At 43.7% G+C, this 71,894-nt stretch overlaps 4 protein-coding genes across 4 annotated transcripts in view; 2 read left to right on the top strand and 2 right to left on the bottom strand.

The window, feature by feature from the left end:
• The window catches only part of rp9 (RP9 pre-mRNA splicing factor), a 6,946-nt gene extending 6,917 nt beyond the window's left edge, over positions 1 to 29 (bottom strand). Inside the window, exon 1 of the mRNA XM_083680231.1 lies at positions 1 to 29. This exon is cut by the window's left edge and continues 238 nt beyond it. The gene's annotated coding sequence lies outside the window, so the exon portion shown is untranslated.
• Positions 30 to 387: 358 nt separating this feature from the next.
• rmp24 (ribonuclease MRP subunit p24) lies at positions 388 to 14,332 on the bottom strand. Its single transcript, XM_083680208.1, has 5 exons — positions 14,046 to 14,332; positions 9,845 to 9,867; positions 8,963 to 9,174; positions 1,905 to 2,098; positions 388 to 1,570 (listed from the first exon to the last, which is right to left on the bottom strand). The coding sequence occupies exons 1-5, from the start codon at positions 14,138 to 14,140 to the stop codon at positions 1,423 to 1,425; spliced, it is 672 nt and encodes a 223-aa protein (XP_083536334.1). The 5' UTR covers positions 14,141 to 14,332; the 3' UTR covers positions 388 to 1,422.
• Positions 14,333 to 36,012: 21,680 nt separating this feature from the next.
• poc1bl (POC1 centriolar protein homolog B (Chlamydomonas), like) lies at positions 36,013 to 52,662 on the top strand. The gene is made up of 11 exons (XM_083681101.1): positions 36,013 to 36,363; positions 40,725 to 41,172; positions 43,027 to 43,196; positions 44,388 to 44,577; positions 44,909 to 45,094; positions 45,267 to 45,384; positions 46,718 to 46,894; positions 48,504 to 48,635; positions 48,971 to 49,081; positions 50,438 to 50,590; positions 50,822 to 52,662. Exons 2-11 carry the CDS (start codon positions 40,778 to 40,780, stop codon positions 50,948 to 50,950), a joined length of 1,761 nt encoding a protein of 586 aa, XP_083537227.1. The 5' UTR covers positions 36,013 to 36,363; positions 40,725 to 40,777; the 3' UTR covers positions 50,951 to 52,662.
• A 1,643-nt stretch (positions 52,663 to 54,305) lies between these two features.
• Positions 54,306 to 66,091, top strand: galnt12 (UDP-N-acetyl-alpha-D-galactosamine:polypeptide N-acetylgalactosaminyltransferase 12). Its single transcript, XM_083680489.1, has 10 exons — positions 54,306 to 55,250; positions 55,895 to 56,064; positions 56,462 to 56,651; positions 56,818 to 57,003; positions 57,107 to 57,224; positions 57,849 to 58,025; positions 60,620 to 60,751; positions 60,921 to 61,034; positions 61,704 to 61,859; positions 62,949 to 66,091. Exons 1-10 carry the CDS (start codon positions 54,898 to 54,900, stop codon positions 63,084 to 63,086), a joined length of 1,734 nt encoding a protein of 577 aa, XP_083536615.1. The 5' UTR covers positions 54,306 to 54,897; the 3' UTR covers positions 63,087 to 66,091.
• The last annotated feature ends 5,803 nt before the right edge of the window (positions 66,092 to 71,894 follow it).

Genomic DNA, 71,894 nt, shown 5'->3' with positions numbered 1-71,894 from the left:
GAAGATACATCTTCCAGTGATATCATTTAACCACTCTTCTCCTGTATACTTCCTGTTTGCTTTATGCTCACCTTAAAATCCAGCGCCACCTGCAGGTCAACGCGACTCGAGACGAGTGCAGACAGACTGACCGACCGACCGACAGGCAGACAAGACCAGGCCTGCTGTGCGAATCAATCATGTTAGCAAGTAAAGCTGTTCTAACCAAGAGAGCGTTCCCCTTCCTACCATTTGGTACAGTAATTACCAATGCTCATTCGGCCATTTCAATCTCCACAGAAATATGACCTATTTTACATTTATCAAGGCTACAATTACTTTACTGTTGTAAAGCCCCCCTATACCATCAACACCCAGCAACAACAATTATATACTAAAAGGGTTTTTATTTCAGAAAAGCAAAGTATAGGAGAAATACAAAGGTGAGGTATTTCAGGATTTATATGCAATGATAAACCCACACATTACATGAATTACAAACAATCAAATAAACAACATTATTATTCAGTAAATGTTTACTAAAGTTTGTTGGGATAATTAGTCAGTACAAAGTACAGTCAAAAAATAAATTGTGAATATATACAGCTCCAAACTATGTACTTTCTCTTTAACTACAAGGTGAAAAGTGAATAATTTAACATGAACAGCATGTTGTGTTAATTAAATAACAAAACAATACTGAAGGAAAGTTTGTTTTGTTAAAAAATCTTGTCATCCCACCTTTCAGGCCAATCAGCCTATTCAATGTAAACAGTTGATTGCAGTTGATCACATTAGATCCTAAAATAATAATCACATAAACTTGTCTAGTACATGTGCACCAGTTTACAAAATCAAACATTCGCACTGGTAAAAAAAAAAAAAAAAAAGTGTCATAGTGATCATAAAATAGTGGTGCCACACAAACACTTGTAAAAAGCTACAGATCAGCCCTACATCCCCAAGGAGAAGGCCACAAAAATAAATCAAGAAAAATTATGTGGACAACCAAGAAAAAAAAGTCACATTATCTTGAAAAGAATGTATTATTCATATTTATCTCAAATGCGATTGTAAGAAAACAAAAATAACCCTCTCAAACTCTCATGAGCAGTTATTCTGCTTGCCTTCACAAACACCGTGGAAGAGAGGTGGGCTTTCTGTGGCATCCTGCCATCCGATATGGACAGTGGAATTTCTAAGGCGCCATTATGGGACCATTCCCAGTTTGGACAGCTCTATAGGGGGGGGGGAGGGGGCTTTGTGTGTTTGAAGAAAAAAAAGTACCCCTCTAATAAGCCCATCAGGAGACACTGTAGCACTCACTGACAGATGAACGCCCCCCTCCCCCAGGCTTGTTTTGACTTCCAGGAGAGCCATTCTAAGCAGGTGAGGCTAGAGAGCCTGGCATTGTGGTGGGCTGGCTGTGAAGCACTGTGTCACTCAGAGCGATGACAGGAAGTCTTTCAGGCCGCCCTTTTTGCTCTTCTGGCTGTCCTCCAGCATCAGCAACTTCCTGAGGCGAGAAAAGGCAGATTTCTTCACACTAGCAGGCTTGGAGGAGGGGGAACTGGTGGTCTCAGATATCGATCTGTGGAAGGGAGGGAGCACAAAATACAGACATGTAAGAATCAGGAAGTTTAGCCAACAATGATTACAATAGTCCTATCAATATCTCAAGGATCTTGTAAAATGCCGTAACTAGATCATCTAAGTACTAGGGAAAAAAACTATAAAAAAACTGAGAAATACATTCTCTCCAGAACAATAACCCTAACCCAAACCCTATTTAGATAGGTGGCGAAAGATGTGACATTGTGATGTCATTGTGTCATTCCTTTGATAAGGCCAAAAAGGGAAGTTATTCAGCTCTGATGATATATAACCCTAACCCTTTAGGCAACACAACTGGATGTGCCATTTACCTCGGCGTACTGCAGGGGGTCTTCTCTTTAGAGGCGGACTTTGGGATACCCATGTTGGCTCTGTTGGTGGACTTGGGGGTCTTGCATTTGCTTGCACTCCCAGGGGTGCTGTGGCTCCTGGAGAGTTGGGCCATCACATCCCTGTTCATCCCACAGTGCCTGGTTGTCTTACTGCACGTGTGGCAGGTGGCCATCTAGGATGGGGGAAGAAAAGAGTTAAGAGGACAGGCACATTAAACAAGACAAACTTGGGCCACATGGGCACATAAATCCGACAGTCAATAAAAGCGGTGTTATTGTCTGATCTTCCATCCTTCCTCGTATCTCTTTGCTGAAAGCCCAGATCCAGACTATTCTATTTCTGTTCTTTTAAACCCCCCCCATCAGTCAATAAAAACTGGATTACAATCATGATGAAGGGGTCATCGTCTGCCCCAGTCTGTACCATCAACCACGTTGACAAAATGGCCCCTGGGACCTGAGAGAACAGGGCCAGCTGTGCCAGAGGGCTAAAATAAGACCCTGGGAGACGCAGGCAGACCAAGGCCTCAGTCAAGACTGTCCCTCCCATCCCTTCTTCTAACAGCAGAGAAACACTTCAAGACAAACCTCGGGAGGCAAATCTCTCAGTGATCTTTACTTGTGTATATGTAGGCAAATAAGAATGCTATGAAGCATGCATGCAAATGCATCATGTTATGATGGCACAGTACACCTTCTTCTGCAAGCAAATTGGACTCAGTCATCGTTCCTAGGATTCAGGACAACTATTGGCATCCAAAGCCTCAAAGTAAACAGCGCACACGGCGCTTTGTGAGCTGACTATAAACAACACACCACGGGCTTGTGTCACACGGTCCACTGAAACTTTACATGCCTCATTAAAGAAGATAGATGGATAGATAAACATCTATTACCAATCAGCAAGTGCTTCCATGAGCACATCACAAGTCTTACATATGGCATGACCTGCTATGACGAAATCAACGCCACCCCCAAAGCAGGACAACACAAAACAACCCATATAGAACATCCCTATGACTAGTACTAGTAGCAATCAAATATCTTCTTATAACATTGCCTTATGGAAAGTGGCATCCATAGCTTGCCCCGAAACATCAACTAGGCCTGTCGACAGTGCTGATGTTGTGGTAACTCACCGAGATGAAGGTTGCCATGTTGCCAGGAGTCTAACAGGTGGCAGTCCGAGAGTTGAGTTTCACTGAACCAGATTGACCTGGCGGAGCAGAGCTGTCCCTGTGTGTGTGTGTGCTAGTGAGAGTGAGAATGTTCACTAAAGCACCCTGCATGCCAAGCCTTATAAAAGACCACCTGACAGCTGCCCCACCCATCAGACCCAGAGGGCGGAGCCTGTAGATGACTCATCACTGGCCTGTCATTGGTGCCACACCCCAGCCCACAGATCTAATCCATACACACAGCCACACAACTCTGGATTAAGTACTAGGAAAAAAACTGAGAAATACATTCTCTCCAGAACAATAACCCTAACCCAAACCCTATTTAGATAGGTGGCGAAAGATGTGACATTGTGATGTCAATGTGTCATTCCTTTGATAAGGCCATAAAGGGAAGTTATTCAGCTCTGATGATATGCCCTTTAGGCAACACAATTGGATGTGCCATTTCTCTATTTTCCGGCAGATAACTCCAACCACAACATACATAATATACAACATGGCAGGGAGCCCAAGGCTCATCAAACCCCCCTGTTGGAAGGCTACATGCAGAACGGCCGCGTGGATGGAGGCTGGGGGCGGTGGGTGGGACGACCACACAAAACTTACCGTCATAGCCAGCGCAATGTCAACTGTTGAATGCTACAGAGGAGCATTAGCTGGCTGCCTGTAGCCTCTGCCCCTTTGAACATGCAGTGATGTTTTTGCATACGTCGCCTGACAGACTGCTGCAGCGTTGACTGAGAGCGCCCTACCAGCACCAACATGACGCTCAGATCGTATGGTTGGAACGCTCCTACGAACATCATTGAAAGAGAAGTTTCTAAGCATTCTGGTCAACTCATTTAGTGGCAAGGGTGAATAAAGTCGCCCAAATTGTCAACATTCTAGAGTGCCACGGGTGACTTTATTCACCAAAAATGCATAAATGACGATGCTTTATTTGGTAGCCAAAGTATCATAAGTATTGTTGCTAGGTAAACACCACATAAAACACTTGGCACTCTAGGTGGTGAGTGTTCTAGAATTCTTTGGCAGTTGGTGAGTTAAAGTATTGTGAGTATTTGTGTATCAAAACACAAAGAGGGCGCCATGTTGTCCTCTTGGTGTAGGGGGATGGAAGTACAAAAAAATAATTCTTCAGGTTTCTAATCATAACATAAAAACTTCACTACATTAATATCCGCTATGCATTAAAAAACACAAAAGAAAAAAGACCCTGACAATGATTATGTATAAACACACCAGTCCCATGGAGACGAGATGTTAACAAGGATGACCAACTTTATGTCAGCTTCAAAACAGACCATCTATGGACAGACACTGCAGTCCAGAGATGGGATCATACCCAGATGTAGTGAGAGGCCTCATTAAAAGCCTCCCAATAAAAAGATAGACCCATCAACTCAAAATAGCCAACGCTGTATGTTTTTATTCATGTGTATCGGCAATTAACCCACAAGCTCAGAGGAGTGCTCACGAGTGTAGCAGTCACTCTCCTTAAAAAACATATTTTTTTCAAACAATAGGCTAAAAATGTTTTATCCTGTGCAGCAAAGAGATTGTAAACCCTTCATGTTACACACGCTGAGCCAACACCAATAAGAACAAGGTGTAAACATGAGTGAATAATGTTCACAGCCTTCCTATTGTTTTCCAGCATTGAAAAAAACAACACGGTCCTTATTCTTATAACCGTCTGGCTCCTCCTACCTCTGTGCCCTTAGGATCAGAATCAGCTTACCCTCTTGAATTCCTAAACTTAACCCCTGAGAGGAGACACGCAGGACTGGCCTAGTATCAGTGACAAGGGGAACCAGAGTCACCTCTGGCGGCCTGGCTAACATCAGCTGGCATTGCTTCTCTAGTGTGTGAGTGCCTAAGAAAAGCTGTTTTGCCCAGTGATGAGGGCTCAGTATCGCTGGGCTCTGACGACAGAGAGAGTGAGCAGGCTCTTCTCCTCCTCTGCTTCATGGCCTAACACCGCCGTAAATCCCTGCAAGAATAAACACAAAAACCCTCCAGCACATCAGAAAAAGCCATCGATAGCACATTCGTCAAACAGCGACGGGAATAAATGACGCCTGAAATGAAGAACTTATTGACCCTAATCCTGTGGCAAGCATCGCCTGCTATCGAATACCAACGTGAGCTGCTGCCTAAGGAGCCTGCTTTCGTCAGCTCCTTCAAACCTGTTGATTCTGGAATGGATACAGGCATAGAGTAGGCTAGCATATGGAAAGGATACTGTGGTCAATACGTCTTGCAGTTTGACAGGGCTTAGGTTAACTAGCTTCCTACAGTATGTGTAGTCACAGACAGAGACCTTCGAGGGTATATATTCCTCAGCAGACCTGAGAAATTCTTGACCACCTGACCTGTCATTATCAACATTTCATGCCTCCAGACCCACAGTTAGCAACAGATTTTCACACTTTATAACGTAACTTTGCTTATATGATTGAAATCCTCCTATGAACATTGTTAAAATAGATAATATGAGATTTATATGAATCCTGGTTAGGTATTGTGAGTATTATGAGTCTGCAACTTGTGTATCAACCGAAGTTTGATAGTGCGCTACGTTGTCCTTTTGGTGGTGGGGGATGGAACTACAAGAGAACAAGTCAAGAATTCCTCAGGTCCAGCTACCTGCAGCGTACCGAGCTGTGATGTCACTTCTGGGCCCACACAAATGTTGCACATTAATTTTGTCTGCATTTTTTTCAAGGAATTATTATAAGGTTCAGTGTTCAAGGAATGCTTACAGGATTTTCCCAGATTGTTTTTCTAGCCAGTATGTTCAAAATGTCAAAAATGCTTTAAAGGAGAAATTTAACCACTCTCAAATTCATAGAAGGAGCTTTGGATGCAAGGATGCAATGGACCATCCATGAGATCAAAATTATAGTTTTAACCATGTAACCATTTTAACCATTTTAACCACGTTTTGAAGCTATACAGTATTTGTTTACAATTACATTGTTTACAAACAATGAAGTAAAACAATCCTACATGTTGGGTTCTCATGTCAGTTGAAAGCTCAGGAGGCATTTCTAAGTTATATTCTTCAAGAATCAAATATGCATCATGCATTTAAAAGACCCAAAATGTATGTACCAAGACCAGATTGCCCCCTTAAGACTATCGGCTTTCGATCTGTAGCACTTTGTAAAGTAAGGTTGGGACAAAATATGATATCCGGTATTGGTGATAATTGCCAAAATTGGAATGGAAAAGTTCAAAATGAATAGTCATAAAACTGCAGGCCTTCACACAAGCTTATTCAGCCATTTCATTAGATGTGCATTATGAATGCAGGTCAGCATCTATCTTCCATCCCAATTAGATTTGCAGCTTCAGGTTATAGTAACTAAACCCCCCCCCCCCCGGATTTCGTTGCGGCTCATGCAGTCCTCATGCCCATCTGTTCAGCAGCAGCACAGGCAGACCCCAGAGACCGACAGACAGATAGACACGTCAACCTTGGACTTCTGCATATATCTTCTGCTAGTCCGTGGTTTACAGTCATGCCTGGAATGTGAACAGCACCTGCGATGTGCTTTTCATCACACATGCAGAAAAAGGCACCGTTGGTATTTGCTATGCTAACCGGGGTCATAAAACAGGTCTCGGTGGTCGATTCTTATTCAGTTCCTATGATGTCCGTGTCATTGCATTATTCATAACCTCATTTCATTTTGTCTTGACACAAAGTGAAATCAAAAGGATAGAAAAACAGTCACAGACATTCCTTTGGGGGGGGGGGGGGGACCATGCATGTGGTACACCTCTGGCTGGGGAGGAATCGTGAGCACACCTCTGTCTGGTTGGGGAGGAACCGTGAGCACACATCTGTCTGGCTGGGGAGGAACCGTGAGCACGATCAGTCACAAAGCACAGTGATAACTGGTCCCTACAGGTGCTCTCACACTTCTGACGCGTGCATACAGAATTAACTCTCACATTTGCATACACAATAGCCTAAAGTAAAAAAAAAAAAGACACACACATATCAATATTGCAGATGGACTCTTTGTCTTCTATTAATAGGCTGTGCTCCATTAACACCACCTTCATCCACTCTCCCTCTCCCCCTCCCTGTGTTGGCCCAGGCCAGGCCAGGCCAGGCCAGGCTGGTTGGTGTGACCTTGGTCCTGGGGCTGTAGTGGCCACCGCTGCCCTTGACTGACTAAGCGGTGGCGCGCTGGGGGAGATTCAGAGCACATCCATACACTAGAGCCCCGAGCATGGAGAGAACGGATCGATACAGGGCCTGAACAGTGTGCACACACACACACAATCACACTGAGATGGGTTTGAGGCCACGGACAGATGCACACAGGGGACACAGACCAGCTTTAACTGAATTGGAACATGAGTGTGTTTTTCTGTGTCATGTTAGGCCACAAAGCATATGGTGAAACGGCCACAGGATTGAGAGTGTAGAATCTGATATTGCATTACTACTCAACGGCCACAACAGCGTGCCTACCTGTGATGCAGTGGAAACAGGGAAGAGCGGATGCTGCATAACCACTTGATATCATTCCATAGAGGGGATATCACATGAGTTTATCCAGCCAAAAACCTAGCATAATGAGTACAGAAATAACCCTGATTCAAGCTTTGAGACTGTGTGTGTGCGTGTGTATGTGCGTGCATGCATGCGTGCGTGCGTATGTTTATGTGCATGTCTGCGTGCCTGTGCATGTTTATGTGCATGTCTGCGAGTATGTTTGGATGTGCATGCGTGTTGTCTTCTCTCCGTGGTCCCCTGCATGTGACTCAGCGGGCAGGTTGGAGCACGGCTGCGGTGAGGAGAAGCTTAAATTAAGTCACTAAATCCCAGCGACTAAAGCGTTTCCGTCTGAGGTGAACGGGCTTCCCTTTATAATGGGCGCCTGCATGAAGCCCGAGGGCCACTGCCTTCCCCCTCCCATCTCTCCTGTCATCTTGCCGCTTCGCGACCCACTCCTGCTGTCAAACCCTCCGCGTTCCTTCTCTAGGCCCAGGTGGCAGGAGAACACCGGCAACACATCGTTCCCTCTCACCTCCTGTCAGATCCTAGAGGCAGATGTTCACGATTAAAAGCACAAGGCGGGAATAGGATGGGAGGAGGAGGAGGAGGAGGAGGGGGAGGGGGGACAGGGAATCCAAGGCAAGGTCTTTAGCTACCTCTCTCACTGGGCTTTCAAATCCATTTCCATCTCTCTCAGCAGAACCCTATAGCCCCAATTCCATTGCATGCATACTGTAAATACACCTGATGTAAAAATACCCCAGAGGCCACCCATCAGACAGGGGACGCTATGGGGGGATACATTACCCCCCTCCTCTGGGAACAGTGATACACACACTGCATAATCAAGGGCCTTTACACTCAGGCAGGGAAATAAATTCACAAGTAAATACATACAAACACCTCCTTAAACTAGGCTATGTAACCTTTAACCGGGGGGGGGTTTGTTTGTCTAGGCTAGTCTATGGGACTGCTACTTGTTATGTTACAAAGCATGAAAACGCAATACAAACCATTATTAACTTGGATTGTGCGTCACATTTCAAAGCATTGATACACACTATTAAGTTTGCTCAGCTGTGGGTGAGCGCCTGTTTCATTTCAGGGGAAACGTGACTGGCTCATCTGACTGGATTACTGGACAATCTTGTGCTAGTTTTTGTGTACATTCTTAAACTAAATAAATGCCACACGTTCAACAACACAACTCCTTTGCTAGTCATGCCGTTTAGACATTTGCCGGAGAAAAACGTGAAAATGATTGACAGCTAGGACTGGGGATGATAGTGATAACTAGGTCAGCTATGAGTTCCTGACAGAGACAGGATTTGTCTCACCAGGGCCGAGGAGGAGCTCCTGAACCTCCGGAGGATGTCCCTCTGCGCCAGGCTGAGCCGCTTGCCCCTGGCTTCCCGCTGCAGCACTTTCTGCACCCGCGTCGATGCCCGCCGCTTGGGCCGCAACCGCAGACGGTGGTTGTCAGGGCAACGCCACTGGAAGCAGAAGGGGCAGTGTGCTCCTTTAACGATGGTCTCGAGCCTACCTGGAGCTGGGAGAGGAGAGGGGAGGGGAGGGGAGGGGAGGCAAGGGGAAAATAAGGAAGGAGAGGAGACAGTGAGAACATCATGTTATTCTGAAGATAGAACACATTTTCATAAGGGGGGTAAAGCTTAACAGCTTTTCTTTTTTAAAATATGTTTAAGGCATTTCTGCTTTATTGGGATAGAGACAGTAGAGATTGAAGGAAGGATGGGAGAGAGAGAGAGGAGGGATGGCATGCAAGACGTGTCAGAATGCAAGAAGGTGTCGGAATCAAACCAGGAACCTTGCGATTATGTGGTATGCGCATTAGTGTGCTACACCACTAAGCGCCCCAAGCTTAGCAGCTTTTCTGATCAGAACCTCCCTCTCCCTCTCTCTGTGTTGTGGCTCCGTCTTGTACAGGAGATCAGCGTGTGGTGTATCAAGTGATCGTCAACAGAGAGTCTGATGAGGACAGCTGCCCACCTCAGTAAGATTACCAGGGATTATTGTGCCTTATCTGTGTGACAACTCCTACCCTCCTGTCTCACCACTGCTCTGTGAGGGCAATTGTATACTGTGATAAACAGTGTGTGTGCTGAATATACAAGGGTAAATGTAAAATAAATAACAGAAATGGAAACAGAAAAACTAACTACAATGTTAAGTCATACACTATTTAAACCTGTATAACTCACCTTTTATCCTCTGATGCCTTCGCCTAAGACACAAAAACACAGGAGAAAAACGTTTGGTTATAAGAGCTTTTTTTTATTGGAAACGATCCTTCAATTTTAGGATGATCATTTCCCAGCATGAAGAAGCCTATACACTCTGTTGTGGACATTTTTGTAGTGTGAGAAGAAAGAGATCAACAACAATATCCGATCCTGAGAAAATTCCTAAACTTCCAAATGGCCCATTTCTGCCTCAGAAGTGACCCCTTGGGTCTCTACCCAGCAGTCATTAAAGAGACATCCCGCTCTTCTGATGAGCAAGCCCTGGGAGATGAGATACCGTAACATTGACAGCCTCTTAAAGAATTCCTTTATGTCCTCTCCAAAAGAAAAGAGAACTGATGTTTTTCTTTCACTTCTCTTTAAGGGATATTAAGGGATTCCAAAAGAGGCTTTCAATATTTAATTGCAAAAGCATTTCCACACTGCATCTGAATGAGTGGCCCTTTTTGAATATCAAATGAGTTTAAGCAAACAAAACACACTCAATCCTGAACATAAGCAGTAGGTAGGCGATTGTTTATGTTCAGGATTGAGTGTGTTTTGTTCCTCAGTCCAACTTAAAACAGAATTAACTGTAAAAAAACAAGGAAAACCAAAGCCCTGCTATGTTACCCTTCTGTTGTGGTAAACTTTTGTAGAGAATGTCCTATGTTTGGCAGGAAAAAAAGGCAAATGAGGATTGATACAAATAGGGCACAGCTACAAGAGTTTTTAATGGCTTCATCTCCCCATAGTCTTTTCTTTTATGTCTTCCTCTGGAGGGGTGTTTGGACAAACACTTTACTAAGCCTCTCCAAAGTCACACTAAAATTAGCCATGCTATGCTAAAATGGACCCATGATATTTTCTGTCAGGGCATCAACATGGCACGTGCAGCCAGGAAGGAGAGACGAGATGGGGGGGGGGCGGGGGCCTCTGGGCTTTAATCTAGCACCGACCCTGCTGGCACTGCAGCTTTTGTGGCGACAGCGGTTTGCCCCCACAGCCAATTCCTGCATGCCAGAAGGCTTGTGGCGGACGCACGAATGGCGAAGAGCAGAGGCTTTGTTGCTGGCCTCAGATCAGAGATCGTACAGTCTGACTTACGGTCCGGTGATCTCCTTAATCTACTGTTACTACTGGCTCGATTAAGGCTCTGATATGGGTGCGTGGGGACAAAACATACATCTAGGTAATTAGAGTGCAGAGATATCAGAGATAAGAGTGCTGGAAGAGAAAGACCCAGTCTCCCGAGATAGAAGGATGTGTTTCATCTAACATCGGCCCTACTGATTCCCCAAACGCTTCTAGAAATGTCGGCTAAACACAATAGTTAGCACATACTAGGAGATTCAAAGCGATCTTCTTAAAAATCCATGATATCACCTGCTTAAAAACATCATACAATGGGCCTACATTAAAGCAGACTTTATAACATTTTAATACTGATTGCTCCTTCAATTTTAGCATGATCATTTCCCAGCATGAAGACGCCTACACACTCAGTTGTGGACATTTTTGTAGTGTGAGAAGAAAGAGATCAACAGCAAACAAAAGTGCTTCGTTTTCATCACGATTGTAATCTCCGATCCTGAGAAAATTCCTAAACTTCCAAAATGGCCCATTTCTGCCTCAGAAGTGACCCCTTGGGTCTCCACCCAGCAGGCATTAAAGAGACATCCCGCTCTTCTGATGAGCAAGCCCCGGGAGATGAGATACCGTAAGGGCTCTCCACCGCTCTAATCAAATTAAAATACTTCTCATGCTTCTCTCCTTTTAATAGCACACTTCAGAGCTGAGATAAACATCGGGACCGCTCTGTGGGTGAGATGTTATCAACGAGGCAGTTGAAGCTGGAGCAGGTCCTCCTCTGTGGACACCCGATACCATCACAGAGCAGATAGCCTGGAGAGAGGAACGTCCTGTGTACTACAAAACCCCCAGTAATAGCTCAGGGACTCAGACACAACAGCCTGGCTGTGCTGACAGGGGAGAGTGAGAGGTGTGGCAGAGGCCTGCCCCCTCCATACCCCGGTGGCCCTACAGATGGCAGGGTGAGTGCCTGGAGGGGACGCAGCCCAGTAGGCCAGCAGGCCAGCAGCTGCCCCCTGTCTGGGGCTCACGTTTGGGACAGGGGACACTGACCGAGGGAGGGCTCTGAGCCGACTGATGGTGGGAGAGGGAGGCGGAAGGGGTAACAGAGACGGAAGGTGGAGGCAGCACTGACCACTGAATGGGAAGAGAAATGGGGGAGAGGGGAAAAGGGATGAGGGAAGGGGGAGGCGGCAGACAGGCAACATTTTGACCATGGAGAGGGGTAGAGACAGGCTGGTGAGAGTGGGACACAGAGAGGGGGGAGATGAGATGGGGGGGGGGGGGGGGCGAGGGTGGGGGACACACAGTGCCGTGGGTCTCTGATAATCCAATGAAGTACTTGTGTCAGCTGGGGCTCAGTCCGTCATAGCCCACATACCTTCCTTAAAGAGCTGACAGGAAACCACACTCGCTGGCACTGTGAGTAAGACCACAGTCACCCCACAACCACACACGCAGGGCTCTGACCGAGGGAGAAGATAGTCAGACAAGGCAACAAGACCCCCAAAAATGTAGGGTAGAACATATGAGTAATGACAAAACCACTCAAAACAAACAACCATATGACGCATTGGCAAAAACCATAAGTGGAAATAAACAGCACGAGCAACTCCCAAAGTATGCAGGACGGCTGTTGATAAATGGGCCTAATGCTCACCAGCCACTTCATCTACAGTGCATGCCATCAATTTGCTTTGTCAAAGTCAGCTTATTGTTTTCATTTAATATCATGCAACCAAACTGATAGAGGACTAATATGACTTACGACTTTCGCTCTGGTTTTTGTTGATACAATGTAGAAAAAAAAGTACTGAAATCAGTCAGTCTGTCCTTTGGGGTGGAATTCTTCTTGGACGGCTGAAAATGTGATCTTACTAGCCTATTTCTTTAACCTACATAGGCTAACTCTAGGCATCAGGCATGGATAGCTGCAATATCAGTCAGATTAGTCCAACACTTCACCTATAATCAGCGCTGTACACAAAGAGTCGAGAATCTGGAGAAAATCTTAAGAGCTAAAAGAAGCTAGCTTGAATACATCCGTTTACTTATCCTGACCGGGGATGAATAAACTGATTATTTCCTAATAAAACCTTATTTTCATTTCCATCTTAAATTCTCACCACACATTTTCTGGCTCATGCGGGTGAGAGTAAAAATAGGCCAGAGGATTTGGGAGCTCTGGCTGACGCCCAACGCAAACACCAGACACACAAGCGTGCACGTGTCACACACACACACACACACACACACCTAGAGAAATTACTTTTGGCTTTAAGACTAAAATGTATAATGCAGTCACCATTGTGAGAAATAAAAAGCCAGCTGACTGGGTGAAAAGAATGGTTTGGCTAAAGAGTCAAAAATGGCAGAGCTTTAAAGGATAAAGAAATGAAGAAATAAGCCTAGAAGGCCTATTTGAAAATCTTTAATTTGCAATAATGTGTACATGATACAGTAACATGGTCTATCACTCAAGCATTGAAAGAGAGCCTCCTCAAAGCTCATACACCCCTGAGACATGAACACAGCTTCAATATCCCTAAAAACCTTCCAGAATGAATCATGGAAATCACATCACAGGGTGAGCCATACAACCGTATAATCATGGTTGGCATACCAACATGTTGGAACTGTATTGACAGATAGTGGCATCCTAAAGGAGCAGGGCTCCCGTAATAGCTTAATGCTCTGGGGCTTGCTGTTCACAGCTTTGATTTGTCAAGGGGTACGCCACAGGATAGCAGACATCCACTGCCAGGCACTGGCACCAATTGGCACTCTCACCACCTGGGTCTCAGCTCATAGTCTGCCATGGGAATTCATGCAAAGAGGCAGGACAATTCAAACATGTAGCCTGATAGACAAAGTGGACATCATCAAGAACAACAGCCTGTGCAATCATTGACATTGAGCGAACAAGCTGTGCGTTTGTGCGTGAGAGAGAGAGAGAGATTTTCATTGGGCAAGCTCTGCCACCTAGCGTTGCTAGAGGGTTATTACATTAAAAATAATTTGCATGCGAGCGAAATACATAGATAAAAGTGACGAGATGTAGTCATTGCAACTACATAAAATAACTTACATGAGAAATCGCGATTGCTCTGGACAACTGTCTTGATACAACAGCGAAGCTTCCATGAGAAACTTGAGACGTGTGTCTTTGGTTTCCTCACACATATTTCACACACGGTGATCCGCGTGTTACAGTCACTTCCTGATTTAAACGTCCTTTAAAACGTATTAGAAGGGAAATAAGAGGACTACGAAAATTAACGTACAATGTTAACAATATGCAAAAGCAATAAATGTACTATAACTGTGATCGTTATCTATTGCTATCGTTATTTTGCATGAAATGCATTTCCTTCCTAACTTACTAGCCCCACAATGCGTCACGCAAAACCAAAGCATCATGGGTAATCGAGGAAATGTGCACCGGACTGTAGTTCGATTTTATTATAGGCCTATAATATAATATGCACTATGTCACGCACTGTAACTCGAAATAAATATCTGATGTGTCTTTAAAGGGAAAATTGGAATTCTTACTTTCCCCCCAGGTTAATCGAAATGATTATGTCCCATAAGACAAGCCTACAACAACCACACACGTTAGTAAAATGAAAAACAGTAGACACTTGTAGTAGTATCACTAAAGATTGCCATACCATTATCAAACATGCCATTTGCTATCCCCCTTATAGAATTTGCAGGCATCACAACTGTGACAGCTATAATGAATAGAAAATGTGTGTATATTTAGGGTCGTATTTCAAGGTCAGGTAAAACACTTGATCATCATGCAATTAGAATACTGACCTCATTGACCTCACGAACATGCAAGTTAAGTCATTATTACAGGCGGCCTGAATGTGAAGGTTAAGTAGGCTTTAGGGAAAATTAGGTATGAATGTTCGACGAATTTAGTGTTCTCCGCAATCACGGACACTGTTGGGTTGACATTATACCGCAACCCCATCAGAGATCGCACAAGGAGAGACCCCCCTGCTCTACCCAACTCCTGATGGATCCAGGCAAGAAAATAATTCCATCGAGTCCAGCATAGAAATGCCCTGAGGGGCAGTGGCTATGAAATTGGATATTTCAAAACGACAGGGGAACCGAGCACGCGCGCGCAGAGGACACTCGCGGAGTGCGGATAGGAAGCAACACGGTCTGAAACGGACCCAGTATAATGTCAGGGTAGCATATGGGGTGAGTCGTGAGTGGACAGAGAATAAGTTACAGAGGTTCTTTGTTAAACATTCTTTGTTAAACATGAATGAGATTTCGGGGGGGGGGGGGGGGGGGGGCATTGATGATGAGTAGCCAACCCGTCCCGATGCTGAAGTGAGACACCTTCAGTCAGTGTCCACGGAGCAGCGTCTAACAGAGTGGTCTTTTACGCGCATCCTCTCCCGGACCGTAGAGGCTATCAGTTCGGTCTAACAGATGGTAATTATGAGTATGCATGTTCTTTCTCTCACTTCTGATTATATGTATGATATTTATTTTAGATAAAGCAGTCATATGTAAGTCAAACTGAGTAAAACAATCGGATGGATTTGGCTTTTTTTCCCCCTCCAAAATGTAAACGTTGATAGTCACGTTATCATCATGATTTTATTATATATAACTTGTCATAACGGTAATGGTAGCCTATCCGTTTCTAGGTGGGCGCACTCGGGTATAGGGTATGGCACCGCAGGGATAGGTGCAACTGAAATGCGTAAAGTATGAGATGGCTCCTCACTTTGTCCGAGAGTAAATCTTCCACTTAATCAGGTGCTGTCAGGCATTCGGTCCTTTGCCCTAAACAAGATTGAAATAGCCTCTGTCTAGAGCAGCTGTGCGTAAAATCCGACCGAATACCGTAAACTGATTTTCTCTCACTTCAAATGTGAAATTGGCTTGCAAAGTCCGAGACCCAATTCGTTTCGACATTAAAGTAGCCAGTGTGTGTCTGTGTGTCTGTGTGTGTGTGTGTGTGTGTGTGTGCGCGTGTGTGTGCGTGCGTGCGGTGCGTGCGTGAGAGAGATAGATAGAGAGAGAGAGAGAGAGAGAGAGAGAGAGAGAGAGAGCACCAGCTCGAAGATGTTTTGGCCAATGTTTGATGAAAATTATTCCTATGATAAAGCTGAAGATTACTTCGTGAATTGATCAAACCTCCTTCACTAAACCCTCATTACAGTGCCTTTGGAAAGTACATTTATTAAAATTGAATTACAGAAATACCTAATGTACAGAAGTATTCAGATCCTTTGCTATGACACTCTTAAAATTAGCTAAAATGCAAAAATGTCATCAACAAATCACTCAATAAGTTGATTTGAGTCCATCTTAATGCAAGGATAATAGTTCATGTAATTTTGGAATTAATATCTTTGTTTTTATAGGGTCTCTGATTTGCATAGGAATCAATTACACACCGTGTGGATCAGGTTGTCATTACAAACTGAGCAAATGGAGAGAAACAAAACTGCTCAGGAATGCGACCCTGAGGCCTGGGGAGACTTACAAAAATCTAAAAAGTTGAATGGTGGAGAGGAAAAAGCACAATCGATGGGACAACATCATCTCAGTCACTCTACAAAATGGTCTATAACCAAGTGGCCAAAAAGAATCCCTTAATGGAAAATAATCTCATATCCATAATTGTGTTTGCAACAATGAATTCAAGTGATACAGCAAAGAAAGTGGATGGAAAGGTGTTTATTTGGTTTTACTACAAAGTATTAAGTTTGGTGCAAATCCAGCACATGCAATGCAGTTTCTGCACCATCTCTCGTGTGAAGAATAGTGGTAGCTGCATCAAGTTATGGATATGTTTGTCACTGGCAGGGACTGGTGAGGTGGTTAGGATCAAGAGAAAATTATGAAATTTGCTGAGTTGATAGTGACATCCTAATCTACACATTGTGTAATTGATTCCTATGCAAATCAAAGACCCTATAAAAACAAAGATATTAATTCCAAAATTACATGAACTATTATCCTTGCATTACGATGGACTCAAATCAACTTATTGAGTGATTTGTTGATGACATTTTTGCATTTTAGCTAATATTGTCATAGCAAAGGGTCTGAATGCTTATGTGCATGAGGTATTTCTGTATTTCAATTTGAATAAATTTACTGATTTTTGCTTTGTCATTCTGAGGTATTGTGTATGGATTGATGGCAAATTATTTTAATTTAATCCATTTTAAATTGAGTCTATAACACAACAAAATGTGGAAAAAGTGAAGGGGTCTGAATACTTTCCGAAGGCACTGTATGCAATGGAGGATTTAATTTCACTGAACCGGGTTGTCTACTGTCTACCTGAAACCTGAACGTTTCTGGAATTAATGGGGCGAGCTATCTGAGCCAGCATTTTGAAAGGATAAAAAGTATCTGCTGCCACCTTTCTCTTGGCTCTAGGGACATGCACGGTACCATAAGTCCTGTCTTGTCCTTTTAGAAGACCTAACAGAAGAGGAGACATCCAAAGTACAGTCAGCATGCAGGGAAATGCATACCACAGCAGCGGTGATCAAGCCCTGTAACGGCACACCAACCCTGATAGTGCTGAGAGGAGGAAACTGACTCGGAGCTGACTGAAGAAGAGAGATGGAATGTGTGCGGGAGAACATCATTCATCTAACACGATGACCCCATGAAGCAGCAATTACTATTAGTTTCATCAATCTAGGTTAGCATCTTATGTTTATGCAGATTGCTTAGGGTTGTACGCCCTCTCGGCAAACGCAGTTCAACTTCCCTGGGCTGAGCCATTCATTCTCTGGATGCTGGCACAGCTAAATAGAGGCGTTAAGAATATGTGTAATTAGCAACTTAAATCAACAGTATAGCAATGAGCTCGCTTCATGAGACCTCCTGCCGTGACTATATTATCCTTTACTTGGCGTAACGAGCATCACACACACGTCTGTACCCTGATGTCATAAAAGGACACATTGCCCATTTCAACAGCTCGTTGGGAGCCACTCCATTTTCATTCATAGTGTGTGCTTTCCAGGCTCCTGCCTCCTTGTTTAGGCTATGGAAACATGTATCCTTTCTATGCAGTTAGTTAAAGCAAGTAAGATATACACTCTATACTTTCAGCGAAGCATTTATCACAGCCATGCTTTTTGAATTATGGCTTGTAGAAGTAGGCCTACTCTGATACATTCAAAACTGAATACAATGAGGGAATCAATAACCAAAGCCAAATATGCTTTGAGAATTCTGTCTGGTTCCTCTGACTGTTAAATTTCCCTCAACTAGAATATTTTTTAAGAGAACTGGCTGTTCATTAATTTCATCAAACCTGTGAATTACCCATAACTCATACAGGATGGCCTCACTACTGAAAATGCACAAAAAAAACATAAGATGACCAGTGCCATTTAATGTTCAACATCAACTCCTTCTGGAGACATATATACAGTATATACTGCGAGATACTTTCACTGCAGGAAATGTACCGGGTGTAAAGCTTCCCACTTGCAAGGTGGGAATCATAAGGTTTCATAAGGTGATCCGGTTCTCAGGCCACATTCATTATTCTTCCCCCAATCTCTCTCAGCAATATGTTCCAGAACATTCTGTTCATGGCTCCTGCAGTATAACAAGCCTTTTAAAACCTCAGCATCAAAGTCCGGTTTGAGGCAGTATCTCCCCTGATGTCATCCCTGTGAAAAGAAGAAGCGGTGGTGCAGAATACCCTGCGCTGCCATGCATAATCAGGTTTAAGAGAACAAAGATGCCAGCTTTACAAACGTTGGTTGTGTGTGGATCAGCACACCAGCCAAAACTCCGGCAGAACACAGACCCTTTCAGTGAACACCAGGCGATCCCCTAAGAAAGACCATCTTTGAGCTCCTCAAAGGTGTGTTTTCCTCTGAGAATGACCAGGATTAGTGTTTCCTTCTCACTTGTATCATGTGGGTTATTTTATCGTTGAATTTTTAGGCTCTCCAAAACCACAAATAAGCTGCTGTACTCATACTCTGTAGTTTTTAATGCATTGATGTATCTAACTTGCAGCAGCTTTATGTGGATTTTTAATTATCAAATGAAATGAATCAATCATTAACAACATGGGTGATTGCCCATATGTGTCCTACTGTTTTTATTATCATTGTGAAGATTCTGTCGTTCAATTTCCTGTGACATACTTCATGCTGGAAACTTGAAACTTGGCAGTATGATAGGAAGTTTTGACCACTACCCCCAAATGTAATATTACTCCCGTTGACCTAATAACAGGTGTTTGAAATTGGCAACTTTGACAGGCCATATCTCCCACTTGCTATGACCTAGAGCCACCAAATTTGATACATAGGTCCCACTCCTCATGATGAACAAAAAAGCCTCTAATACCATCAAGCTCCACCATGATGGATTTTCCACCATTTTGAATTGTGTGAAAAACACCTAAAACACTAAGGCTTTTACAGTTGTTGACCTATCTGCACCAAACTTGTATGTAGCATCAAGCTAAGCTCCTAAGAGTATCCATTTTGTTTACCATTTGAATAAACAACATGGCCGCTATTAACCAATGAATTGTTAAATGGAGAATTAACGGAATTAATGGAAATCCTTTCATGATGAAACTTGGTACGCAGATCCATTAGGCTCTCTGTCATACCCTTAAAGCCACATGCAAATCAACATAAAGGGGGCGCCATAAATGCCATATTTTGATATCTCTTGATGTGGTTCACCAAATGTCATGATATTTGGTACACGTGCCCTGGAGAACAGTCTTAGCCAATATCTTAAACGTGGTTATGATTGGCCATAGTGTTGAGCTTGTGGGCATGGTCTACCATATAAATGCATATAAATCAAAGACGGTTGGCACCATCATTATGACACTTGGAACACATGTCTCGACCTCTGTCAGACAGCCGTTTGATCCTGTGACCTTGCCATGAGGCTTAGACCCCGTTAATCACTACTTGCAGCTTTAATTATTATTATTATTACTAAATGGCCAGTCTAACTCACATCATTTTTGTCCGTTTAGCCAAGCAAATGTCATCATCAGGTGTGATAGAGTTGCCCTTGACAGGAAATCCTATTTTGCGCCATCCTGCAGATCTGCATTTCTATCATTATATCCCTCGGCTCTCATCACACAAAGCTATCATGATTAAGCCTTCTACACTGTCTGAAGCCATATTTTGTACTGATCTGTTCTATTTGTTTGTCAACTCCCCCCTGCCTCAGTCAGGATGATGAATTGGTTCTCACCAGAGGTGGTTGCCAGCTAAGACTTTAGCTTTCCCCTAAGTCACAGCTTAGACAGCTAACTCATTTTCTGTGCCCAAGTGTCTCTGGTAGGACTGATATAACTCACATACACATCTTTTTACTGACACTAGCATACTGCAAGATGGATGTCCCTGGCAGCAGCATAGTATCTGAGGGAGGCCAGTGAGATATGCTTGTTTGAAAAGTGACCTTGCCTGAGACCCAAAGGCTTGTTATGTTAGGTCCCCAATACCTTGGCTTTAGCTCAGTGGGCTAACACAGTCAAGTGGTATACAAGTGACTTAGACTCAAACTCACAGTGCTATGGAGAGGAAATGGGTGGATCCAGAACAAGAGGGGCCAGACAGAGGAAAAACTGGACTGGCATTGTTCTGAGTTGGACAGAAGTACAGGACCGATGGTGGGACTCTTGGAACACAGAGCACAATCAGGCTCCACACAAATCCTTTCACAACCTACACTTCTTACCATCCCTCTTCTGTGGCATGTGGGCACACCAACATCCACAATTCTCCCAGGCACGGCAGCACAGCCTTCCCGGCCAAGCCATTGTAACACTATGTAACACCATTGTAACAATACACCGTTGTATGTCTCTTGAATATGAATTCACTGAATAAGGGACAGGTTTTTTTTTCTGATAACGTTTAAGTAAAGTGCTTCTGAGCACGTATTCGTTCCACTCCATGCTATAATTCTCCTGATTGTGTAGAATAAGTGGGACTTATTAGCTTACATCAATACGTAATTACAAGTCCCATTAATTGCACGTAGGTTCTAGTGTTTCGCACGGCTAACTCATTTCAATTCCATCAATTTCATTGTTGCTCGAGTAGGCTAACGAAAGGCAATTCAGATGAGTGATTAAATATATAAATAAGGTGGCCTCTTTCACACAAGTTGCTCAAAGTGCTTTCCGATAGTATGCTTTACAATATTATCTTCTATTTAAGAATTATGTAAGAATTCAAATCCAATTGGCTATATCAGTGTTGGATTTCAAACGTGGCCAGAAATTTCACCTGCATCTTAAACTGGGGATCAAAAATGTTCAGGGATTTACGACCATCAGAATCTTTTTTTTCTCTCTCTCTAAAACATAGATAAAATGTCTGTGTGCATTATTCATTTTACCTCCTTAAAATCAAACAAACTCCTGGCACATTCAGACCCTTTCATTTACTCATTATCTTTTTAAATTAAACTGGGCTCAGCTATTTTTGTCTAAATCGAAAGAAGGGGGAATTGAATTTTGCCTCCGGCTCTTCTTGCCTTTCTCTTTGACCGTTCGTCCTTTGGCTCTCTGTCCTCAGTGTGCTGATATCCCTTCAGCCTCAAATCTAGGTTAGACCAATTTTCACACAGGGAAGATGCTTCTGTGATTGCTGTACTTCACCATCAAAGCAGGGAAAGAGATAATTCCTGGATTCATAGTGGGAGGATTAAAATGGGGGAAAAGATACAGCATTGGAGAGATTGGAAGTATGTTGTCTAAAGAATAAGGGGAAGTACAAAATGACAGAATAAGAAACAGGACAGAAAGCTTGCTGTAAACTGTGGCTCTGGATTCTTTTTGTTATGTTGTGTTGATATTTTGGAAGTAATGCCTTTGAATTTGTAACATTTATAGACCTTTAGTGTGATAGAGGCTGGATGTACTTCATAGTGCTGTGACCTTTCAATGCACACTACATGGCTCTTAGAGAGACCACTGCTTATTTCCTCCTTAATAACAAACTGTGCCTCTACAAGGATAACCCTAACCCTAACCCTAACCCTAACCCTAACCCTAACTCTAACCCTAACCCTAACCCTAACCCTAACCCTATCTTGGTGGTTATTTTTCTCAACAGCACAGTAAACGATAATTTCTGACGTGAGGTTCTCAGGATATTTTTTTTCTTCTCACTGAAAAACTGGCACCATGAGTCATTAACCTCATAGTCAAGCAATTTGGGCCACGGGAGCGTTTCTCTCTCTGGGTCTGTGTGTGGATGTTCGATGTGGTAGGGCCGACCTCCTCTGTGCAAGGTGAAACAGGCTATTTTCATTGCTGGTGATAAATGTGGTGTCGGTGGCACGGAACAGCTTTTCTCCTTTTCTCACTCTCTTTCCCTTTTCTATTCTCTCCCCTTCTCTGCCCATACCTTTTCTCCCTCTCTGTCTCTCTCCTCTCTTTTCTCTCTCACTTCCTTCTTTCCCTATCTTTGTGCTCATCTCTCTCTCTTTGTGCTCATCTCTCTCTCTCTCTCTCTCTCTCCCCCCCCTTCTTGTCTTCTCTCTCTGTCACACAATCCATTGTAAACCTCTTTCTCCCTCTCTCACTAACCCCCACTTTCTCTCTCTCCCTGTGTTTTTCCACAGTGAAGCAGCTGTTGACGGTGTCTGAAGGTGACCGGTGGCTGGGCCAGGGGCTGCAACACAGGACATGGGAGCTGCCTCTCTCCCTCTCGTGTCTTGTGTTGCAGCCAGTGGAACTGCCGCACACTTCTTTTACGTCAGAGACTGGTGGAGGAGTCAACGTATCTGCTCAGCCCTGCACTCCATTCCCTACTTCTCCCTCTAACAAGCTGACACCATCACCATGAAGTCCCGTTTCATGTTTTATCTTCAATGGTTAGCCTTTTTAGGTTTTGGAGTATAAGAATAATATACCACATTAACATTTGAAGTGAAGTAAGCCCTTTTGATGTCTTTTTTGAGGGAGCTATTTAAAGGAGAGGAGGGAGGGAGTTTTAATGAGTATAGATATACACTCACCGAGCTCTTTATTTGGAACACCTGTACTGTAATGGTGTGGGGAATGTTTTCTTGGCACACTTTGGGCCCGTTAATACCAATCAATCATCGCTTGAATGCCGCAGCCTAATTTGAGGATTGTTGCTGACCATGTGTCACAATTTACCCATCTTCTAATGGCTACTTCCAGCATGATAATGCACCATGTCACAAAGCAAAAGTCGTCTCAAACTGGTTTCATGAACATGACAATGAGTTCAGTGTTCTTCAGTGACCTTCCCAGTCACCGGATCTGAATCCAATAGAAAACCTTTGGGATGTGGTAGAACGGGAGATTCACAGCTTGAAAGTGCACCTGAAAAATCTGCAGGAATTGCATGATGCAATCATGTTATCATGGACCAGAATCAATGCCAAGAAGAATTGAGGCTGTTTTGAGAGCAAAAAGAGGCCCTACCCAGTATTAGTATAGTGTTCCTAATAAAGTGTTCAGTGAGTGTATACAGACATGGGGTGACGCAATGCTACAAAATGATCAATGGTCATTCATTGTCAATGGAAGATGGTGACTTGACAAGACTTTGGGTGGTATGACCCTCTGTGACGTCGTTCTGGCCAGCAGTGCGACAAAACAAAACAGGATCAGGGGCCATGTCCGAAAGTTCATACTGCAACCTACTTAGTAAGCGTTTTCAGTATGCCTTCAGATTTCCGGGATTCTTTCCCGCCGTGAGTACCTATAGAGCAGGTAAGGGAGGCGGGCAGTAGCGAAACTTAACCAATTACTGTGAACATGGTTAACCTTTAGATGATTTCACAGGATGAATGATGTGTAGTATGTTGAAATGTGTCCCTTAGTGAGTACATTTGACTAAACAGTAGGCTCTAAATAGTATGTAGTGTGGTTAGTATGCAGTACACACTTGAAGTAATCAGTAGGCAGTATGGACGATTGGACGATTCCTGAATAGTATACAACCAGATTTTAGTTCCACTGCATACTTTGGTTCTTATGTTTCAGTGTAAAGGTGGCAGAATGCTAACGAGCTAAAGTTTACCACAGGTTGTGGAATGTAAATTAGCTAACAAGTTTGGATGCATGTATTATGCTATCCATAATGATTGGGAATGAACAAATCTCGTCTGAGGACCTGTTAAAATGAAGCCATACTAATGTGCGTCGGGTTCACCGCCAAACTTGGTGAACGCTACCAGTAGTGGAGTAGGAATGTCCACGAGTAATCCACCCGGGCCATACCAACCTCGGCAGAGTCTCGATACAAATCACCGTAGGTGCATGCACAACAAAATAGCTCTTCTCTCTTTCACACCAATAAGGCAAACATCATTGCGAGGTGATATAAAGTTAGACAAGGTCAACAATGATGATGCACCTCTGGGGCAAGGCGAGGCAATAGAAGCACACGCTCGCTGGCTGTCTGGACTGGAATTAATGGTGCTTTATCTCTCCCAAGGTTACAGATGAATAGCACAGATGAAAAGGCACAAGATTGCCTCTGCTCCCAGCAAACAGGGGAGAAGAGGGAGAAGTGAGAGGGGGTTGCTGGGCCATCTGCTGCCAGGTATAAATATGCGCATGGTGTTCCTGCTGCTCTGCCGACCAAGCCTTGTCTGGGTAGACGGCAGGGGATCGGCATTATTTAAACTTGTGAAATGAAGTCATTTTCTGACAGTGGTGTCATTTGATTGGAATGTAAATTCGAGGAGCAGGTCCTCTGTGTTTTCAATCTAGCCCCGAATTGTTTGTGTCAAAGGGGTTGGGTAGAGGCTGTGCACTGAATGCAGCAGGATGATATTGGCCCACAATGTTTACCCTCGGAGCTGACACGGCTGTCTACCCTCCGAGCTGACACAGTTGTCTCCGCAGTTGCATTATCATACATTTATCCCTGATAGTGATACTGTATTAATGCCACTTCGGAATGTCAGTGATCCTTACAGAGCATTATGACTTCATAAATGTTTTATGGTGTGACATTACTTCAATGATTACACTTAACGTATTGTTATTATTTATAGTGCTCATCCACATGTACTTACTTTTGCGTGGTAGTGGGAGGTTGTCGTTGCATCTCAAAATACTACACTCACAAGTAGCTGTCCTTCTCCTGTGTTTTGAAGATAAATAAAAAAACAATCAGTACATTAAGTCCATACAGTTGCAAATTCTGTGAATCATTTATTTCATTTCACCTGTGTATATTTGCGGAATAGGTTTATAAACTGCATTTCAGAATGGCTTGTGAGTAACTTTAAACAGTTCCACTTTAAGGAAAGTCATCAAGTACATTATCAAAGATAGAAACAGATTCTCAGAGACAGATCTTACAGATTGCACGCCCCTGTCAGACATTACATTTCGGAGTTTTCCATACCAGTGCACTTCTTCTCATCAGTAATTACAGATTGAAGTGAGCTGCAGTATGTCTAAAAGTCATCCACGCCTGTGCCGTTTAAATCCCTTTAATGCCTCAGACAGGATGGTTGGTAATGGTGCAGAGTCATTACTAAGCCGGGGAACTTATTCTCTCTGTTAAGGAGTAAATGGAGATTACAGAGATAGGATAGTTGTTTCACTAAAGGTATCCTGACAGTTCTTGTTCTCAGACTGACCATGTATACATTTCATATCCAGGTTAAAATAATGAAACTTAACTACATGTAATTGTCTGAAAACTGAAGTTGTTGCAAGGCAACAATAGGTATAAGAAAGAGACCCCATCCTATTATCAGCTTTTAATAAACAAATGAAGAATGAAAAACACTGCGGTGAATGTAAGGGCTTCTGCTTCTGGTTAAATTGTGTGTTGGGTTATGAGCCGTAATAAATCCCCTCACCTGTCGTGTTCACTTTGTATTCATTTACGCACACAAGGTCATGATGCGTTTCGGTGCCCATTAGAGGGAGTGAACCTCTTCACACAGTCCCTAATCACACCTGCGCTGCACTTACAGTAACTGAGAGAGGACCCTGTAGTAGCTTCATCCAAGGACTCTTAGCTTGTACGCAGACTCAATTCACCACTGCTCCCAGGGGGAGGAAAACGGCTCTTTTTGAGAAACTCTGAGAAGATGAAAGTGTTTGTGTGTGTGTGTGTGTGTGTGTGTGTGTGTGTGTGTGTGTGTGTGTGTGTGTGTGTGAGAGAGAGAGAGAGAGAGAGATGAGCACAAAGAGCCAGCTGAAGATGATTTATTAAAATTGAGCCAAGCTGCGTTTCAGAAACAGCTGTGACTTGTCACAGTGTTTAAGACAAGCTGTGTGGGGTGGGACAGATTATTCAGAGGTAAAAAGAGCTCAAAATGTTTGGTGAAAAAGTATAGAACAAAATGTATGACGTCTGGTTAAATACGTAGGCTGCTGGGTGGCACGCCCTTGAGAGGTTTTGGGTGTTAATGTGAGAGTCGCAGTGAAATCGTTCAGCTGTGTCCTAGAACACACGAACAGACATTTTTGCAATGACCCTGTAAGCAGTCCTGGTTGGAAATTTGACTTTGATAATGCAAACGTCACTTTATGTTACGCTCCATGGAGCTGATGTCTGCATTTTCTGGAAATATTCTCAAGATTTAAATGAAACCTTCTGCTATCATGAAATACCTTAGGACACTGTTTCTCAACGGGTTTTGAGCTTGCAGGGAGGGCGCTCAGCCGTGCACAGCCAGGAGGGGGGCGGTAGATCTGTCAGAGGGGCTTTTCATAAATGTCAATGCAAGAGCTACAAATTGAAATTTCACATTGTATCCTGGTGTTAATCCAAAAACTGGCATGCTGTAAATCTTTCAGCATTTCTAAGAGTATTCTTTTGTAATAAATAAATAAATAAATAAATAAAAGGATTTCTCTCAGCATCCGTATGTGATTACCTACTGCGAACTATAGGAGCTGTCCTGAATCATTCGTACAGCACAGTTAGACAGAACCAAAACAAACAACAGTTCATTTGACGGGCATTTCCCTTCACTGCGTAACGTTCCACAGTGGCCCACCTCTCTACTGGGGTACGGAAGTCACGTTTCCAATGTGTTTTTTCAGTGGACCACAATTGTCTTTTAATTATAATGCATGTGATTGATGGTGATGACTGCTAACTATTTAGATATTGACACCCCAAACCCATGAACAACAACCGCGAATGTTAAAAAGTGGCCAACGATAAGATATTTGTAGTGAGAGGTTGTTTAAGATTTCCTGGATTTAACAGCTTCCAGAGTCCCTATGCATTGTCAAATACTGTTGCTGCCAGAGATTGAATATACTAGAGATATGCCACTCCCGTGATTTACTAGTGGTTTTGCGAGAGACAGGGAAGATAGTGCCAGTCCCACGTAGGGATACATTTCTGACCAATTACCATGAAGTTATAGAGTAACGTTACTGACAACTGTCGTTACTAGGTTTGCGTTGCTAGGATCGCGTATTTCTCGCGCCGTGTCCCCTAGCAAAGTGTGTGTAAGATTAGAGTGAGAGGCTAGGAAGGCCAAATAAAGCGAATTTTTAGGCCATTACAACAACTTTTAACGATCAAAATGTTTCTACACACTTTAGTGATATGAAAAACCGAAAGGAACATGTGGTAATCTTTATCATTCTTTATCAATGGAGTTTTTGTCCTACCCTCCCAGGTGACCTGTCTGAAAGATCGGCAAAATGGGACCAGGCTTTCCTAGTTGGGAAATCCTTTGCAGAAAATAGCGACAAAGGGGTGGAAACCCGTTTGAAATGAGTGAGGCCTTGTAACACATCAAATACCTTGCTTGGGCGGAGTTCCAAAAAAACTGAATTCAGTTTTTCCTTCAGGTCATCATGCAAACTAGCATAGGCAACAACTCTCTGCAAAAATAATCCTACCAACCCACATAACAACAAGCAACCATTCTACGGGCATGTCGGGGGAGGTGGTGAAAAGTGGTGGAGTGACCGCTTTGTTGTTGTTTGAATCCCAGATTGCGGCTTCAACAGATACTGTGGGCCCTATATCCCTCTAGTTCTCAGTTCCAATCAGCGCCTCTGTTGTTTCAGTGGAGAGCTCAGGGGAGAGAGGGAGAGAGGGGGAGAGGGAGAGAGGGGTTTGGGGGCGAGAGTTTCCCCTCAATCATTTCGATAGGAGAGGAGCTGCAGAGTGCTGCTGAGTTATCACCAGACAGGTCATCAGACATAGGTTGAGAGGAGACAGGAGACAGCAGCAGACTGCTGACAGTGACAGGTATACTCTTTCAGCTGGGCCCACTGTCACTGTCATGGTTTATTCATCTTCATATGGGGCCAAAGGCACAAAGGTAGCTAACGCTTCTCTTGGCACTAGAGGAGAATACAATGCTCTTAATGTTGCCAAAGGCCTGAGGTAGCCTAATGTGCTTTCTATAATGCTAATGTTGTCAAATTAATATGCTGGCATGTTTTTTCTTGTCAAGGAAAAGGAACGGGAAACAATTTATATTAATTTGATTCACTCTCAAGACACTAGCAGTAGCCTATGTTTCTGCATCGCTTCTTCAATGAAGCCACATGTTCATCTGTCAGGAGCCAAATAAAAAACTAATTTCATATTCAGGAGAAGGGACTTGGAGCATCAGACTACATCCCAGATGATGGCACAGCCTGCCTTGCAAATTAGGGGAAATAATAACTCAAACCGTTGAATAGATTTAGAGGAATTACGGGCATAAGCCTACTGTAAAATCTTATTCTGCAATGGGAATGTGCTGTTTATTTGCTATTGGTTGATCATCAGACTGGAGGAGTGAGATACAGGTATACAAAGCTTTTCAGTCATGCACTGTCAGTCGCCTGTGCAAAAAATCGTTTCGCACCCGATTGATATTGGCCAGTGGGCCGAGGATGTATTTACGAGGCCAGCGGCCATGAAAGCATCTCAGTGAGAACTCGCTCTGAACGATCTTATTGTACCCGAGTTTTGATAAATGCGACGAGGGAGCGTAGGAACAATTCCTGCAGTGTTATCAGGACCAAACAGAAGGAGTCAGGGGGCCCCGGCTCTGCAGGGGCGAGATCAGAGCGCGCACGCTTCCCGCACTGATGGCCCGTGACTCATGCAGCTGGCATTGACTACGCTCTCCCCCTCCCCCCCCCCACCCCGTGTGTGTGTGTGTGTGTGTGAGTGTGTGTGTGTGTGTGAGTGAGTGAGTGAGTGTGTGTGTGTGTGTGTGTGTGTGTGTGAGTGTGTGTGTGTGTGTGTGTGTGTGTGTGTGTGTGTGAGTGAGCGAGCGAGCAAGAGACAGAGTAACCTGTGGGAGGAAGTCTGGACACGAGATTATAGAGAGGAGAAACGGCACTTGACTCAAGATCAATGGTTCCTCTGCCATTGCATGTTAGATCCATTGCTTTGATCCTACCATTTGCAGCCTAGCAACTGTAAACATCAGTTTCAATGTTTCAGAGTTCAATCAGCTTTACATGTATTATTCTAAAACAGAGGGCTAAGATTGCCAAAAGAAAGTAGGTACCACCACAAAAAGCTCTCAAATTCACTAGCAGAATCTGTCACATTCAATTGAGGAAGAGCCAGTTGTAGGAATAAACAGCTCCCACATCTCTGCACAGATCCTATCTTAAAAGAACTGGCTGGCCATGCTTACTTAAACATTTTTGCACATTCTGGCTAAGCAATTTGGCAAGTTTCACACCTCCCTCTCTCTCCACCTGCCCTATTCTGTCTTCTGTAAGTGAAAACAGCTCACAGGCGTCTCTCCAATGTGTTCCCGTGACAACGGGAGGAGAGGCTTGTAGAGTTTGTTTGGCGCAGAGATTGGTGAAGGGTGTGTGTGAGAGAGAGTTTGTAGTTGGAGGCAAAGGAAAGGGGTGTGTGTGTTTGAGGGGGCGGGGTGGGGGGGGGGGGGTTGAAAGTAACAGAAATCGGTGGTGTGCATGTGCATATGTTTGTGGATGGGCAAAGCGGTGTGTATGTTGGGTTGTGTGTCAGTGTGTGCTGTGTGTTGAGTTCCTGCCGAGGCTCCCAACGAGCCCCCTAGCTGGAGTGGAGTGGTGTGGAGTGGACAGAGTGGAGTGGACAGAGTGGAGTGGACAGAGTGGAGTGTTCGGGACAGAGCCCCCCTCTCTCTCGCTCGGTACTGAGAGGACGTTCCTGTCCAGGTCTGCTTTGGCTGCGTAAACAGAGGATGGCACCCTGCCTTCCGTAACCTTGGCACGCCCCCCCCCCCCACAGCACAGCAGACGCAGCCCCTGGCACAGACTCAAGAGGGTGAGAGACACGTCCTCTGCGTCCCCTCTCCTCTCAAAATGACAGTGCAGGAAACTCAACCTCCAATGTGTGTCTCACTCACTCTCACTTATACTGCAGGAAAGAGAGTGCCATTCCCGGTCCCTTAGAGGATGAAAATGTGAAATATGAATCAGTGTCGGGGGCCTCGTGGGTGTAGCGAATGCATCTCTAATTGGTGAAATGTATTCTGACAAGTCAATTTGGGAGAGTGAGTTCAGGTGGACGCAGGTTATTTTGAGTCACTCATTGAGGGTTGAGAAGCCTATAGTCAGTTGTGGTCATTGAAGGTCACTCTCTCTCTACTTCTGAATGAACCTCATAAGGAGGGGATTCTGTGGGCAAGAATCCATCTCAATTAAGGTGCTAGGTCCTTCAGATAGACCTCTATTCACAGTGATTTATTGCATGGTCTGACCAAATTAACAGCAAGTGCAGGACACTGAAGTAATTAAATCATGGGCCAGTTAGTCAGCTCCATTGTAGATAGAGTTGTTATGGTCAAATAAACGCCATAATGACACTCCATGGTGTTGGGCTACACTTTCAGTTTTCTTTCAGTTTTCTACCTACTGTTTGTTGATTGTAGATATACTGTAGTTGAATAAGTGAAGAGCTTCATTCCAAAATGCTGTATCCTTTTGCAAACATTTGGGGGACATAACATTCATCACTCAAAATGCAAATAATTTAAACTGAACTCAAACACCCTCAAGAATATGACAATTATACAAGCAAGTAACATAACATGGAAACTGTCCTTTCAAATGTAAGTTCTAATAAAATATCTCTGTTAGAGGAACCCCTCTCAGTGCCGCTAATATGTTTTGAAAAGTTGAATACCGTTTCAAACCCTAACCCTGCTCAAGAACAAAACTGTAAGCCTAGTGTTAGTGTTGTATCAATACCATGTAGGCGCACATCATTTTACTTGTGGATGTTGGGTTAAAGTATAAAGTATATAAAGTCAGTCAGTGTTGAAATATGAGTAAACTTTTCCTCAACAAGGATGCTTGAGGCAATAAGTCAACCATGACAGTTTGTCCTGAAGGTCAAAATGCATATTTTAGTCATACCTGTGTGTATACCTGTGGTGTGTCAGTAAACTGAGCTGTTCTGTTACTCTGTATTAGTCTGATGGAATGGTATTTGGAATGTACAGTACGTTGGCCAGGGGTTGTATATAATACTTGAAAATGTATTCAGGTACTGAATACTGAATACATGGTTCAAAATGTATTTAAATACTGAATACATGGCTCATGGCATATTGTATATTTTGCAATATATTTTGATAGGAAATATTCTCAGGAGCTACATATATCACAGGCAAATAAGCTTATGAAATAGGGGGGAACTTGCAGAATGTTATATTCAGAATAACAAATAAACTGAATTCATGGCTGTAGTTAAAATGACACAGGACTGGGGTGAATGCTTAAGCACTAGCTAGCACTGACTAAGAGTTTTCTTTTCTTTTAGTAGCTGGTAAACAAAGTTGGCATGTGACCGACATAGATACAGGAGCTGTGAGAAGAGGTTTCCCCAGATTTTCTTTGACTTTGAAATGGTGCTGGTAGCATCATAAATTGAAAGCCTACTTTCCTCCACCTTCAGCCATCCTGGTAGTGTCAGCAGCTCTGTGTGATAAACCATAGTGCAGTCAGATGGACGTAGATCATCAACATTTCTTTGTTCTCCCAGCTGAGCAGCTACTGTGCAGTGTAAAGTAGCAGCAATGTTATGAGATCGATTGAGTTGGGAAAAAGATAAAAATGATTCTAAAAGTATTCATTTTCTTATTTATGATAGTATCTGTATTCTGAATAGACATTTTTTAAATGTATTGTAATAGAATACTGAATACCTCAATATATATATATATATATATATTCCAATACCTATACAACCCTGATCTTGGCAACTGTTCCTAAGCATTGCACCAGGACAAGTTTGGCTATGCAGAGTCTTAATTAATTATAATAAATAAATATAACCATTTAACCAGTTATAAATGGTATTATTGCAACTATATTGGATTTAGGCCCCATATTAGATTTGAGGCAAAATCCAGCGTGACTCAAAAGCTTAATTGCAAGAGTAGTGGCTTGATCTTCATAATCCACTGAGAAAACTGACATGGCGAAATGCCCGTTTTTCTGTGGTTTGACCCCGTCAAATACCTATGTGGCACAGTGGTTTATGGAACGATATATTTTATATCGCCACTAGATGGCAGCGTCCACTATGATATTTTTTCCCACCTGAGCATTGTTAGGGTTAGGGTTGGAGCTAGGGTTAGAGTTAGGGTTAGGGTTAGGGTCAGGGTTAGGGTTAAGGCTGGAGCTAGGGTTAGGGTTAGGGTTAGGGTTAGGGTTAGGGTTAAGGCTGGAGCTAGGGTTAGGGTTAGGGTTAGGGTTAGGGTTAGGGTTAGGGTCAGGGTTAGGGTTAAGGCTGGAGCTAGGGTTAGGGTTAGGGTTAGGGTTAGGGTTAGGGTTAAGGCTGGAGCTAGGGTTAGGGTTAGGGTTAGGGTTAGGGTTAGGGTCAGGGTTAGGGTTAAGGCTGGAGCTAGGGTTAGGGTTAGGGTTAGGGTTAGGGTTGGAGCTAGGGTTAGGGTTAGGGTTAGGGTTAGGGTTAAGGCTGGAGCTAGGGTTAGTGTTAGGGTTAGGGTTAAGGCTGGAGCTAGGGTTAGGGTTAGGTTTAGGGTTAGGGTTAGGGTTGGAGCTAGGGTTAGGGTTAGGGTTAGGGTCAGGGTTAGGGTTAAGGCTGGAGCTAGGGTTAGGGTTAGGGTTGGAGCTAGGGTTAGGGTTAGGGTTAGGGTCAGGGTTAGGGTTAAGGCTGGAGCTAGGGTTAGGGTTAGGGTTAGGGTCAGGGTTAGGGTTAAGGCTGGAGCTAGGGTTAGGGTTAGGGTTAGGGTTAGGGTTAGGGTTAAAATATTGGCTTATAGGTCACATAAGGCCTATACTATAGCCTAATCAATGTTGTTGTTGATAAGGCCATCAGTTTAGAGAAGTGTCTCCAGAGTAAGATCTTGAACTGTTGTTGGTCAAGAAAGGCCACTCCAGATTACAATAAGATGCTAGACATCGTAATAGGCTTAATCAGACCATCCTGACCATCCGACCCTACTGGCCCATTTAGACACAGGTACTGAACAAATGGAGATCCTTCATCTTGTATTGAACACATATTGAGTCACTGTTCACAATATGTTGTTCACATTGTAATACACATGGAATGCTTAATTATAATTATAAATTGAATGAGGAATCTTTTTTTATTAGTCCAGTTGCTTGAGATCTTATCACGAAAACTCTCCCCTTCTGCTTCCGGCTGGGGGCTTCTCAGAGAGAGAGTGGCAGTTGGTTTCAAAGGGGGGAAAAGCAGGAGGAGGAGTGAAAAAGAAAACCTTGGCAGACCACCAATGGTCTAACAGGTGTCTGCCAAACAATAGATTAAAATGGTGCACAGTGTTGTCACAGCGTGGGTTGTTCCTGGTCCGGTATGAGCAGGACCTGGAAGAAAAGAAAACAAACCAGTCCCAAGTCAAACACACAGCAAGGGAAATGTTAAGTGCATATTCAAACAGGCCTTGACACAATGTTCCAGTATCACTTTTCTAAGCTCATAATGTGTGTCAGCCCACAATTCTTATCCTTACATACTAAAAGTAAAACATTCAATAAAAATATAATGTCAAACTCTAAAACCTACTATGTTTTTTTATATTAAAGTGGCAATCTGGGATTGGTACATACATTTTTGGACTTTTAAATGAATGATATATAGCCATTTATTCTTGAGGAATATAATGTATAAGTGCCTCAGGAGCATAGTTCAACTGTCTTACACATCAGAAGCCAACATATAAGCTTGTATTACTCAACTGTTTGTAAACAATGTAATTGTAAACAAACACTATATAGCTTCAAAACATGGTTAAAACTAGCATTTTGATCTCATGGAAGGTCAGTCCTTGCAACCATAGCTCCATTTATTCATTAGAGAGTGGTCACGTTTCTTCAGCCCCATCCCTCAGCTGTGTACCCCAAAAAAGTGGTGGGGTGACCACTTTGTTGTTGTTTGAATCTCAGATTCCCTTTAAGAAACCTTAAACCAGCCATTTTTGGTATTGCTCCAAAAATAAACATGTTGTCTTGACACTGAAGAATGAGAGTGCTCTCAACTGTTTAACACAAAACAGTTTGTAAGTTGGCTGACAGATCAAAAATGTATCTAATGTTAACCTTAATTCCTTCCATGTTTCCAGTGCTGTGAGTGCATATTCTACCTAAGTGTAGAACTAAACTGAAATGTAGTCACTTACACTACTCCCATGGTCCCATGTTTTTCTCTCTGTTAAAAAACATCTAGTACAGCAGGACTGCTGTCTGTTTAACCATTGTTTGGGAGAAATGAGTTACATGCAAATGAGTTATTATGCATTTGTTGACATTTCAGGGGTGTAAACAGAGCATATAACCGCCACACCTGCCCTGACCTGAATCCCCGGCAGCAAACTAAAAGAGGTTGAAGTTCAGTTGTATATCAGAGCACCCAACGAAACACCAGGTAATAGACGGAAAGCCTAATTTATGGCCACGTAGTTCGGCCAATGACTGAGCATATTGTACATGCACAATAGTCAGGATGTGTTAGTCTTTTACAAGTCCAAGGTCCTGTTCAGTGTCAAACAATTACTCATAGGCTGCAAATAATAACTAGAAAAAGAAGTTCCAGAAGAAACTTTGTGTGCTTGCAAGGTGTTATTTTGGTAGTGGAGAAGGTTTTAAGATGTTTCGATAGATAGATTTACTTAATAGTGTTGTTATGGTAGCAGATCAAGTTAGAGATGGTTTGGTTGGTTGGTTGGATGGAGAGAATCCATCAGGAAGTTTTTATCAGGATTGATGACGATTTTCTGGGTAGTTGAAAGAAAGCGAGATAGGTTGGTTGTTTGGTTAGGTTGGTTAGGTTGGTTGTTTGGATGGATGAATGGATAGATGAAAAAGGACAGATAGATGAGAGGGGGGAGGTATAGGAATATCAAAACAATTAAGAGGTTAATCAGTATGGGCTATCCTGAGTGAAGCAGTAGTGACTGGTGAAAGGAAGAAAGGATGATGCTAGGTAGGGTTAGGGTTAGGGTTAGGGTTAGGGTTGAAAGGTTAGATAGATATACGGTTGGAAAGATAGAAGGTTAGATAGATAGTATGTTAGAAGGTCATCGATAGATAGATAGATAGATAGATAGATAGATAGATAGATAGATAGATAGATACAAAGCTGAATAGTGTAAAATGTAAGCAACTCAAGTTAGACCTTTCTGCACGTTTTAAAGTTTAATTGGTGTGAATAGCTTAAAAGCTGTTGGAAGAGTAGCATACCAAAATATTTGAAGAATTGGAATAATAATAATAATAATAATAATAATAATAATAAGAAGAAGAAGAAGAAGAAGAAGAAGAAGAAGTATGAGCAATGAGTATGAGTATGAGCTTGTACACCGTTTGAGTCTTGCTCATGGATGGAGTCTCTAATGTGACCAGTAGTACACACACACGCACGCACACACACACACACACACACACACACACACACACACACACACACACACACACACACACACACACACACACACAATTGAAAACTTAATTTCGTTATTGTCATTTGTGACATATTTTCATATTAATCACTAATCATCAATCAACACCGTTTTGTAAAATTACAAGTGGAATTTATGTTTCGTGTCTGGTCACATGGTATTGACAGCTGCAAACTTCCTGGTGCCAACGAACTGAATGACAGCTTCACTAATTTCACTGTTTCTGGAACAAGTGGTTTTAATGTAGGCATTCACTTTTAATCCCGCATACAGCATACTGTAATACACAGCCTCAGTGATTTATTTGAAACTGTAGTTCAAGATTTGCAACTCGTTAACAGTAAAGTGACAGCCCTGAGCTAGCTCGCTGGCTAAGCTGCGCTAGCTGGTACAGTTGTGATTTGACCGTCCCTTCAACGTGGAGGAGGATGTGCTTCTGCTGACAGATGCAAGACAGAGGTTCGTCGGACTCAGTCGGAGATAAACGCTAAAGCCTCCAGGAACACGGAATGTAGCTTGTGAACAAGGTAAGAGAAAGACAAAGTTAGCTATACGCGTTGATCATCAGTTATACTTGTGTGTTTGCTAATATCAGTTTATTGTCATTTGTGCATGTTTTCAGGAGTTGAGTTGGGAAACTGACGTTAGCCTACTAAGCTAGCTAGATCTGATTTGGCTCTGAAGTTGAAGACGTAGTTGTTACTGTGTGAAATGGCAAGCTACAGGTAAACTGTCCTTATATAACTGGTTCTGGCAGTATCATGTGGGTGAAGTTAGCAACAGCGAAGAATGTATACGACTTTAATTTGACTGTTCAATAGTCTTCAATAGTCTTCAATAGTGTTCTCATAAGTGTCTTACAGTCAGCGGACACGCTCATAAATCTGGAGATAGTGAACTGTAGATAGAGCTAATCTCTAGATGCTCAGCATACCAATGACAAGTGATTTCGTATTGTCTGTCATTGAAGCTTGTCTTTTTAGGAACTACGCTATTTTAAACCGTTTTGAATTAAAAGGTCCATCTGATGTTGATGTGCAACCTAACACATCGGTGTTATCCTTTTACAGTTTGGGTTTACAGCTGACGAGAGAAAAGCAAAGCTGAACTAAGAAGTCAAATTGGCAACATTTTCACCTTGGCTAGACTGTGCGTCAGTGTGACTAACGTTGTCTAACAGTATCATCCCCTGACATACTTTCACATGGTCAGTGTTAGTATTGTGTATTCAGTGTAAACACTGAAGAGTTGTTTGTGTTGTTAAGAGGGTTTTGGCTGGGTAGTCCTATGTAGTATGTTTACAGTGAGTAAACTCTCTCATATTGGCCCCTCACGGCTAACATTGGCCAGCTGTTCCTCTGTGCAGTGACACCGGTGAGGTTTAAAGGTGCTGTGTGGAACGCAGGGCAGCCTCCACGCCACTGCAGCTTGTTTGAAGACTGTGGCATTCCTGTTCAGTTTAAGATGCCTAACAATACCCTTGTAGATTGCTGTAGTTGTCAGAAGGATTTTCGGTAGGCCTAGAAGACAGCGTTAATAAAGTTTTATTTTTTGCTTAATATATAGAAAGGAAGTGTTACCTTGTTATTACCATGTTATTACCACTGTATTCCATGCTGTAGACCTAATAGGACGTTTTCTTGTCCCTTGCATAAACACAGGATGATTGCAGACTGTAATCCCTCCCCAGATGTAGTAATGTGTACACCAAAGCCTCAATAATCTTACAGCAACAAAGCGTCCATCGCCGTGCTCAGACTTTAATTAGTCTTGCATCGCCAGGCCCCGTAACCTTGCAACCACACAAGTGATGCGAGGAGAAGTCTTCGAGCTCGAGACAAGACGTTCATAAGATCAGGCTACACAATGCTAGGGTTGTCCCGTCTTGTTTGAAAATCCCCTTTGACAGAAGATGCTAGATCAGGTGGCGTTGATTAGCCATAGCAACGGTGTGGCACTGGGGTCAAAGCCTCCTGTTGCTGGTGGCTTAGGCTGATGCAGAGCCGAGCTCTTGGGCTGGGCGATATGTCTTAAAATTCATACCTCTATATTTAATGACTTTTGGGTGATACACAGTGCACGATTTGGGCTTGTTTAGCAGGCCCATGAGGTATTACTGAGGGGGAAGACGACAGATATGTCGACATAAGCAAAAAGCTTATAACAAGTAATCAAATGAGCTAAAACTCGATACTCTCGATACAGATCATGGCCATTTTGTGCATACAAATACATTGAGTACATCATTCAAACTCAATATACCACCCAGCCGTACCGAGCTCCAAGGGCGTAGGAGGCAGCTGGACATGAGGGGGGGGACATTTTGCTATGGGGGTCCGGGGGCGTGCCTAGTGACTTTCCAGAAAAGGATACAGACACATCGGTAATCTTAACTTATAATTGAAGCAAATTACAAGGCTACAATTTACTCTGCTACAGTCCAACCAGTCTTAGGGCCATTCAGACTGTACTGAATCCCAGTGTGACTGTATTATCGTACGACAGGCCTTGTCATTCTAACGTGACTAGTGTTGCCTGAACAAACTGTCTTGCAAGTTATCAGACAGATTAGTCTGGACGGAGTCGCCCTGTCTATCATAAGACAATAGTGTGATGGTGATATTTGATGGCGATGGTGATATTTGAGCAATAACCCACTCAAGGGTGTGCTGTATCTAGGATATAGGAACGGCTGTGATGGCTGACTGACCGCGTCACAGCCGTTCCTATAGCCTAGATACAGCACACCCTTGAGTATGTTATTGCTTTTATACAATGGGTTTACACCGACAGCAATAATTCTCACAACAAGCAATGGTGCTAGTGTTTTTTCTTCATGATGTATTGTATTGGTTTATGCCCTCTGCCTATAAAAGTAGTTCATAACACTGTTACCGGAGTTAATGAAGCAGCTTGGTTGATGGTTCTCGAACACATGGTCTAATATGATCGGCATGGCAACCCGGTAAAAACAATATCTACCTGGCTGGCTTATAAAAGCTGGCTTGCCAATTGGGTTTTTGAGGAGTGTAGCAGCATATGGATGACAAAAAAAACCCATGAATGATCCATTATTGTCAGAATCCTTCCATTGGTCTAGCAACTTTTTCATTATTGAAAAACACAGTTAAAAAAAAAAAAAGCTACAATATCCTGAAGAGTGTTTATGGTGTATGTATACATTATGCAAGTGAAAGTGATGAGGTAGCTGTGCTGATGTCCTGGATACAGGAACGGCTGGAATGCTTCCCGGCTAATCACAATGTTTGATTTGATCAACCCGTTGTATAAACTCAACCAAACAACCATTTCTGAGTACTCTTCCTCTGCTACTGTACAAAACGTTACTCACTTCCAGTTTTTCACACAGCCAGCTACCCTTAGGTGAGATGGAGAGCTAATAAAGGGGTTTTTGTTAGCAGCTTTCTCCATTCTGTAACCTCAGGACTCCATGTCCCCTGGCTGGTGACCAGGGCTTTGAAAGAGGCCTGGTAACGCCTTGAAGGGCTCAAATGGAAATGGAGCTTTGTACTTAGTGACTCAAAAATGCAACACACACACACACACACACACACACACACACACACACACACACACACACACACACACACACACACACACACTTGATACAAAGAATATCATTGGAAAGATCTAACAAACTAAGTTTCATAAAATATTTGAATAAGTGATCATTATTTTCCTGAGGTGCAGTAGGCTAACGTTGTGATATCATGGTAACCCACCAGTTGTGACGAATTTCAATGGTAGGAAGCTGTGTGTGTGTGTGTGTGTGTGTGTGTGTGTGTGTGTGTGTGTGTGTGTGTGTGAGTGAGTGTGTGAACAGAACACATCAGCAGGTGTATTTGAAGAGTGTAAGGTGCAGAGTGGATAAAAGTGTCTTTAAGTCAAAATGGCAAAGAAATGTTAAAACAGAATGTAAAATCTGTACAAGGTATACTCTTCCTGGGTACTGTTTCATCCCAGAGAACCTACTGTAGCCTACAGTATATAGCAGGATATGCACTAAGCTACCCAAAGCAGAAAAAAGTACGTTAGTGTATTGTTTTTCTGTACTTACTTAGATTCTTACATTCTATGTGTATTGAAATCTCAATTGATCTATTATAAATATACTTAAGTATGAAATAAGATGGGTCATTTTAACACACTTAATTATACATATTACTCTAAAATGTAATAATACTTAGACATTACTTAAATATACTTTCATATATTTAATTACAACTTTAGTGGTTCCAAAATACACACACATAAGTACACATTAAATACATGCATACCTTAGTATACTTAAAATAGAAAAATAAGTATGCTCAGGTATACTTTTTTTTCCGCTTGGGTAAACTGTTGGTTTGATTAAACACATTCAAGCGCCTCTCATTACTGTGTGTAATTTAATCAGTGTACAGTATGCCATTAATCTTTGCAATTTCTATTTAATTTACATAATAATTTAGCCCTGGGTTTTTCATTAATGAGGTTGGATCACGATTACGATGATTATCATTAGTCTGGTCAATTGGTGCGGCTTCATTAGCATGTTTTCTCATTTAGATGTAAACAGCAGTCTCTTTTCAGCATTAGTGCGTTCATGGAGTGGAATAAAATTAGCATAATCATACAGCGTTTTGTGCCTAATCAAATCTGGTTGACATGTGGAAAGCTTTGAATGGGAAATGCAATTTCTTTTTCTTTCTTACTTGGTGTTTGCTCTCTCTCTCTCTCTCTCTCTCTCTCTCTCTCTCTTTCTCTCTCTCTCTCTCTCTCTCTCTCTCTCTCTCTCTCTTTTCTTCACTTCACTGTGATGCAATAAACATAGGGACCAAATAATTAGTTTTAAGCCTTCCTGTGTTTTCATTTCACCCCACAGAGGGGTGTGGCCTGGGCGTGAGTGGCAGCTGTCAACATACCGCCGGGGGCACGATGAGGGTGCGCTGCTCCCGGAAGCTGGGCCTGCTGGCGAAGGCGTTCTTCATGCTGTGGTTGCTGTGGCTGGCCTACCTTCTCCTGGCCCGCGCCGCCTCCTCCTCCCCTGGGGATGGAGGGGAGGACGGTGGGGGACGCAGCTTGCTGGTCAGGCACTTCTCTCCCCGGGAGGACCAGGGGCGTGGGGTAGCGGAGCAGCTGACTCGGCCTGTGTATGTGAAGCCCCCGGCGGACTCCAATGCCCATGGGGAGTGGGGCAAGGCCACCAAGCTCACCCTCAACCCGGAAGAGAAGAAGCAGGAGGAGGACACTGTGGAGAGATACGCCATCAATATATTTGTCAGCGATAAGATCTCTCTCCATCGCCACATTCAGGACAATAGGATGTATGAGTGAGTATGGGCCACTGCTCTGCATGGTCATAATCTATCTAGCCATGCTAGGAAGGACACAAGTCTAATGCTTTCTCACCACATCTAGTCATATTGCTCTACACAGAGCCCCTCAACTGGGCTACAATCTGGACAAGTGGTTATAGACATTGTTAGAGGTAGTCCATTGATGGCCTACTGTATACGGATATCATCATAGGATTTAAACAAGCCACCTCTTTTTAGCCTGCTGATGTCATTGTAGACCAGAGATAAGGCCCATCCAGGACATAGATGGTATCAGAGAGTTGCTGACTGCCTGGTCTGACTCACATCAGGGACTTTATTAGGCCTGGGTATTGGCAAGTACTTCACAATAGGATACGTATAACGTAGGGCTGGATCATTGAGAACAGTGAAAAAGAATATTGCGATACTCGGCTGTATCGATTTTTTTTTGGAACAGCGCTAGACTTAACTATTCACCGGAACCTGAGCCTTAAATGCCTCGGTGCCTCCGTGAAATTCTCCGTCTGTGCTTATTCACAGCTGTCTGTCCTCGGTGTTAGAGATCCTCCTCAGAACGGCTTGTGGCAGGACAACACCCGTGTGATTTGTGTTTTATAACCAGCTCCTCGCCACCCCTAACAAGGCCCCATAATGAAACACAGACCCAGCATCAGACATGAACACTCGCATTAAATCATGGTTTTGTTTTTTTGCAACATTCGCTCACAAAAATGAGCTGTCTCTCATGGGGGCTCCAGTGTTGTTTACGAGCAGTGTGTGAGCGCCCTGATGTTCTCTATGCACATTTCCTAAACTCGACTCAGTCACACAAGGCTGTGGATTTGAGCGACTCAAACCTGACAAACCAGACAAGTTAAATGTCAATGTAAATCAGTTGCTGTTGGATTTGGCCAATCATAACAGACTCAGTGATCTTCTTATGGGGCCAGGGATTTTGCTTGGAATGTAGCAGGATTGTTACTAACTGTTGTGGTAACCATGAAGTCTAGTCACTGCTTATTCAGAGATTAAACCACAAACAAGATATTGCATGTTCACAATCAAGCGAACTCCACTCCATTGTCTCTCTGGTTGAAATCAGGTCATGTTTTTGTTACTTTTCAACAGTTTTGACAGAGTGAGAAATGCTGTTTTACTTGAGTTTCAATGACTTGCAATAAACAGTGAATCTAGGGCTGCGGTCAGCTTGGAGAGAGGCCACAAGTAAGGTGCACGTTGTCCCTGCATTACTGTTACAGAGTAGACTACTCCCCTGGCTGTCTCAAATGCCTCTCTCGGTCTCCTCCCCCCTCTCTCACTCTTTCCTTTCTCCATCGTTGCTATCCATCTTATACCTCTCCTCCTTTCTCCTCTCTCAATCTTTCTGTATCTCTCATGTCTGAATATGGAAAGATCCATGATGGTCCTCCCTTGCCTTATGTTTCTCTCTCTCTCTCTCTCTCTCTCTCCCTCTCTCTCTCTCTCTCTCCCTCTCTCTCTCTCTCTCTCTCTCTCTACCAGCTGCAGTTACCGTATCTGGTCTCTCTATGAGAACTGGCATGTGTTGTGGCATGTAGAACTTTAGTGTGATTTCTCTCACTTCTTACATCTGCCTCTTGTCCCCACAACTCTTCTTCAGGAATGAGACCAAAGGCTACTCCTGCACTAACCAATGCAGCTCAGGCTCTCTCCTCCGTTGGCAGACTGACTCACTGGATGGTCATGTCTCACTTGATAGGTGTATGTTATGTCACGACAGAGATCATGTGACGACAGAGATCAAATTGGTTGTTATGACCCAGTTAGCAGAAGAAGGGCTATTCGGGCCTAATTTTCTAAATTCCTAGCTTCTCTCTTTGATTACAGATGCAGAGCTAAGAAATTTGATTACCGTCATTTGCCGACCACATCAGTGATCATAGCGTTCTATAACGAGGCGTGGTCCACCCTGCTCAGGACCATCCACAGTGTGCTGGAGAGCACGCCCGCGGTCCTGCTCAAGGAGATCATCCTCATTGACGACTTCAGCGATCGTGGTGAGACTCCCTAAGGAAGACATTTAATTATTTCTGTGGAAAATAAAAATATGTTTTAACTGTGCAATATGTATATAAAAAGTCCTGTCTGCCAAGAAAATAAAACCTACAACGTAGCGATGAAAACCAGGTAGACAGACTGCGGACATACAATATGACAGTATTTGATTTATGGGACAATTATGGTTTGATTTTATTTTTTTACAAAGCTCAAAGATGATAATGTCGTATATGATAATGTAGTATAAGTATAACTCCCAAGTTAAATCAAGCAAACCTCACATACTTTCAAGTATTTTACATGTTCATTGTCCCAGGTCTGCTCTGTTGATCACTAGTAAATTAGGACCGGGTCTCTCACCATTCCGGTGGCTGCCCTAGACATTACTTTGCTGCCTGTGACCTCAAGGGCCAGTGACCTCATATAACATAATTTCCTCTCCGCCGGCCATCTAGACCAGGCGGAATGTCAGACACGTCATTCTCAACCAGAGCTGTATATACAAGAGACTACAGTACTGGGGGGAGGAGAACAAAGACATTACCATGACATTACCAAATGTACTCCATTATTTTCATGCTGTCCTGAGATTGAACTCATAAAAAGGTTGAGGGGTTGGCTTGGAGATCTAACCTTTGGAAAATAGACAAAAGTCACATCTCCACGAAGAGGAGAGAGTTTGACTTTCATTTCTTTTTAAAAGTTTAGTTTGTCGGTCTGCCGAGGTGCCAAAATAACACCAAATAAGACTGATGCAAAAGTGTATTTCTTATCTACACTATAGGGGGATCTCGTTTTAGAAGCTGCTGCATGTTTGATGCCAGCTGGTAATGGCAGTGCAGATCATAGTGGACGGCCACAGCCTCACAGTGGATGGTGAGTCAGTCGGTCTTTGGTGTGGAGACCACGGACCAGAGTCCGAGATAAGGTGGTTCTGCAGGGGACTGATAAAGCCTCAGGCGCTACTTGGCCAACTGATAGGTGGATGACCTCTGTGGAGAGGGAGATGGAGAGAAGGAGAAAACGGCAGACAGACGGATGATAAAGCTGGAATGCAGTGAGCATGAGAGGGGGGGGAAAAGGAGTAATTTGGAAGGAGAGAGAGAGAGAACAGGGTATGGAAACGAGAGAGAAGGAGGACAGAGGGAGACCAATAAAAGGCTGTGAGCGCATCTCTGTGTGGATTCCAGGCTATCTCAAGTCTCAGCTGGCAGAGTACATCAGTAACCTGGAGCGTGTCCGCCTCATACGGACCAACAAGAGGGAGGGGCTGGTCCGAGCAAGACTCATCGGCGCCACCTACGCCACAGGAGACGTACTGACCTTCCTGGACTGCCACTGCGAGTGTGTTCCGGGCTGGATCGAGCCGCTGCTGGAGAGGTGTCGCTTTGCTAACATTCTGAGTTCATTAGGGATCATGGAATTACAATTAATTTTAATATGCTAATGAAGGGCACTTGTCATTGGCAACTCAAATAAACAAATTGACGTACTGTTTTCGAAAATACAAACAGAGTAGATAAAAGATTTTTTTTTCCCCGCAATTACTGAATGGGGCTTCATAATGTCAGCACAGGACATATTGACACCATCAAAATACTGCAAATCTAACCATTCCTTGTGAGAGAAAGGACTCTGTTTGCATTTGTGGTTGTTTCAGCTGCCTTCCTATCAGTGGCCTTACAGTATGTACGTCTTGTCCTCCCCTCAGAATTGGTGAGAATGAGAGCACCATTGTGTGTCCGGTGATCGATACGATCGACTGGAACACGTTTGAGTTCTACATGCAGACAGATGAGCCCATGATCGGGGGCTTCGACTGGAGGCTGACCTTCCAGTGGCATGCTGTCCCTGAAGTGGACCGCAAGAGACGCAAGTCTCGCATCGATCCTATTAGGTTGGTGTCTGTTATGTTTTTTATATATTTTCTCCTAATTGGTTCTCTGAGAGAGAAGAGGATGATATATTTCCAAAATACAGTATGTTTTGAACGGGTTCTAAGGGTTTAGTTTGTTCTCTATTGAATGGAATCATTTTACTGACCTCCATTGTCTGCTGTTCTCTCCCAGGTCTCCCACCATGGCTGGTGGGCTGTTTGCGGTGAGCAAGGCCTACTTTGAGTACCTGGGCACGTATGACATGGGGATGGAGGTGTGGGGTGGAGAGAACCTGGAGCTCTCCTTCAGGGTGAGTCAGCACTGGGGGGGTTTTCCTACGGAAGCTGAATTAAAAAGCTTTTACAACACATGAATTATGAAGTCTCAAGTGACGTGTGCATAGTAAAAATCTAAATCTGAAGTTAAAAGCGTATGGGACTCCTGCACACGGTGTTTACTTGGTAAATAAACAGCTTGCAGTCGCACGGTTTCAGTCACATACTGTCGACCTCCGACCTCCGACCTTCGTCAGTTACACATCATTACTTCTCAGATGCTTGGTAGAAGAAAGACAGTTCGATGCAGAAAGGATACCCACCCACTTCTCTGTGTACCCGTTGGTATTGTGGACTGGTGTTCCCCAGCTCAATCAAGCTAATGCAGTGGGTTCATCAGTCTCAGTCTTCGCTGGTTGTCAGTGGTGCGATGTCTCTCCGTGTCTGATGACTGCCAGGCGTGAGCGATGGCATCAGAAACCATATCCCCATGTCCCTGTTCAGATGACCAGGGATAGCATGTTGTTGGTGGTGTCACTTTTCACTTGTTTACGTCAATCATGCTGGCACAGATTTCCTTGTCATAGCCATCTACATGCGTATGTAAAACTCAAGATGCATGGGGCTATCCCCATGAGTGATGTTTTATGGATGTGGAAATTAAATGCCTTTCGCTGGGACTGTAAATGTCCCCATACATAATGTATAGCCTTTGAATTGGTTTCCAACTGTTTTGGTTGTACAAAAGCCATTGAGTGAAATGTTTGGTGTGTTTAGATGGAAATTATTGTAGTTCTACAGGCCTTAAGGTAAGTATCCATAACAATGACAGCGCTTTTTTGTAATTGAGGCATTACTCAAGCAAGTTAAAAAGTACATAGTTAGCTTTCTTACATTCTCCAAGGGTGTTTTCCTGGCTTTGTATAGCTGTAGTGAAAAATAAGCAATTACCAGATGCAAATTGACCATGAATCAGACATCCTGGAGGATATTCAAATTCAGTCAAATGTTCCAAACAAACAGGTTTTCCTGACGTTCTTAAATGCATAATAGCTGTAAGAGGCCAAAGGAGAAGAGAAGAGCCTTGTTTGGTTATTCATAGACGATGTTTATCCTGGATTCTGCCTAAATTATCACACCACTTAAACCCTGGTTGGGATCCTCTTTCATAGTGAGTCTGTCGTTAAGACATTGAGGCAGTGGTTTAAATCCTGATTTGTCTGCAGCACATCTCAGAACTTCATGCATATTTTCCATCATAATCAGACGGTACAGACAGTATGTCTGCCAAAAAGATATGTTTTTTTAGGATTAGCAGCATATTCATGGACACGGTTGCCCATGCTCTGTGTGGATCTTTCTCCCTAGGTCTGGCAGTGTGGAGGCTCTCTGGAGATCCACCCTTGCTCCCATGTGGGTCATGTCTTCCCAAAGAAAGCCCCCTACGCCCGGCCCAACTTCCTCCAGAACACGGTGCGCGCGGCAGAGGTCTGGATGGACTCCTACAAACAGCACTTCTACCACAGGAACCCCCCGGCCAAGAAGGTACAGTCAAAGAACATATCAAAGACCTAGCCAAGAGGGTGTTAACTGTACAGCAAAAGCAGCAGAATGTTAAACCAGAAGATATAGCTTAGCACAACTGATGTGCTACACTTCAAAGTGATTATATGGAACCTTTGACCCATGGGGGAGCTCTTGAGCTAAATGGGTTCCCTTAAATAGACAATAATTAACTTCATTGGGCATACAAGGGCACACCTCCCCACAACGATGAGCAAAAGCTTATTTTGCTGAGTTATAGGGCTCATAAAAGAGAAGAGAGTTGCTGAGACAGCCGATTCTTGCTGGAGGAATAATGATAACAGTAGTGATAGAGTCGGGAATGCAATTATGCTAGATAATAGGTCTGTAGACAGTAGAATTGGCTATCATTAACAATATGATATGTATTAGTAGGCCTTGACATCAATCTGTAAGGATGAGGTAGGGACTGTCAGCTAACCCATGTCGGAGATGCTAAATTAAAACGGTGCCAGTGATGCAAGTTAACACCCTAGACTTGGTTCATATTCTATAATAAGTGGATTAACTTGGATGGAGATGCTTCACATGATATGATTCACCTGTCTGGCTGTCAGAACGTGATGAGAGGCCCACTGTCTGCGTGTGTGAGAGTGATGTCAGTGAGTGTGTTTTGTGCCATGCCTCTCGGGTTCTGTGTGTTGGCAGACATCAAAGTTTCATGTATCTCAGTTTCACCTCTCTGAAAAAAAGTGCATTATTAATGCCAGGGATCTTTGATCAAACAATAAATTACCGTCTCAAAGGGAGAGAAGACTGGGGTGCCAAAATGAGATTGACAGCTTTTTAATCCGTCTGGGTGTCGTGTACGTACCTGTAGGAGAGATGCTCAGCCGCTACCAGCAGGTTCAGACTGGTAAACTATAAATAAATGGGTGTGTTCCATGTAGCTCGGGGTCACCGTGACAACATTCAGTTAGAATTTCCAAAGAACAACATCCTCCCTACTAATAATAGAACAGGCGGTAACAACATGTTTATATGCAAATCTCATTCCCTGATCGGTACCGATTAAACGTAGTCATTACAGCCGTTAGGAAGCTTCTAGAAAACGTTACAGACTGGACGGACCCTTAAGGAATCGTGCAGCGAAAAACATGCACAATCGAGTGCCCTGGTTGAGCGGGGGTTATATCAAACACCTCCTTTGTGTTTGAAATGAACTTTGAACAGGTGAACTGTTTGTGTTAAACAAACTAAAGGATACAGTACCTCAACCTGAAACAACCGTGCAAACTGGCCATGCAAAACTGCCACGCAAACGAACAACAGGAAACTCCTGCCTGATGACTTTGCTTACGACCGTAAATCCTCTAAGCAGGATGTCAAAGTCAGACTACCCAGGATGTGATAAATCTACTGACTCAGCCTCTCTCCCATGTTGAGCCACATCAAACCACATTTCTCCAAGGAGCTGAACATCGAGCAGTGACATTTCACCCAGTATTGTTCAGCTAACTGGGTCTCACTGGTGAAGTGTTCTTCTCTGCTATCAGAAAACACTACTGATTTAAGACGTTTGCCGACAGAAAGGTCGTTACGTTTATAACAAATGTGTCTTCCCCTACAGGAGAACTATGGGGACATCTCAGAGAGGGTTTTGTTGAGGGAGAGGTTGAAGTGTAACAGCTTTGACTGGTATTTGAAGAACATCTACCCTGACCTACACGTGCCGGAGGACCGCGACGGCTGGCATGGGGCGGTGAGTGTCTTCCCCGGTCCCAAATCAATCACTACCTCGATCTGCTAAGCATTTGTGTACATCTGGGACCCTGCCCCTAGGCACTTATTAATTCCCCCCTTGTAGGACAGAAAGGATCAGGTCGAAGAAATGATTAAGTAATTACAGTAATTGCTCCTCGTGGTGGTCTAGCAGTGGCTTTGTTGCTTACAGCCATCTAGGGGCTTACAGATCTATGAGGGGGTGTCAAGCAGAGTCTAGGGCTCGATGGCTAATATCAGCCTAGACTATGACCTCATAAGTTTAGCCTCCTTGCGTATATTGCAGATCTAATGCTAATCGGGATCTCCTCACAGGTGCGCAGCTCTGGGATCCATTCAGAGTGCTTTGACTACAATGCCCCGGAGCACAGCCCCACAGGAGCTCACCTCTCCCTGTACGGTTGCCATGGGCAGGGCGGCAACCAGGTAATGAAAATTTCAGGGCTGTGTATTTTCTCTCTCAACCCCCCTTGACCCCACGTCTACCTGATGGATGCAGAAGTTTCTCTCTCTGAATGTCAATGGTGTCCGGTGACCACAAAAAAACCAACATTCACCTTGGCTCTCTAGCATGATGCAAGATAAGGAGATATCGCAAACCTTGGATTTATATTCCCTATGAACATCCATGATGATCTTTTAATGTAAACATAGTATTGTACTGATATTATGTACTATGTTTGATACTGTTTTTAATGATAAGGTTTTAGTTTGACATTAATTGGTGACCCTAAGAATGTATATTTAATGTCTGGCCAGACAACCGGCTGAAGCAGAGGTCTGCATGTGTATCTACTGGCCCATATCTCTGATTACTCATTGATGCAACGCATCAGGTGTCCCGCTGCTACAAAAAGCACCATGTGTGACCGAAAATCAATGTTTCCACAGCCTCACTGAAATGGGAACCTCTCCCTCCTCTGTGCAGGGAACCTAGTTCCATTTAAAAGATACATGAGCCCCCAAGAAGAATGAATGGGCCAGACTGGGTAAATAAGTTTGAGCCAGACGAGGGGAACCTCTTTTATTAGAAACTACTATTACCCCGTCTGAAAGATACATGAGATGTGAAGAGAAGGATGGGGACCATGAAGATTGATTACCTTCGCCACCCATTTAAAGGGCACCCAGGGTGCTTTGTGCTTTGTCTCAGAGGCTCGATTTTGGAAATGACACCCCGGGAGAGTTAGTGTTTACGCCTGGGTGATTGAGAGGGTCGAGGCCTTGTCTTCAGCGTGATGGCCTTCGAGGCCTCTGTGTCCACGCCGTGGAGGACTGTCTTAACGAAGACAAATCCAGCAACTGTTTTTCAGAGACAGAGAGATGCTTTTCTCTTCATTGAGCAATGTTGGGAGAGGAAGAGGGAGATATAAGGGGGAAAGCGAAACGAAAAGAATAAGAGCTTACATTTCTCTTTCAAAGCTTTCCACATGTCAACAAGATTTGATTAGGCACAAAACGCTCTGATTTAGTTAATTCTATTCCACTCCATTAACACACTAAGGGGCAAAAGAGACTGCTGATTACATCTAAATGAGAACATGAAACACACATGAAGTTATTTGCTTAACATACATTACAGTATGGTCAGATCCAACCATTCCTCTCTCAGATGGAGGTGATTCCCGTCGCTAAGTCTGCTTCGACTGTTCAATGGTGATGTCGTGAACTGATTTCATGAGCAGACACATCATAAGGAATCGCACATCCCCCCAAGATTGTAATTACTATAAGTCAGAGAAACAGAGTCAACCATGCGTGTGAATGTCTCTCTCTCCCCAGTACTTTGAGTACACCACTAAGCAGGAGATCCGCTTTAACTCCGTGACGGAGCTGTGCGCCGAGGTTCTGGAGGGACAGACTCAGATCGGGATGAAGCACTGCCCCCATGATAGAACGTCTAAGCCTCCTGGTATCCTCTGGGAGTTCAGAGATGTGAGTTTAACAGACAGACAGACAGACAGACAGGCTCGCATGCACACACACACACACACACACACACACACACACACACACACACACACACACACACACACCCATACACAGTGCATTATTATGGAATGAAAACACAGGATGATTGGTGGTATTAATACTGTGTTTTTAAAAGTCCTGTTGGTACACTGTGGTGCCTAACCTGCCTGTCATGCTTGTTTTTAACCGTTAAAGGATGGGACCATCTACCACCCTCACACAAATACCTGTGTCACCTCCTACCGCACAGCCGAGGGACGCACAGACTTGGAGATGAGGAAGTGCACTCCCGGGGACAAGCACCAGTGCTGGAAGTTTGAGTGAAGAAGATGGAGAGGAAGTAGCCCAACCTAAGTGACCTTTGACTTAAGTGCAATTACCATGGTGGAAGATAGATTTTTTTAAAGATTTTTAAAGAGGGACTAAGCAAAGCCTCTGCGCAGTTTCCTGTGGGAAGACTCTCCCTCATCGAAGTGCCTTTGCAAACCAAAATGGGATCCACACCCTAAGTGCCCATATTTATGCTGGATGGTTGGAAAAAAAACACACATTCATCGAAACACACTTGCCACAGAGTTTTCACATGTCTGTGTTGTCTGAGGGGTTGGAAAGACAATGTTTACTCAATTCTTATATTCATCTAAGGTCTGAAGGTTTACTCTTTTTCAGTGTGTGTTTTCAGGGTTTGATACTCTTAAGAAAACTTGTTGAGGTAGGTGTGAGTGACGCTCATGGCTTTGTATCAAGTGAGACAGTCACTGACATGCCACATCATGTGATAGTGATCATGAATTGAGAGGATTCTTGTCACGCTATGCTGGCACGTGTCTTCTCAACAACTTCTGTCTGTCTGGAGCCAGCTTCACGGTGGAATCAAATCAGGGCTGTCTGAACAAGACTTTAAACATTTGTTGCACATTTGTACAAGTGAAATTTGCCAGAGGGGGGAGGTGAGATGTGGTTGTTAGGTAGTCTTCCCTGTGCTGTAACTATAACACAGACCTTGGGAATAGGCCTGTTTACTGTGCCTTCACTGTGCCTCAAGAGACAACATTGTTTAAGCCTTTGGATATAAAATAGACCTAAATATACTGTGCCAGTAGAACACCAAAGTATGTGCATTTATGTTCATCTAATTTTCATACTACAGCCAATAGGATTTGGGTGTTGCATTTGTGTCTGCCCTCCTCCAAAGCTTACCAATACAAGATGCTTATTGTACACATGCTTATTTTAGCATTTCTAACCTGACTATGTACAGTATCTCATTAAGCGCTTGATTCACCTCACCTTCTACTCTGCCTAACCTGAATCTCTGCATAGAGGCCCTGTCCAGAAACAGTTCATGGACATGTGTAGATCTGAAATAATTGGATAGGTATAGAAAGATGGTTTTAGCTCCACCTTGCCCCCGATAGGCTTGGTGGAATTCTTCGACATATTGCTTAGCCTATCCAATGTTTTCGGATCCAGACCAGTGTTCACTGGCTAGGGGTTGTTTCTGGACTGGCCGTTCCTGTTTTACTCTGCCAGATTAGTCAAAGCAGCCCTTTGTACTTGAAAAAAACAACTTCAGCACTCTGACATTTTTGGGTCCCTCAATTGGGATTCCAGGACCAATAGGACACTGGGCTTAATAACATGATTCATATGTTCATGGCCACTGAAGTGCTCATTTAAATCAGCTGCACTACCAGAGATATCAAATGAGGCATGTTTTTGGTGCTCTTTTGCACAACTAAGGCTTATTGAATATAGTATGTGTAGTAGTTAATGAATGGTCGATCATTCAAAATGACTCCAGCTCTATTGTTCAATGCATTCTTTTTTGTATTTCTTTGTTAATGATTCTTGGTATAAAAGGGACATGGATGGGACAATGCAAACTTGGATTGTGCATCGTTGAACTACTGATTAAGCACAAGTGATGGTGATTATTGTTTGTACTGAGGGATGAAATTATTTTGGCATTTTGGGGGTACAGTACTAAGTGAATGCCTTAACTCAATGAAAATTAAAACTGATGAAATATTCAAGTATGAGTTAATTATTTTAATGTGCTTGGCACTGAAGAAAAGATTGAGGGTGTATAATGACAATATTCAGGGAGATTTCACAATGACCTGTGGTTTGAGGTGCCTTATCAAGGGAGGTTGCAATGGCAATAGCATGAAAATGTATTAAAACTCTCCTTCTTAGATTGGCCAGGTCCTCTAAAGGCTTAATTTGATTATCATTATTTGCATATTAGTCCACCTCCTTTTAAATAAACATTCCTGGAATTAATGACAAAAGAAAGGGAACGGCAATTCCAAATTTACTGATGCAGCGCCATCCAGTGGCGTGAAGAGGTCTCAAAAAGTGGCAAATTATGCAGTGTACATACATTCAGTTGGCCGCTTGAGAATTATAAAGACGTAAAAGCACTTAGAAAAATTTGGCCATCAATATAATTTGCATTTATATAAATTGTTCCCATGTCTTTACGAAAATAACACGATTTGCCTACTTCTACAAATGAGTGCTACACTTACCGAACACTTTATTAGGAACACTATACTAATACTGGGTAGGGCCTCCCTTTGCTCTCAAAACAGCCTCAATTCTTCGTGGCATTGATTCCACAAGATGTTGGAAACCTGACCAGAGATTCTGGTCCATGATGACATGATTGCATCACGCAATAGTTGCAGATTTTTCAGGTGCACTTTCAAGCTGTGAGTCTCCCGTTCTACCACATCCCAAAGGTGTTCTATTGAATTCAGATCTGGTGACTGGGAAGGCCACTGAAGAACACTGAACTCATTGTCATGTTCATGAAACCAGTTTGAGACGACTTTTGCTTTGATATGGTGCATTATCATGCTGGAAGTAGCTATTAGAAGATGGACAAATTGTGGCCATGAAGGGATGCACATGGTCAGCAACAATACTCAAATAGGCTGTAGCATTCAAGCGATGATTGATTGGTATTAACGGGCCCAAAGTGTGCCAAGAAAACATTTCCCACACCATTACACCACCTCCACCATGAGAAGGTGTACAGGTGTTCCTAATAAAGTGTTAGGTGAGTGTATGTAGATAGCCTAGATGAAAAAGTCCTCATGCATGAATTTGAATATAATTTCTCCCTTGCTGGGAAAACACGCCCAGTGTACCATGGTATATTACATCAATTCAGTTGCCTTCTCTCTTTGTTGTTTTGACAATAAGAGTACTCAATCAAACAGTATGGCACTCAAATTACCTTCTCAAGTTGAAAAGTTACCTCAATTATTAATCATTTAATTTTCTTAAACATACATTTTGTTTCAAATGTCATCTTTTGTGTGAGACTTGGATAATACAGTGTTCAGTTTAATATTTGAGTGACAGTGTTTCATAGTAACAAAATTAAATGTTACAGGAAAAAAACACAATGGCAATATCCTATATTTCGATGCAACGATTCTAGAACTATAACGGAAAGAAAGACTATAATAAAACTGCAGTCACGTGATACTGTACTTTTTACTTGTTGCGAACCCGGAAGCAGTCAATGTCATACCCGCTTTATCCATAATTATAAAACACGAGAAATCGAAAATGCTGTAACAATGTTGCTATGTATCATTTTTATCTGAAATGTATGTTTGTGGGGCGCGGTCGCGGCGCTGTTGACTTCCACAACTCGTGACAGTGGTAAAGGATTGCTCACTGACTGCTTTGGAACTTCACTTTCAACAAGTCGTGAGGCGCGAGACTGGGTCACTTCTGCAGAGTCGCTACGTGCTCCGTCGTGTCCAGGTAATGTGCGGTCGAGGAAATTGCGCAGAGATGAAGCGAGTAGGAGAGCGCAAAGTGGATTTGGATTAGTCCTGGCACAGAATGAAGCACTGGACAAGGCTCTTTGATTTGACCTGGATTTTATCTTACCCCTGAGTGCTAATCCGAAGAGAGAGCTAATCGAACCTGGCGTAAACCCGCTTTCTGCGTCGTCAAACGCCGCTGCGCAGAGCGGGTTGTTTCAGCAGCCTACAGCTGTTTCAAACGCTCGACGACTGGAAACAACTTTTAAAGTGGTTTAAATAGGGTTTTTTCGTAGTTTGAAATGACATGACTACTAGAAAGTCGATTGAAGAAGCACAATAAGGATTCTTAGAATTCGTAAAGTTGTTTACAGAGGCTGACAGTCGATTTAGTGGATTGATGATCGCAGTATCGCTTATCGGAGGCTGCCGGCTGCTTTTAAACGTACCCTTTTAAACAGAGAGGAAGAGGAGAGCGACACGATGGCACTTTGCGGGCGAAGGATCAGGCCGAAGTTTTTAATATGCTTTTTTGGATTGTCTCTAGTCGGATATTTCATCTTTCATAGACATAATACAAGCAACATAGTTGGGACCAATCGAAGAGAAGCCCCTACAGAACAAGATTTGGAGAATGAAATGCTTAAAAAGCCTGTATATGAGAAACCCACCTTGGATTTAAATGCCCAGGGTGAAATGGGGAGAGCAGTCAAATTGAATCTTAAAGGAGAGGAGAAGGAGAAGGAAGCAGAGGGTATGAAGATGCACCAGATAAACTCGTTTGTGAGTGATATGATCTCACTCCATCGCAGACTACCTGAGAGGTGGAATCCACTGTAAGTTGACAGTGAGTTTGAATGGAATGTTGTATTTGTTTTCTACCTATTTTCATGTGAAATAAATTCAGAATGTTCACCTATGCTGATCATACTTGTGTTGTGCAACAGTAACTACCCGTGGATAATTAGATGCCATGGTGGTATACTCTCACAAAAGTCACGTCACTAGGCTACTCCCGAAAGAGCTGTCAAGATGGTTTCTGCTCTTTAACCATTTCTAAATGCCAGAATAACAGGCAAGGCAATGCATTATTTTGTGATGTTGACCAACATGTATGATAATCACTTCCAAAGCTCTTCCTCTTGACTGGAATCATTTTGAATAAAGTCACTCATTGTAGTAGGAAGGGAGTAGCCTACATTTATTGCACAGTGTTCATTGTGGCTTTTTGCATTGGATTTGCTAGTAATTGTGCCCATATTAATCTTTTGTTACACATCTTTGTGATACGGGTCTCCAGATTTTTTCCCCTTCTGATAATCATGTCTGCACTTAAAATGACTCATTGTCAACTCAGCCAAGTGTAAACAATCGTAACCCCATTAATGTTCATACATCAGACGTCCAAGAGGAGTGGTAACCAACAACAGTTCAAAACAAAGGACTGACATTTTTTTTTTTTTCTTTTCTTCTCTTCTAGTTGCAAGGACTTGAAGTATGACTACAGGTCCTTGCCGACCACCTCAGTGGTGATAGCCTTCTATAACGAGGCGTGGTCAACACTCCTTCGCACAGTGCACAGTGTCCTGGAGACCTCGCCTGACATCCTGCTACGAGAGGTGGTGTTGGTGGATGACTACAGTGACAGAGGTACAGTGACAGACAGACAGACAGACAGACACAGTCCGGCCTGGCTGGTGACCTGCCGTCCTTACTGACGAAATGCAAATGAAAGCCGATATCTGATGAAATATGCAGGATCAAATTTGAATGAATGTGGCCGTCACTCATAGTTCACATATTACCCCTCTGTTACGTATGACTCGGTATGTGATGCCCAGATATTCTCTAAACTGTGGCCTTTGGGAAAATACTGTCAAGTGATTGGTTGTATGACGTCACATTATCAGCTAAGTTCCGTGAGCAGGAACACCGGTTAGCACCACCCTGTGATGATGCACACACCCAATCAAAGTGGACAGATAGGCCAGGCATAGGCAACTCCAGTCCTATCCTTCAAATCAGTGACACTGTTTGTCCCCCGCAGAACATTTGAAGCAGCCTTTAGAAAACTACATCTCTGGTTTGAAGAAGGTTCGTCTGATCCGAGCCAGGAAGAGGGAGGGTCTGGTGCGAGCTCGGCTCCTGGGGGCCTCCATCACCTCGGGTGACGTGCTGACTTTCCTCGACTGCCACTGTGAATGCCACGAGGGCTGGCTGGAGCCCCTGCTCCACAGGTGAGAAACTGTGATGTTCAAAAGGATGTATGAGGAAACTGGCAAGAAGAAAATATGTTCTCACCTGTCAGTGACAGGTGAGAACATACCAATCAAGCACACCCACAGTTTTACTGTGACCTCCATCCCCTGTGCCTAACTCCGCCCCTCTTCTCCCCTCCCCCAGGATAAAGGAGGCGCCGTCTGCTGTGGTGTGTCCTGTCATTGATGTGATCGACTGGAACACCTTCCAGTATCTAGGCAACCCTGGGGAACCCCAGATCGGAGGGTTTGATTGGCGGCTGGTCTTCACGTGGCACCCAGTGCCGGAGTCCGAGCAGAAGCGCCGGAACTCTCCCACTGATGTCATCAGGTGATGTCACTGGCAGCTCCCTCTGCATTCTGGAGAGAGGCAGTCCGGTCTCGAAAATTGTGAGTGTTGTGTTAATGATGTGCTATGTCTGTTTTTGTCCCAGGTCTCCCACCATGGCCGGTGGGCTGTTTGCTGTCAGTAAGAAGTACTTCCAATACCTGGGCACATACGACACAGGCATGGAGGTGTGGGGTGGAGAGAACCTGGAGTTCTCCTTCAGGGTGAGTGAGCGTGAGCGTGACGTCTGACCATACCTTTCCTTGACTGCTGCTTAAGTTAAGACTGATGGTCTTCATATTGATGTGAAATATGTGTAGTGATTCGCACAAGGCTGTAATATTTGACATACCGTACTGTATTCAGTCACAAACTACGGGAAAACTGGGTCACATCTGTGGGGTTTTAGGATCGAAAACAATAACAGCTTCTCTTTCCCTGATCATAGTCACACTGAAGAGCTTTTGCAAAAAGCAATACAAGGAGGAAGAAATATTGGTAGCATTTTACATTACAGCTTGGAATAAGTGGGTTATAGCATGGTAATAACTTTGTTAATAAGATTGTCTACTTGTTACTGGTAACTACAGGTAAATACTGGTTACTGGTAACAGTACAGTACCATGGTTCTTACCAAGTTGTTACCCACATATTCCGAGCTGTTATGTGAAGCTCTCCCGAAATATCTGTGAATAATTTGATTCAGCCCAAGTCTCTGATTTGATCAAGATATTTCCTGTTTTAAAGAAGCCAAAGATGCCACAAGAACAACAAAAGGCACACAGATGTCCATTGTATTGAATGAATGAATGTGTAGCTAATCATATCCTTGTGTTGTTGTTACTTAGATCTGGCAGTGCGGGGGCAGCCTGGAGATCCACCCCTGTTCCCACGTGGGCCATGTCTTCCCCAAGAAGGCCCCCTACTCGCGGAGCAAGGCCCTGGCCAACAGTGTCAGAGCTGCAGAGGTCTGGATGGATGATTACAAAGAGCTGTACTACCACCGCAACCCCCATGCACGTCTGGTAGGTGTAGGTGTGTGTGAGCATGCATGCGTACACAGATATCCTTTGAGGCTCTTCGTTTCTGTTCCAGTGGTACTCTACTGGAAAATGCCCTGACTGATTAATCACATCTTTTCATTTTTGAGGAGACACACACACACACACACACACACACACACACAGCGCTCCCTGCTCCGTAAACGCTCCCCTGATTGAGTGACGCTTGCATGAGGAGCGGACGCCCAAGGTGACACACCGCATCCGGTGTGAGATTACCATCAAGAGCCGCAGCTCCGCGCCGCGCCTGCGGGTGTCACCCACCTGCCCTTGAGGCAGGCGGTGAGAGGCCTCCCGGCATCCTACGCCAGCCCAGGTGCCCTGGCTGCCAGGGCGTGTCATTAAGGGGAGAGTGCACTCAAAACACAGATCAGGTGGCACTCATCTCTCTTAAGAGGGGGTGGGTGTGCCAACCTGACAGCGCCAGGAAGAACTCTATCAGCCACAAACACCACTATGTCTCCCTCTCCCACTTACTCACTCTGGACATGTCTTTTTCTTTCTCTCTCTCTCTCTCTCCCCCTCCCTCCCTCCCTCCCTCTCTCTCTCTCCCCCTCCCTCTCTCTCTCTCTCTCTCTCCCCCTCCCTCCCTCCCTCCCTCTCTCTCTCTCTCTCCCCCTCCCTCTCTCTCTCTCTCTCCCCCTCCCTCTCTCTCTCTCTCTCTCTCTCTCTCCCCCTCCCTCTCTCTCTCTCTCTCTCTCTCCCCCTCCCTCCCTCTCTCTCTCTCTCTCTCCCCCTCCCTCCCTCTCTCTCTCTCCCCCTCCCTCTCTCTCTCTCTCTCTCTCCCCCTCCCTCCCTCCCTCTCTCTCTCTCTCTCTCTCTCCCCCTCCCTCCCTCTCTCTCTCTCTCTCCCCCTCCCTCTCTCTCTCTCTCTCTCCCCCTCCCTCTCTCTCTCCCCCTCCCTCTCTCTCTCTCTCTCTCTCTCCCCCTCCCTCTCTCTCTCTCTCTCTCTCCCCCTCCCTCTCTCTCTCTCTCCCCCTCCCTCTCTCTCTCTCTCTCTCTCCCCCTCCCTCTCTCTGTCTCTCTATCTCATTGTCACACTGTCTCTCTCTTACTCCCTCTGTCTGATAATGCACCGGAGATGTGCGTCAGCCTCACATCCGAAATGATCGAAAATCTGTGTAATTGGGTTTTTCTGGAGCAAAATATATACATGTATGGATTTTTACATTGAGCTCATTGGACTGCAGTCAATGATCATAGTTGCTAACTGAAATGTTACTGAACAAGAGAGTTATTTGGCATGCAGAGACACAGTTATTATTGTCCCCCACCATGAAATTTGAGAGGGGACTATCATTGGTCTCTGTTCATTCGTATGTCACAAGCTTTTTCTCCGACACCACTGGGACAATTGTTATGAAACTTGGGTGAATGACGAGTCTTGCCATTCAGATGTGACATTTACGAAATTACACTGATTGGCCCAATTTTGACGAAACTACGGTGAAAGATGGCTCTTGCCATAGAGATTGTTGAGGAGTTTCGAGGTGACACCGAGTCATCATTAAACACATCAAAATAGGGTACAAATTGAAGAACTATGAGTGTAGCCTAATGCAGTTGGCACATAGCCTTACTAATTTGGGAATCATATTTTTATTTTAAAAAAAAATGAAGATATATCGGTTATCGGTTAATTTTGCCCCCCATAAATCTGCAGCGGTATCGGACCCGAAAATCCAGTATCGGTCTGGCTCTGCCCATAAGATCTCTTATTTAGAGTGGAGGTTGCTGTCTGCATTTTTCCCAGTTAATGGCTGAAGTTAGGATCTGGCGGGCTGATCCTGTATCCAAGCCCCAGGGCAACTTCACCCCGGAGCCTGTGGCCCTTACTGCTCTCCACTGGCCTCCTATTGACCACAGCGTCTACCTGATAGATCCTGTCCCCCCCACACCCCTCACACCCCCACCCCCCAACCCCACCCCCCACCCTGCACTAAATTGATGAACGGCCAATTAGAGGTGCGTTCACGCGCGGCACTGCCATCCATCATCCTGTGGTGTTGCAAAACCCACCCTCCAACAGGGAGGTTGTTTCCAACAGATGTTGCACACAAATACGTGTCTCCGTCAGTCCTCTGTGGGCTGTAACTCACAAGTAGTAATGTTCCCTGTGGAGCGTGCCGATTCAGATCATAATAACCACGCATACATACACACGCATCAACAGGCTCACATACAACAGCTGCAATGCCCTTTTTTGTACATTTTTTGTGTGTATGTGGCAATGTTTTTGTACATTTTTAGTGTGTGTGGCAATGTTTTTGTACATTTTTAGTGTGTGTGGCAATGTTTTTGTGTGAAAATGTGGGAGAAACTATAGATGGTGCTGTTGTCTGCCATTGCAGAGATGATGCCTGAGGCACAGAAAGACACGCCATTCAAACTGTTGTTTTCATCACGTCAGCATGGGGTTGAAATGAATTCAAATGACTCTTTAATCATGTTTTCACATGAATATAATATGAATTTCACGCACATGATTACTGTATATAAGTCCGCAGAATAGAAAGAATCTGATGTGGAACTGAAACTCCACGTCTTGTTGTTTTCAGGAGGCCTTTGGAGACGTGACGGCCAGGAGGAAGCTGAGGCAGCAGCTGGGATGCAAGGACTTCAAGTGGTACCTGGAGAACATCTACCCAGACATCCACGTCCCAGAGGACCGGCCTGGGAAGTTTGGAATGGTGAGGAGAATCGGGGAACCTCGCTCTAGAAACCCCATTATATCCCCTCTGTAATAATTAGGATCGTGTTGTACATCATAGGACATTTGAATGCACAAATCCCTGTATTCTCCACACTCGGATCACTACCTGGACTTTCACAGTTCTGTTTCATCTCGTTTCCTTCTAGCTGAAGAATCAAGGAATGGCTAACTACTGCTTTGACTACAACCCCCCTGACGACCATAACCTCGTTGGCCATAGGATCATCCTCTACCCCTGTCATGGGATGGGCCAAAACCAGGTAGATGGGCCTGCATGTTCATGTGTTATAGTGAACCAAATGACCACAGTGCATAAGCTGCTACCATAGTAGCATACTAGTACCATAGTTTTAGTTTGGAAGGCTACTCTGCTCCCCCCCCCCCTTCCCACCTCCCCCTCCCTCTGGTCGTTTCATCTCCATAACACGGCATTAATCAGAGTCATAAATCACAGGCCTCAGCTTAAACAAGGTCACAACGGAGGCCTTCATATCAAAGTGCTGGTGCTATATTATGACTGTATAAGTAAAAGCCTGGGGCCGCCTGTTACTGCTGTAACATCTCATCAGTGGCCATGGGAAACAATGCTCGCAGTGCTTTCTGGCAAATACTATTTATATTGCCTGGAGCTTTGGTCATTTGGCCTCTGACCTAACAGGCTGGGTTGTGTAGTGGGTCGGATAGTGGCTCTTGTTTGTAGAATGATGAGTTAAGAAATGATATTTGAACACAATGGCTTACAAATGAGTATTATTCAAAATGTATGTCCTGTGTGGTCGTCCCCGGTAACCCTTAGTGAGCCCCCACTGAAATGTCATTGTTATTTCTGCACCCTTCTGGGTATCCATGTGGGAGCCCATGCTGTTGCTGACACAGACCCACACACAGGCACGCTCTGCTGGTCTCACCCTGAATCTCTCCTGTTGCAGTTCTTCGAACACTCCACGGATAGTGAGATCCGCTATAACACCAGGGAGCCTGCGGGGTGTGCTGTGGGCGATGGCATCTCCACCTACCTGACTGTGCAGCTGTGTAGGAGACCCCGCCAGCCCATCCCCGAAGACCAGAAGTTTGTTTTCAGAGAGGTGAGGGACAAGGGGACAGGGGGTGACCCGGAGGGAATTGTGGGGTGGGGAGGATGAAACAAGGAAGTGGCAGAGAGAGTTAGAAAGAGGGAGGAAGAAAGAGAGAATGTTGTAGAGGGGGTGTGGTAGACGGGAGGAGCCTGGACTTACAGTAAATATTGTTTTTTTGGACTGGGGGTGGGGGCCCAGTCTGTGAGGGGTTCTGTTCTGCTGAGTTTTTTGACTGAATGGCCTGGAGGCTTCTGAGCATGCTCAGAGGGAGGCTTCCCAACGCTGATAGTAAGCCCTCTCTCAGTATCAGCCCCTGACAACCAGTCTTCCCCTCCGGTAGGGTGGGCGCAATAAATCATACAAGAACAAGGATCTGGTGGTTGTTAAGGGTGTGTTTGGCATTTCCAGGAATGCTGTCGCTTGGGCCATCTGGGATTCAAACAATAACAATAAAGCGGTCTCCCCGCTACTTGTTTGGTAAACCGCTGAGGTACGGGGCTGGAGAAATGTAAACACTCAAATTCATAGGCAAAGCTATAGATGCAAGGACTGAATGTCCATGAGATGAATTTTTTAACCATGTTTTCAAGCTACACAGTGTTTGTTTACAATTACATTGTTTAAAAAAAAAAATAAGTAAAGAGTAAAGCAAGCTTATCTTTTGGATTCTGATGGGGTAAGACTGATGAACGAAGCTCATTAGGCGTTCGAGTTATAATCTTCAAGATTCAATTATGTCATTAATTTAAAAATTTAAAAACGAGAGAGAGAGAGCTTCAGAAGGCTGTGAGAATGTCTTGTTCCTTATTCCATATTCAAACATGAGGATTTTAATGTGATGGTATAGAATTATATTCTGTATTTCAGAATAAACATTCTGCTTCATCAAAGAGTGTAATAATGTTGTCACTTGTCAGCTCTCTACATCGCATTTCTATTTTCAACCCTCTGGGTATTTCCCTGATGCCCCAGATCTGATTAGATCAGGGATGGATGACAACCAACAACGCACTTCAGTTTTGAATACGTCTTGCTCTTCTTGCTCTGCTATACAGTCTTTCCCACCGTTAAACTGTCTGTGCTTCTGTGTTTGTTCAGAACGGCACGCTCTACCACGTCATGACCCAGAAGTGTGTCCAGGCGGTCGACAAAACTGACAATGGCAGCCCCGCCCCTGCTCTGCGGCCCTGCTCTGACTCCGCCCACCAGAAGTGGTTCTTTGAGGAGAGAACGTAGTGTGGTGGGTGGGCCAACCAAAAACCTCAACCCCCCCCCAACCCCCGAAATGGTACCTGTCCTCATTGTCCTTCTGCTGAGGAGACGGGCGCCTGAGGAGAGGCCTAGAGCTGAGATTGCAGGTTTGGGGGTGTTGCTGGATGACTTTATGGGTCTAATATTAACATATCTACTCCTCGTCCTCCTTGTTTTGGCGGACGTTATTTTGGTTTTTTTTAAATTCTTGGAAACTGGGGTCATTGGAATGGACTGGACTGCTGTTCTTCTGATATCATTTTACATGCAGGATCGGGTGAGAATAATGACAACCGGGGGAATCTTAAATGCTGGAAAACTGGAAAAAAATGTTTCATTCATTTGGGCTGTATCCACTGGAGGTTCATTGCACCACACGTGCGTGTGCGTGCACATACACACACACACACACACACACACGATCTGTTCATCTGGCTGAGACCTGCTCCTGCCTGTATTTTCATAATAGATACCTCTCTCTGACCCATAACCACTTAGTAGCCGGTATCAGATATTTTTGGGGCATTGCAGTGATATTGAAATACTGTATGTGGCTAAATTGCGTTTCATTATGTCAGACCCTAACCTCTAGAGGGAGCCAAAGCTTCCATCTTGTTTGTTGATTCTTCCCCTCAACCATGTTCTAATTTTTGGGGATATAAATCGGTGTCTAATTTTTCAGGTATTTTGAGAATATGTAAGGTCTTTGTTTATATGTTCTACGTCGTAATATGGCATTTTATATGACCTGCATCCTAACCCTCAACTACTCATAATGGGAGTAACTCATGTCTTATGCTGTTCTGCAATATCTTCAATCACAACATTTGACTTGAGCTCTTGAGCTGTGTCAACTTCACTGCAGGATTATCTTTTTGTGTATGTGTTTGAAGTGACTTCTTGTCAATTGCAATGCAACCATACTGAGATTATGATGTCCTCCAAATAGAATGGAGATAAAACCGCCATATTGTACGCCGTACGGTATGGTTGTTTTATCTCCATTCTCGTACAGTGTACGGGATAATTTAGCTCAATTTCTTTCATGTTGATTTTTGAAAGGCTAGATCTGCTCAATGTTTGTTTACTTGTGTGAATCACCTGTGGTGTCAGGGTGGGCTATTATAGTTACTGATTCAGCACTTACTACACTGAACAGATCCACTTACTATCTATCACAACTGTGACAAATGTAGAAAAAGCGTTGACACTAATGGCTTATTTTGGAAGCCCTATCATCTTTTGAATCCATATGCATTGAAAGTGCCTTACCTGATGCGAAAAGAGCCATGTATGAATACCCATTACAATTTGTATCCCTTAATTTGATTGAACAGAAGAGATTACGTGTGAATATGGAATATATTATTCTGGTGTAATGAGATGTAGGGTTAGTGGGTTACTGCTATCGATCCCCGTTCCCTCAGCTGTGGTCATGCAGTCGTTGCAGTGGGACTTCCGTCCCCAGCACCCCCCCGCGCCGGCAGTCATATGCAGTTACGAGGGCTCTGAAAATAACCAAAACGGACATTGTTCTTTGTGTGCTGTGGTGTGGTGGAAGTCTAGGATTTACCACTCTGTACTTTAGCTCTTCGGAGGTAAGAATCAAGAAACAAGTCCTGAGTAGCCACAATATATGAGTCCGGTATTTATTGCTTGCAAACAAGAGACAAGAGCGTAACAGCAGCCCAGCGTAGATTCAGGGTTCCGTTCAGCGCAAGTCTAAAGAGACAATGATCAGGTTTGTCTTTTATACAGTTTGAACATAATGCCAGGCGCCGCCAAGGCTATCGGCTGATGGGCTTGTGCTTACGTGAGAAAGGGCGGGAGAGAATGAACAATGGTGAGACTCTCTTACTGATCAATCAGCGCTTTCCTACTGATTAATCGCCGTTCAACATTTCACACCTATCGGCAGGATGCGCCTGTCCCCCCATTATTGCTCTCTCTCACCACTCCCTCAGAGATCACCGCTGTTCATATGGTAAATCATACAGTGCTTCTCAGAACAATGGCTATAGAACCTTAGAGGTGTGGCAAGAGAAAATGTAATCACAGTAGTTACACAAGTTGTATCAGTCATATGAAAGTGTATAACCTGAAAATAGTTCTATGAATGTATTTTCCTTAACAGTGCGTACGCACAGTTCTATGGAACGGGAGTTTACAGTCTAAGAAGGCTTAGACATTTCAGGTGGCTCTTGAATAGGAAGATATGAGATCAAGATGGCTTACACATTGGTGTTGGCGGTTGGATTACGGGCAGCTCTACATCAGTTTGAGACACATTCTTGTGCCAGTGAGCAGTAATACATATTAGGCTTGCTGCCCATATTATTTGGATGGATTTGGATTAGTTCCCATAGCCATCTGTTATAACAGTCATGTGCTTCATTAAAAAGAAAAAAAGAAAGTTGTATGCCAATTTGATATGGTGTATGAAACCACAGTAAAACAACTGGCCATTTGCTGCTCTGGATCATATCTTCCTGACAAGTTCTAGAATGAGAGCGTTTGTGTCATCGTACATCATGGCGGTATGTTGCGCTAGTTTGCCAGATGGTGTATGTCTGTATGGAGCACCTTACTCTGTTAAGCAGCTCATTCCACTCACACCTCACATAATGCACTTTGCAATGCTGTTTTTCTTTCTCCTTACAGCGGTCAAGGATGTTTCTCTGTGAAGAGTATTTTTGATATTCTCCTTCACTTAGAATTTCACAAACTCAAGTTATGGCATTTGTCAATCAACATGCTGGAACTAGACTCCATGTTATGTGGGTCTTTATGCTGTTCATAATACAAGTGGCCTTAACCATCATCAGGAAATGAAGGATTTGATACTGAGACAATTTTGGTATTTTTAGGATATGTCCATCAAATGGAATAGATTTGAAGACATTGTATTCATGATGTACTGTACCATTCCCTAGTCCTTAACTCCTAATGAAGAATGCTGAACAAGTCTTTGAATAAAAATGTTCATCTCTGAATAATGTATATGTTATAATTTTTGCATTTCACATGAATACAGTTAACACTTTAAGTAATGTACTATACTGTATACCGTGTACATATTTATGCATGTTGTGTGTATTTACTCATTGACTCACAATGCAGCTGCTGCTCACATCAAGTTTGGAATACAAAATATATACAGTAGTACACTCCTGCATTTCAGATCAATTCAGTTATCTCTACACTGTTCTAAGAGGCATGATTTAGAGTACTCACTATAGGCTACTTTCATTCACCACCCAAATACACACAACATTGACTATTTGTATCCAAAAAGAATTCCAAGTTCCACTTCAATATGACTCGCCCACATCCGTGCTCGCATAGACTGACTGTTAATCCATTTTCCTCATCCATATTGGAGATAGATAGAGAATGTTCAAACCATATCTGATTGGTGTAACCACCAGCTGCTGAGTGATGGGGAGACGTCGAGCTCATGCCAAGTCCCTCTGTTCCCCTTGCATCTCAGCGTTGCCCCGCAGTCTTCCTCAATTACTCATTCATGATGCTCTGCTGTTTTTCTTACTCTGAGCGTGGGCCCTGCTTTGTGTGGTGTCATCTGCCTGCTTCTCTCTCTCGAGCAGAGGGAGGGAGGATTAGGCCCCTATAGCTGCGCTCTCTCTGCTCTGCGCAAACAAACTGGGGGAGACCTGCGGATTGTTCAAGGAGAGAGCATTCTGAGGGGAAAGTGTGACATAAAAGAGCAGATGTGAGCCTCTCATCAGGCGAGGAAGACAACGGTGGCGTTGTCTCTCCTCTCTGACACACAGGGACTTGGCGACTGTTGAAGAGTAGAAATGTTGCAGATAGATGGGACATAGTAGGACAGCTGGGATTCTTGTGTCATTTGGAGAACAGAATGGTAGCATATTATCAACGGTTGGTAGTGCTATTTCTCTGCCTTTGCCCTCACAGAAATGTAGAAAGGACTGTTGTGTTCGTGGAAATATTGATGCCGATAGAAATGAACATAACCGAGTGATTCTCTCACCGTGACGTAACATACAGAACAGTTTTCTTTTAGCATGGTGAATCTGTCTGCAACAGTCTGAAGCATTTCACTGTACTCAACACAACCCTGGAGTCGAGCTGCTGCTTCTCTCACACAGAATGACACGCTCTCGGAAAAGAGCTCACTGGAACCCTTCACATCCTGACAGGCGCTAATGCTGCCGAGACGTCGCTCTGCGAAAGAGCAGCCCTGAGTGCTTTGTAGCTGCTGCTGTGTTTACCATTCTCTTCACAATGTCTCCTGCCAATGGAGACATTGTATGGAATGTGTGATACTAGAATTAAGTATTCTCAGGAATCATGGAAATTAAAAAAAATTAAAAAAATAACCCTCTCAAAAAACCATTGTTACAACATGGAATAGTGGAATGGTGATGCCTTTGCGACCATCTATAGTCACCCACATCCGTACTGTACAGTGTGTCTTTTGAGATAATGTAAATCAGACTCCATACAACCCCTTCAAGATACTCAGGCTTTGGTTGTCAGGGAGGGAAAAACCATAGGAGTGGGACATACTCTATACACATGCAGGCTATTTCTTCACTGCTTGTCAGTTTTGTTTATGTAATCCCCAATACCCAATTGAGCTCAGCAGCACAGCGGCAGCAGCATACATCGAATGACACACTTTTACTTCAGGAGGTTTTCAAGACAAGTGCAATGAACATGTGAGGTCTGTGTGCAGGCTGACGTAGAATTCACTGAATAATAAATTGAATCATTCGTATACTGTACACCAGTTTGATCTGGTGAATGTGGTTGTGGTAGTGGACAAGATTTGCTGATACCTTATCATGATTTGCCTATACGGTATCATGTAACTGAACACACTACTTATTAATCAGTGTTCGCCATGTGCATAATGTACATCGTGCATTTATATTATTACATCATTTAAATATGTTCTTTGGATGGAACACTGATCTCATAGAATTCCTGTTTCCTGGGGAACAAGGAAACAAGGTATTTAAACAGCATTAAAGGTTGCATTTTTGTACAACAAGAGTTCAAAACAGAATTGCACACAAACACGAAAAATCCAATGGACTTGGTTGTGAAGAAAATGCAAGGTAAAGTTACACCTAAGTGTTGAATCTAAGTGAACTGAATGTGATCCTCTGTTTATGCAAAAAATATATGAAAATAGTTCACTGTATGCATCACTTTTGCTAATATATTCAAAAATAGTTATGCTGTCTTGGATCTAACATTAGCTTGATATTTAACAATCTGCCGACTGTTGCAACATCTTTCTCTGTCATACTAGAGTTGGACATCTCAAAGTATCACATGAAAGGACACTATAGAAAGCTTAGCTCGCCAAAGAATGATCGAAGAGATGACCTCGCCGATAAAGCATCACAGAGAGGTATTATCACAGAGAAGCTTACATTGAATATCACTCTCTTTATGTTACCTCACAAAAATAGTCATGTCTGACATAGAAATGTTGCTTCAGAGTTCCCTTTATGACATCACTGTTGTGGCCCATGATGACTGGTCAAACTAAGAGATTATCAAAAGTGTTATTTATTCCAATGAACCAACCAGGTGCTGTTAAAAGCACTATGAGCATAATGGACAAATGGTTCTGAGCATGGACGCTCTGAGGAGGACTAAGAAAAAAAAGACAAACATTGTAGAAGAAACTTTGGGTATGTTACTCTCATGATTTGATACACACTGTATCAATAGGGGGAGACAATAAGTGACATTTCTAAAGGAAAACTGAAGGTCTATCTCTGGAGATTTAAGGATAGACTCAATGGATTCAGTATTAGATGTTCTAGCTTTGATGAAGGGTCATAATCTGAGTGAAATGTGGTGCTTAAAACACATTTCCCACCTTTAGCTGTGGAGAAAATTAGTGACCTTTCCCGCCTTCATAAGACTTCAACCATTTCCATTTAGACCGGCTTTTAGTTTTCAGTTTTGCTTTACAATGTAAAGTCCTAATGACTTGAAGCAATGGAATTGAAAACTACCTGCTGTCTGTACAGGTTGTGAAAGTCTCTCAGACTGTCTGAAGGTGCAGTCAAAGACCATAGAGACTACCCCCTCCAGACTCAACCCCAACCTCTCAGAGTTCCTATCCAGGCTTGGCACCGCTAACCCTGGCTGTGAGCAGCCCAACAGGTCCTCCGACCACCACCTCCACGACATGCTGCACAGCCACACTCTTAACCTGGATAAGAGCACTTCCATGGAAGACTCCAACAACGTAGACCTTCTGGTGCAGCCCACCTACCACCAGTACCACTATGACTCCCAGCAGGGGGCGCCATGCGGCGAGGTGGACCCTCTGTTCGTCCGCACAGTCACAGCCGCTGAGCTGGTGTGTGGGGAGAGGAAGTACAAGTGCTCAGGGTGTCTGAGGTACTATGACCACCTGGGCACCCTGCTGGGCCACATTGACCAGGGCTGGAGGGAGGGCTTCAGCTGCAGAGTGTTCTATAGGAAACTGAAGAGCATGCAGGACCGGAGGGCGCTTCTGACCAGCGGCCGCCAGACAGAGAAACCATCCAGCTCCTCCACGTACCTGAGCTCGGTTTCACTGGCTCCTACGCCCACACCCATGCCCACACCCACACCCACACCCACACCCTTGCCCACCGATGGGAGTAAGAGCCACTCATCACGTGACAAGAAGGCTATGATCCACAAGTGGTTACAGCAGACGGAGATGGCTGCCACATTCCACTGAATGTAGCTGAGATACTTAGAGTGTTGTATGGAAAATAATAAATGAACAGCAGGGTTGGAGAAGCTACTTTGAACATTATTTTGACTAGATTACCAATTACTTTACAGGGAAAGAAGTTGAACTGCACTAAAGCTACCCTTAAGAGAAATCTGGTTTGTTAAACTCAAGCTACTTTGAAAAAGTAGTTCACTACATTGAAACTACGACATCAAACACACAACATCAATTACTGATAGATGGCCAGTCAGAAAGTGTACGACTGAAATGCTCTGAGAAAAAAATGGTGAGCTGGAGCAAAGTGGGGAGACCGTAGGCAGTGAAGTAAGAACTAGTAGGAAAATGTAAGTTGAAAGGCTAGAATAATAGTTTAATTCCAATGTTTTTGGGGGGTTTTCTTTTGGAAAAATGTAGTGAGTAGGGACAATAGCTTACTACACTGCTACATGGCAAAAAAACGGTAACTACTGTAAACACTACTAGGATTTGAATTTAGTTTAAAATCCACCAAGCTACTCCAAAATGCAGTTACGTGTAATGGAACTACTCCCCAACACTGACGAACAGTTCATTTCTCCTGTCCTGTAGAACGCATTTTACTCAAATTATATTTTTCCTCAAAGGATATCTGCAGTTGTAAAAGTATTTGTTATCTTTCATATTTTTTAGATGAAAAAGGCAGGTATTCATTCATAATCACAAGGGTCCAAGAGGTCCTATAGCTCTGGTATTTATCTTCTATGTAGAAAGCTCTGCTTGTAAGATGTTTATGACATCATCACTGATTGGTATTTATTCTGAGAACCATCTCCATGGCAATAGGGGAGATGAGCACAGTCAGTCAGAACACATATCACAGTTGCTTGCCAAAGTTTGGAGTCTGCTGCCTCCTTCTCAAAGCGAATGGACATGGCAGCGCCTATTAAATTAAGTATGTTTGATTTCTAATGTAGATGACACATAATGACAACCCTGTTCAGTAGATTTCCATTTATTCAAATGCATTGGCTAAAAATAGAGGGACACTGAACTGACAAAAAAAAAATGTTTTACACCTCTGACGAAGGCACACACACTGTAGATAACCTGGTGGAATAGAAAAATGGCTCCCTATTTTGATAATCTCATGTGTGTTATGAAATTCATATTACAGATTAAATGTGACAGCATGGTTTGCACAAATAATATATATTCATTCAAAGAAAACACTGGAAATACATTTATTCACACCCTTGCAGTTAGATTTTTGAGGCCTCCTCTACTTTGACAAAATGCCTATTTTCTTATGAGATTTGAGCATTTCTTAAGTAGTTCAGTACCACTAGTACCACTCCATCATCAAATTTGTTTTGTTTTGTCAGATTGCTAGGTGTTTTGAATGGACAGCTTTCTAGAGTTTTCTCCTCAAAGAACATTATTGAATTGAGATTGAGGGGTATGTAGACTGTGAGGGCCAGTCAAAAATATTTTTGATTTCTGATTACCTCACAATGTTGTTCTAAATTAGGATTCATTCATGTATTTCCCTCATTCTTTGTCTTCTCTCCCAGCCCCAATGAGGTGGCCATCGTCCCACCAGGTATTGAGAACAGCAGAGCCCCCCCTGCATCAGACCAAGCCTGTCCCCCCTCACCCTCCCTGTACACCCCTGAAAAACCCTCTACCCAGCCCTCGAAGACAAGGACAGCCACCTGCACCCAAGGACCGGGCCAAGTCTGTAGAGGCCAGGCATGGGCCTGACCACCTGGACTTCAACTTCCTCCGCATGGCCTCTACCATGGAGCAGGTGGACGGGGAGCTCCAGTCCCGCTGTGCTGGCTGCCTGTGGCTCTACCCCAGCCTGGTGGCCCTTCAGAACCACATCGCCCTCAGCTGGATGGAGGGCTTCAGCTGCCGCGTCTACTACAGGAAGCTCTGGGAGATTCACCACAGGAACGACACTCGGAAGCTCCATGACAGGACGCTAACGGTTATCATGGCAAAGAGGCAGCTGAGGCCGCCCATGTGCGTGCTACCAGTGAGCCCAGCCAGGGGAGGCAGGTGGGGGGGGCTGACGG

Source organism: Argentina silus, assembly GCF_951799395.1.
Source record: "Argentina silus genome assembly, chromosome: 11".
In the NCBI taxonomy this organism is placed as follows: Eukaryota; Metazoa; Chordata; class Actinopteri; order Argentiniformes; family Argentinidae; genus Argentina; species Argentina silus.
This window is presented reverse-complemented; position numbering and strand designations above follow the sequence as displayed.

Bases quoted from the DNA above. Each gene is read 5' to 3' on its own strand.
- rmp24 (XM_083680208.1), bottom strand. From the start codon at position 14,140: ATGTGTGAGGAAACCAAAGACACACGTCTCAAGTTTCTCATGGAAGCT. The intron at 2,099-8,962 runs GTGAGACAAATC...CCCCCATCCTAG, and splicing joins GGAGCTCCTCCTCGGCCCTG to ATGGCCACCTGCCACACGTG. The intron at 1,571-1,904 runs GTAAATGGCACA...TCCCTTCCACAG, and splicing joins ACCCCCTGCAGTACGCCGAG to ATCGATATCTGAGACCACCA.
- poc1bl (XM_083681101.1), top strand. From the start codon at position 40,778: ATGAGGGTGCGCTGCTCCCGGAAGCTGGGCCTGCTGGCGAAGGCGTTC. The intron at 44,578-44,908 runs GTGTCGCTTTGC...TCCTCCCCTCAG, and splicing joins ATCGAGCCGCTGCTGGAGAG to AATTGGTGAGAATGAGAGCA. The intron at 45,095-45,266 runs GTTGGTGTCTGT...GTTCTCTCCCAG, and splicing joins TCTCGCATCGATCCTATTAG to GTCTCCCACCATGGCTGGTG.
- galnt12 (XM_083680489.1), top strand. From the start codon at position 54,898: ATGGCACTTTGCGGGCGAAGGATCAGGCCGAAGTTTTTAATATGCTTT. The intron at 55,251-55,894 runs GTAAGTTGACAG...CTTCTCTTCTAG, and splicing joins CCTGAGAGGTGGAATCCACT to TTGCAAGGACTTGAAGTATG. The intron at 60,752-60,920 runs GTGAGGAGAATC...GTTTCCTTCTAG, and splicing joins GGCCTGGGAAGTTTGGAATG to CTGAAGAATCAAGGAATGGC.